The following is a 69379-nucleotide window of genomic DNA, read 5'->3' as shown; positions in this document are numbered from 1 at the left end:
CTGGATTCTTGTAGCCTCGGAGCTGTTTGCGAAAGCCTAGCAAGGCCCAGCTTCTACTCACTGCAGGCACGCCCGTTGACGAAATGAGTATGTTCCCGCAGAGAAACAGGCTGCTTGCAAGTGTCGAGGGGCGCTTCTCAGGTGCCCAGTGTGTCCCGTTTATTTCCCTTCGCAGCTCCCATCCTGCAGGTACTTATGCTGGGTGCTAACAAGGGTAGGTGGCTCTGCCGACAAAAGCAGCCTTTTCCCTTTGGAAGCTTGGATTCTAGTGTCTCAGGGGCTGCTTGCCAAACCTTGAAGTGGCCCAGGTTATAGCCTCCGCAGGTACGCTTGCGTAGGAAACGAGCACTTTCCCCCGAGAAAGCGGGTTCCTGCCACGCTGGAGGAGAGTTAATCCCGCAGACCTCTTTCTTCCCCGGAAAGCGCAAGGCCACCCTGAGCCTCAGGGTAGTGCCTAAGTTTCCACCGGGCAAGCTCTGCGTGCCTCGGTTTCCATGAGATCTCCACCGTTTTTGTGCTTCAATGGACCGTGAGGATAGCTTTCGGGACTCCAAGCACTCTGGCTTCCGCACCGTTTCCCATGCTACCACACGGATCACCCCACGTCTCCTCTCTGCCTGCTAAGCAACAAGCAGCCTTGTAGGCCCTTTGGAGCACTTCTTGCATGCAGAGTCCAAGGCGGCACACTGCTCTCTCTCTTCCTTTGGAAACCAAGGTTGCCGCAGCTTGTCCAAGCTGTCGAAGACTCTAGTCTGAGCCGGTTTCATGTGCTCGGTAACGTGGACACAGTGAGGAGAAGGGCCCTACCTGCACTCAGAAAAACAGTCTGCTCAGCCTTCCATCCAGGAGCTCACACCGACTGGCTCGTTGGTTTAGCAGGACGTCGATGTGAGGTCCAAGCTGAGCAAAGAGCACAATTCCTCCTTTACCCTGCTAGGCCTCGGAAAGAGTTTTTGCCAAATAGGCCTTACTCAGGCCAGCCCTCCGTCAGTGATCTTGCCACACTTCGACGCCTGCATAGTAAAAGATACTTAGCGAAGTTGCCATGGTTTCTCCATGCTCTTCCTCGGCACCTCCACTACTGCAGGGACTCATGTTTGCTGTGAACTGGGATAGGTGGCCCTGCTTCGAAAAGCAGTCTTTTCCCCTTTGCAAATGTGGATTCTTGTAGCCTCGGAGCTGTTTGCGAAAGCCTAGGAAGGCCCAGCTTCTAATCACTGCAGGCACCCCCGGGGAGGAAACGAGTATGTTCCCCCAGAAAACAGGCTGCTTACAAGAGTCGAAGGGAGCTTCTCAGGTGCCCAGTGTGTCCCGTTTGTTTCCCTTCGCACCTGCCATCCTGCAGGTACTTATGCTGGGTGGTAACAAGGGTAGGTGGCTCTGCCGACAAAAGCAGCCTTTTCCCTTTGGAAGCTTGGATTCTAGTGTCTCAGGGGCTGCTTGCCAAACCTTGAAGTGGCCCAGGTTCTAGCCTCCGCAGGTACGCTTGCGTAGGAAACGAGCATTTTCCCCCGAGAAACCGGGTTCCTGCCACGCTGGAGGAGAGTTAATCCCGCAGACCTCTTTCCTCCTGGGAAAGCGCAAGGCCACCCTGAGCCTCATGGTAGTGCCTAAGTTTCCATCGGGCAAGCTCTGCGTGCCTCGGTTTCCATGAGGTCTCCACCGTTGTTGTGCTTCAATGGAACGCGAGGATAGCTTTCAGGACTCCAAGCACTCTGGCCTCCGCACCGTTTCCCATGCTACCACACGGATCCCCCCCACATCTCCTCTCTGCCTGCTGAGCAACAGGCAGCCTTGTGGGCCTTTGGAGCACTTCTTGCATGCAGAGCCCAAGGCGGCACACTGCTCTCTCTCTTCCTTTGGAAACCTAGGTTGCCGCAGCTTGCCCCAACTCAAGACGACAGTCCGAGCCGGTCTCATGTGCTGGGGAACGTGGATTCAGTGAGGACAAGGGCTTTACATGCACTCAGAAAAACACTCTGCTCAGCCTTCCATCCAGGAGCTCACACCGACTGGCTCGTTGGTTTAGCAGGACGTCGATGTGAGGTCCAAGCTGAGCAAAGAGCACAATTCCTCCTTTACACTGCTAGGCCCCCGGAAGAGGTAGAGCCAACTAGGCTCGCTCAGGCCAGGCCTCCTTCAAGGATCTTGCCACACTTCGAAGCCTGCACAGTAAAAGATACTTCGCGAAGTTGCCAGGGTTTCGCCATGCTCTCCCTTGGCAGCTCCACTACTGCAGGGACTCATGTTTGCTGTGAACTAGGATAGGTGGCCCTGCTTCCAAAAGCAGTCTTTTCCCCTTTGGAAATGTGGATTCTTGTAGCCTCGGAGCTGTTTGCGAAAGCCTAGCAAGGCCCAGCTTCTACTCACTGCAGGCAGCCCCGGGGAGGAAACGAGTATGTTCCCCCAGAAAACAGGCTGCTTACAAGAGTCGAAGGGAGCTTCTCAGGTGCCCAGTGTGTCCCGTTTGTTTCCCTTCGCAGCTCCCATCCGGCAGGTGCTTATGCTGGGTGGTAACAAGGGTAGGTGGCTCTGCCGACAAAAGCAGCCTTTTCCCTTTGGAAGCTTGGATTCTAGTGTCTCAGGGGCTGCTTGCCAAACCTTGAAGTGGCCCAGGTTCTTGCCTCCGCAGGTACGCTTGCCTAGCAAACGAGCACTTTCCCCCGAGAAAGCGGGTTCCTGCCACGCTGGAGAAGAGTTAATCCCGCAGACCTCTTTCTTCCATGGAAAGCGCAAGGCCACCCTGAGCCTCAGGGTAGTGCCTAAGTTTCCACCGGGCAAGCTCTGCGTGCCTCGGTTTCCATGAGGTCTCCACCATTGTTTTCTTTCAATGGACCGCGAGGATAGCTTTCAGGACTCCAAGCAGTCTGGCCTCCGCACCGTTTCCCATGCTACCACACGGATCCCCCCCACGTCTCCTCTCTGCCTGTTGAGCAACAAGCAGCCTTGTAGGCCCTTTGGAGCACTTCTTGCATGCAGAGCCCAAGGCGGCACACTGCTCTCTCTCTTCCTTTGGAAACCTAGGGTGCCGCAGCTTGCCCAAGCTCACGAAGACTCTAGTCTGAGCCGGTTTCATGTGCTGGGTAACGTGGACACAGAGAGGAGAAGGGCCCTACCTGCACTCAGAAAAACAGTGTGCTCAGCCTTCCATCCAGGAGCTCACACCGACTGGCTCGTTGGTTTAGCAGGACGTCGATGTGAGGTCCAAGCTGAGTAAAGAGCACAATGCCTCCTTTACCCTGCAAGGCCTCGGAAAGAGGTTTTGCCAAATAGGCCTTACTCAGGCCAGCCCTCCGTCAGTGATCTTGCCACACTTCGACGCCTGCATAGTAAAAGATACTTAGCGAAGTTGCCATGGTTTCTCCATGCTCTTCCTCGGCACCTCCACTACTGCAGGGACTCATGTTTGCTGTGAACTAGGATAGGTGGCCCTGCTTCCAAAAGCAGTCTTTTCCCCTTTGGAAATCTGGATTCTTGTAGCCTCGGAGCTGTTTGCGAAAGCCTAGGAAGGCCCAGCTTCTACTCAGTGCAGGCACGCCCGGGGAGGAAACGAGTATGTTCCCCCAGAGAAACAGGCTGCTTGCAAGTGTCGAGGGGCGCTTCTCAGGTGCCCAGTGTGTCCCGTTTGTTTCCCTTCGCAGCTCCCATCCTGCAGGTGCTTATGCTGGGTGCTAACAAGTGTAGGTGGCTCTGCCGACAACAGCAGCCTTTTCCCTTTGGAAGCTTGGATTCTAGTGTCTCAGGGGCTGCTTGCCAAATCTTGAAGTGGCCTAGGTTCTAGCCTCCGCAGGTACGCTTGCGTGGCAAACGAGCAGTTTCCCCAAGAAACCGGGTTCCTGCCACGCTGGAGGAGAGTTAATCCCGCAGACCTCGTTCCTCCTGGGAAAGCGCAAGGCCACCCTGAGCCTCTGGGTAGTGCCTAAGTTTCCACCGGGCAAGCTCTGCGTGCCTCGGTTTTCATGAGGTCTCCACCGTTGTTGTGCTTCAATGGAACGCGAGGATAGCTTTCAGGACTCCAAGCACTCTGACCTCCGCACCGTTTCCCATGCTACCACACGGATCCCCCCCACATCTCCTCTCTGCCTGCTGAACAACAAGCAGCCGTGTAGGTCCTTCGGAACACTTCTTGCATGCAGAGCTCAAGGCGGCACACTGCTCTCACTTCCTTTGGAAACCTAGGTTGCCGCAGCTTGCCCCAGCTCACGACGACAGTCTGAGCCGGTCTCATGTGCTGGGGAACGTGGATTCAGTGAGGACAAGGGCTTTACATGCACTCAGAAAAACACTCTGCTCAGCCTTCCATCCAGGAGCTCACACCGACCCTCGTTGGTTTAGCAGGACGTCGATATGAGGTCCAAGCTGAACAAAGAGCACAATTCCTCCTTTACCCTGCTAGGTCCCCGGAAAAGGAAGAGCCAACTAGGCTCGCTCAGGCCAGGCCTCCTTCAAGGATCTTGCCACACTGCGAAGCCTGCACAGTAAACGATACTACACGAAGTTGCCAGGGTTTCGCCATGCTCTCCCTTGGCAGCTCCACTACTGCAGGGACTCATGTTTGCTGTGAACTAGGAAAGGTGGCCCTGCTTCCAAAAGCAGTCTTTTCCCCTTTGGAAATCTGGATTCTTGTAGCCTCGGAGCTGTTTGCGAAAGCCTAGCAAGGCCCAGCTTCTACTCACTGCAGGCACGCCCGTTGACGAAATGAGTATGTTCCCGCAGAGAAACAGGCTGCTTGCAAGTGTCGAGGGGCGCTTCTCAGGTGCCCAGTGTGTCCCGTTTATTTCCCTTCGCAGCTCCCATCCTGCAGGTACTTATGCTGGGTGCTAACAAGGGTAGGTGGCTCTGCCGACAAAAGCAGCCTTTTCCCTTTGGAAGCTTGGATTCTAGTGTCTCAGGGGCTGCTTGCCAAACCTTGAAGTGGCCCAGGTTATAGCCTCCGCAGGTACGCTTGCGTAGGAAACGAGCACTTTCCCCCGAGAAAGCGGGTTCCTGCCACGCTGGAGGAGAGTTAATCCCGCAGACCTCTTTCTTCCCCGGAAAGCGCAAGGCCACCCTGAGCCTCAGGGTAGTGCCTAAGTTTCCACCGGGCAAGCTCTGCGTGCCTCGGTTTCCATGAGATCTCCACCGTTTTTGTGCTTCAATGGACCGTGAGGATAGCTTTCGGGACTCCAAGCACTCTGGCTTCCGCACCGTTTCCCATGCTACCACACGGATCACCCCACGTCTCCTCTCTGCCTGCTAAGCAACAAGCAGCCTTGTAGGCCCTTTGGAGCACTTCTTGCATGCAGAGTCCAAGGCGGCACACTGCTCTCTCTCTTCCTTTGGAAACCAAGGTTGCCGCAGCTTGTCCAAGCTGTCGAAGACTCTAGTCTGAGCCGGTTTCATGTGCTCGGTAACGTGGACACAGTGAGGAGAAGGGCCCTACCTGCACTCAGAAAAACAGTCTGCTCAGCCTTCCATCCAGGAGCTCACACCGACTGGCTCGTTGGTTTAGCAGGACGTCGATGTGAGGTCCAAGCTGAGCAAAGAGCACAATTCCTCCTTTACCCTGCTAGGCCTCGGAAAGAGTTTTTGCCAAATAGGCCTTACTCAGGCCAGCCCTCCGTCAGTGATCTTGCCACACTTCGACGCCTGCATAGTAAAAGATACTTAGCGAAGTTGCCATGGTTTCTCCATGCTCTTCCTCGGCACCTCCACTACTGCAGGGACTCATGTTTGCTGTGAACTGGGATAGGTGGCCCTGCTTCGAAAAGCAGTCTTTTCCCCTTTGCAAATGTGGATTCTTGTAGCCTCGGAGCTGTTTGCGAAAGCCTAGGAAGGCCCAGCTTCTAATCACTGCAGGCACCCCCGGGGAGGAAACGAGTATGTTCCCCCAGAAAACAGGCTGCTTACAAGAGTCGAAGGGAGCTTCTCAGGTGCCCAGTGTGTCCCGTTTGTTTCCCTTCGCACCTGCCATCCTGCAGGTACTTATGCTGGGTGGTAACAAGGGTAGGTGGCTCTGCCGACAAAAGCAGCCTTTTCCCTTTGGAAGCTTGGATTCTAGTGTCTCAGGGGCTGCTTGCCAAACCTTGAAGTGGCCCAGGTTCTAGCCTCCGCAGGTACGCTTGCGTAGGAAACGAGCATTTTCCCCCGAGAAACCGGGTTCCTGCCACGCTGGAGGAGAGTTAATCCCGCAGACCTCTTTCCTCCTGGGAAAGCGCAAGGCCACCCTGAGCCTCATGGTAGTGCCTAAGTTTCCATCGGGCAAGCTCTGCGTGCCTCGGTTTCCATGAGGTCTCCACCGTTGTTGTGCTTCAATGGAACGCGAGGATAGCTTTCAGGACTCCAAGCACTCTGGCCTCCGCACCGTTTCCCATGCTACCACACGGATCCCCCCCACATCTCCTCTCTGCCTGCTGAGCAACAGGCAGCCTTGTGGGCCTTTGGAGCACTTCTTGCATGCAGAGCCCAAGGCGGCACACTGCTCTCTCTCTTCCTTTGGAAACCTAGGTTGCCGCAGCTTGCCCCACCTCAAGACGACAGTCCGAGCCGGTCTCATGTGCTGGGGAACGTGGATTCAGTGAGGACAAGGGCTTTACATGCACTCAGAAAAACACTCTGCTCAGCCTTCCATCCAGGAGCTCACACCGACTGGCTCGTTGGTTTAGCAGGACGTCGATGTGAGGTCCAAGCTGAGCAAAGAGCACAATTCCTCCTTTACACTGCTAGGCCCCCGGAAGAGGTAGAGCCAACTAGGCTCGCTCAGGCCAGGCCTCCTTCAAGGATCTTGCCACACTTCGAAGCCTGCACAGTAAAAGATACTTCGCGAAGTTGCCAGGGTTTCGCCATGCTCTCCCTTGGCAGCTCCACTACTGCAGGGACTCATGTTTGCTGTGAACTAGGATAGGTGGCCCTGCTTCCAAAAGCAGTCTTTTCCCCTTTGGAAATGTGGATTCTTGTAGCCTCGGAGCTGTTTGCGAAAGCCTAGCAAGGCCCAGCTTCTACTCACTGCAGGCAGCCCCGGGGAGGAAACGAGTATGTTCCCCCAGAAAACAGGCTGCTTACAAGAGTCGAAGGGAGCTTCTCAGGTGCCCAGTGTGTCCCGTTTGTTTCCCTTCGCAGCTCCCATCCGGCAGGTGCTTATGCTGGGTGGTAACAAGGGTAGGTGGCTCTGCCGACAAAAGCAGCCTTTTCCCTTTGGAAGCTTGGATTCTAGTGTCTCAGGGGCTGCTTGCCAAACCTTGAAGTGGCCCAGGTTCTTGCCTCCGCAGGTACGCTTGCCTAGCAAACGAGCACTTTCCCCCGAGAAAGCGGGTTCCTGCCACGCTGGAGAAGAGTTAATCCCGCAGACCTCTTTCTTCCATGGAAAGCGCAAGGCCACCCTGAGCCTCAGGGTAGTGCCTAAGTTTCCACCGGGCAAGCTCTGCGTGCCTCGGTTTCCATGAGGTCTCCACCATTGTTTTCTTTCAATGGACCGCGAGGATAGCTTTCAGGACTCCAAGCAGTCTGGCCTCCGCACCGTTTCCCATGCTACCACACGGATCCCCCCCACGTCTCCTCTCTGCCTGTTGAGCAACAAGCAGCCTTGTAGGCCCTTTGGAGCACTTCTTGCATGCAGAGCCCAAGGCGGCACACTGCTCTCTCTCTTCCTTTGGAAACCTAGGGTGCCGCAGCTTGCCCAAGCTCACGAAGACTCTAGTCTGAGCCGGTTTCATGTGCTGGGTAACGTGGACACAGAGAGGAGAAGGGCCCTACCTGCACTCAGAAAAACAGTGTGCTCAGCCTTCCATCCAGGAGCTCACACCGACTGGCTCGTTGGTTTAGCAGGACGTCGATGTGAGGTCCAAGCTGAGTAAAGAGCACAATGCCTCCTTTACCCTGCAAGGCCTCGGAAAGAGGTTTTGCCAAATAGGCCTTACTCAGGCCAGCCCTCCGTCAGTGATCTTGCCACACTTCGACGCCTGCATAGTAAAAGATACTTAGCGAAGTTGCCATGGTTTCTCCATGCTCTTCCTCGGCACCTCCACTACTGCAGGGACTCATGTTTGCTGTGAACTAGGATAGGTGGCCCTGCTTCCAAAAGCAGTCTTTTCCCCTTTGGAAATCTGGATTCTTGTAGCCTCGGAGCTGTTTGCAAAAGCCTAGGAAGGCCCAGCTTCTACTCAGTGCAGGCACGCCCGGGGAGGAAACGAGTATGTTCCCCCAGAGAAACAGGCTGCTTGCAAGTGTCGAGGGGCGCTTCTCAGGTGCCCAGTGTGTCCCGTTTGTTTCCCTTCGCAGCTCCCATCCTGCAGGTGCTTATGCTGGGTGCTAACAAGTGTAGGTGGCTCTGCCGACAACAGCAGCCTTTTCCCTTTGGAAGCTTGGATTCTAGTGTCTCAGGGGCTGCTTGCCAAATCTTGAAGTGGCCTAGGTTCTAGCCTCCGCAGGTACGCTTGCGTGGCAAACGAGCAGTTTCCCCAAGAAACCGGGTTCCTGCCACGCTGGAGGAGAGTTAATCCCGCAGACCTCGTTCCTCCTGGGAAAGCGCAAGGCCACCCTGAGCCTCAGGGTAGTGCCTAAGTTTCCACCGGGCAAGCTCTGCGTGCCTCGGTTTTCATGAGGTCTCCACCGTTGTTGTGCTTCAATGGAACGCGAGGATAGCTTTCAGGACTCCAAGCACTCTGACCTCCGCACCGTTTCCCATGCTACCACACGGATCCCCCCCACATCTCCTCTCTGCCTGCTGAACAACAAGCAGCCGTGTAGGTCCTTCGGAACACTTCTTGCATGCAGAGCTCAAGGCGGCACACTGCTCTCACTTCCTTTGGAAACCTAGGTTGCCGCAGCTTGCCCCAGCTCACGACGACAGTCTGAGCCGGTCTCATGTGCTGGGGAACGTGGATTCAGTGAGGACAAGGGCTTTACATGCACTCAGAAAAACACTCTGCTCAGCCTTCCATCCAGGAGCTCACACCGACTGGCTCGTTGGTTTAGCAGGACGTCGATATGAGGTCCAAGCTGAACAAAGAGCACAATTCCTCCTTTACCCTGCTAGGTCCCCGGAAAAGGAAGAGCCAACTAGGCTCGCTCAGGCCAGGCCTCCTTCAAGGATCTTGCCACACTGCGAAGCCTGCACAGTAAACGATACTACACGAAGTTGCCAGGGTTTCGCCATGCTCTCCCTTGGCAGCTCCACTACTGCAGGGACTCATGTTTGCTGTGAACTAGGAAAGGTGGCCCTGCTTCCAAAAGCAGTCTTTTCCCCTTTGGAAATGTGGATTCTTGTAGCCTCGGAGCTGTTTGCGAAAGCCTAGCAAGGCCCAGCTTCTACTCACTGCAGGCACGCCCGTTGAGGAAATGAGTATGTTCCCGCAGAGAAACAGGCTGCTTGCAAGTGTCGAGGGGCGCTTCTCAGGTGCCCAGTGTGTTCCGTTTATTTCCCTTCGCAGCTCCCATCCTGCAGGTACTTATGCTGGGTGCTAACAAGGGTAGGTGGCTCTGCCGACAAAAGCAGCCTTTTCCCTTTGGAAGCTTGGATTCTAGTGTCTCAGGGGCTGCTTGCCAAACCTTGAAGTGGCCCAGGTTCTTGCCTCCGCAGGTACGCTTGCCTAGCAAACGAGCACTTTCCCCCGAGAAAGCGGGTTCCTGCCACGCTGGAGCAGAGTTAATCCCGCAGACCTCTTTCTTCCATGGAAAGCGCAAGGCCACCCTGAGCCTCAGGGTAGTGCCTAAGTTTCCACCGGGCAAGCTCTGCGTGCCTCGGTTTCCATGAGGTCTCCACCGTTGTTGTGCTTCAATGGAACGCGAGGATAGCTTTCAGGACTCCAAGCACTCTGGCTTCCGCCCCGTTTCCCATGCTACCACACGGATCCCCCCCACATCTCCTCTCTTCCTGCTGAACAACAAGCAGCCGTGTAAGTATTTCGGAACACTTGTTGCATGCAGAGCTCAAGGCGGCACACTGCTCTCACTTCCTTTGGAAACCTATGTTGCCGCAGCTTGCCCCAGCTCACGACGACAGTCTGAGCCGGTCTCATGTGCTGCGGAACGTGGATTCAGTGAGGACAAGGGCTTTACATGCACTCAGAAAAACACTCTGCTCAGCCTTCCATCCAGGAACTCACACCGACTGGCTCGTTGGTTTAGCAGGACGTCGATGTGAGGTCCAAGCTGAGCAAAGAGCACAATTCCTCCTTTACACTGCTAGGCCCCCGGAAGAGGTAGAGCCAACTAGGCTCGCTCAGGCCAGGCCTCCTTCAAGGATCTTGCCACACTTCGAAGCCTGCACAGTAAAAGATACTTCGCGAAGTTGCCAGGGTTTCGCCATGCTCTCCCTTGGCAGCTCCACTACTGCAGGGACTCATGTTTGCTGTGATCTAGGATAGGTGGCTCTGCTTCCAAAAGCAGTCTTTTCCCCTTTGGAAATGTGGATTCTTGTAGCCTCGGAGCTGTTTGCGAAAGCCTAGCAAGGCCCAGCTTCTACTCACTGCAGGCACGCCCGTTGACTAAATGAGTATGTTCCCGCAGAGAAACAGGCTGCTTGCAAGTGTCGAGGGGCGCTTCTCAGGTGCCCAGTGTGTTCCGTTTATTTCCCTTCGCAGCTCCCATCCTGCAGGTACTTATGCTGGGTGCTAACAAGGGTAGGTGGCTCTGCCGACAAAAGCAGCCTTTTCCCTTTGGAAGCTTGGATTCTAGTGTCTCAGGGGCTGCTTGCCAAACCTTGAAGTGGCCCAGGTTATAGCCTCCGCAGGTACGCTTGCGTAGGAAACGAGCACTTTCCCCCGAGAAAGCGGGTTCCTGCCACGCTGGAGGAGAGTTAATCCCGCAGACCTCTTTCTTCCCCGGAAAGCGCAAGGCCACCCTGAGCCTCAGGGTAGTGCCTAAGTTTCCACCGGGCAAGCTCTGCGTGCCTCGGTTTCCATGAGATCTCCACCGTTTTTGTGCTTCAATGGACCGTGAGGATAGCTTTCGGGACTCCAAGCACTCTGGCTTCCGCACCGTTTCCCATGCTACCACACGGATCACCCCACGTCTCCTCTCTGCCTGCTAAGCAACAAGCAGCCTTGTAGGCCCTTTGGAGCACTTCTTGCATGCAGAGTCCAAGGCGGCACACTGCTCTCTCTCTTCCTTTGGAAACCAAGGTTGCCGCAGCTTGTCCAAGCTGTCGAAGACTCTAGTCTGAGCCGGTTTCATGTGCTCGGTAACGTGGACACAGTGAGGAGAAGGGCCCTACCTGCACTCAGAAAAACAGTCTGCTCAGCCTTCCATCCAGGAGCTCACACCGACTGGCTCGTTGGTTTAGCAGGACGTCGATGTGAGGTCCAAGCTGAGCAAAGAGCACAATTCCTCCTTTACCCTGCTAGGCCTCGGAAAGAGTTTTTGCCAAATAGGCCTTACTCAGGCCAGCCCTCCGTCAGTGATCTTGCCATACTTCGACGCCTGCATAGTAAAAGATACTTAGCGAAGTTGCCATGGTTTCTCCATGCTCTTCCTCGGCCCCTCCCCTACTGCAGGGACTCATGTTTGCTGTGAACTGGGATAGGTGGCCCTGCTTCGAAAAGCAGTCTTTTCCCCTTTGCAAATGTGGATTCTTGTAGCCTCGGAGCTGTTTGCGAAAGCCTAGGAAGGCCCAGCTTCTACTCACTGCAGGCACGCCCGGGGAGGAAACGAGTATGTTCCCCCAGAGAAACAGGCTGCTTGCAAGTGTCGAGGGGCGCTTCTCAGGTGCCCAGTGTGTCCCGTTTGTTTCCCTTCGCAGATCCCATCCTGCAGGTGCTTATGCTGGGTGCTAACAAGGGTAGGTGGCTCTGCCGACAAAAGCTGCCTTTTCCCTTTGGAAGCTTGGATTCTAGTGTCTCAGGGGCTGCTTGCCAAACCTTGAAGTGGCCCAGGTTCTAGCCTCCGCAGGTACGCTTGTGTAGAAAACGAGAACTTTCCCCCCAGAAACCGGGTTCCTGCCACGCTGCAGGAGAGTTAATCCCGCAGACCTCGTTCCTCCTGGGAAAGCGCAAGGCCACCCTGAGCCTCAGGGTAGTGCCTAAGTTTCCACCGGGCAAGCTCTGCGTACCTCGGTTTCATGAGATCTCCACCGTTGTTGTGCTTCAATGGAACGCGAGGATAGCTTTCAGGACTCCAAGCACTCTGGCCTCCACACCGTTTACCATGCCACCACACGGATCCCCCCCACATCTCCTCTCTGCCTGCTGAGCAACAAGCAGCCTTGTAGGCCCTTTGGAGCACTCCTTGCATGCAGAGCCCAAGGCGGCACACTGCTCTCTCTCTTCCTTTGGAAACCGAGGTTGCCGCAGCTTGCCCAAGCTCACGAAGACTCTAGTCTGAGCCGGTTTCATGTGCTGGGTAACGTGGACACAGAGAGGAGAAGGGCCTCCCTGCACTCAGAAAAACAGTCTGCTCAGCCTTCCATCCAGGAGCTCAAACCGACTGGCTCGTTGGTTTAGCAGGACGTCGATGTGAGGTCCAAGTTGAGTAAAGAGCACAATGCCTCCTTTACCCTGCAAGGCCTCGGAAAGAGAATTGCCAAATAGGCCTTACTCAGGCCAGCCCTCCGTCAGTGATCTTGCCACACTTCGACGCCTGCACGGTAAAAGATACTTAGCGAAGTTACCAGGGTTTCTCCATGCTCTTCCTCGGCACCTCCACTACTGCAGGGACTCATGTTTGCTGTGAACTAGGATAGGTGGCCCTGCTTCGAAAAGCATTCTTTTCCCCTTTGGAAATGTGGATTCTTGTAGCCTCGGAGCTGTTTGCGAAAGCCTAGGAAGGCCCAGCTTCTAATCACTGCAGGCACCCCCGGGGAGGAAACGAGTATGTGCCCCCAGAGAAACAGGCTGCTTGCAAGTGTCGAGGGGCGCTTCTCAGGTGCCCAGTGTGTCCCGTTTATTTCCCTTCGCAACTCCCATCCTGCAGGTACATATGCTGGGTGCTAACAAGGGTAGGTGGCTCTGCCGACAAAAGCAGCCTTTTCCCTTTGGAAGCTTGGATTCTAGTGTCTCAGGGGCTGCTTGCCAAACCTTGAAGTGGCCCAGGTTCTAGCCTCCGCAGGTACGCTTGCGTAGCAAACGAGCACTTTCCCCCGAGAAACCGGGTTCCTGCCACGCTGGAGGAGAGTTAATCCCGCAGACCTCTTTCCTCCTGGGAAAGCGCAAGGCCACACTGAGCCTCAAGGTAGTGCCTAAGTTTCCACCGGGCAAGCTCTGCGTGCCTCGGTTTTCAAGAGGTCTCCACCGTTGTTGTGCTTCAATGGAATGCGAGGATAGCTTTCAGGACTCCAAGCACTCTGGCCTCCGCACCGTTTACCATGCCGCCACACGGATCCCCCCCACATCTCCTCTCTGCCTGCTGAGCAACAAGCAGCCGTGTAGGTATTTCGGAACACTTCTTGCATGCAGAGCCCAAGGCGGCACACTGCTCTCTCTCTTCCTTTGGAAACCTAGGGTGCCGCAGCTTGCCCCAGCGCACGACGAAAGTCTGGGCCGGTCTCATGTGTTGGGGAACGTGGATTCAGTGAGGACAAGGGCTTTACATGCACTCAGAAAAACACTCTGCTCAGCCTTCCATCCAGGAGCTCACACCGACTGGCTCGTTGGTTTAGCAGGACGTCGATGTGAGGTCCAAGCTGAGCAAAGAGCACAATTCCTCCTTTACACTGCTAGGCCCCCGGAAGAGGTAGAGCCAACTAGGCCCGCTCAGGCCAGGCCTCCTTCAAGGATCTTGCCACACTTCGAAGCCTGCACGGTAAAAGATACTTGGCGAAATTGCCAGGGTTTCGCCATGCACTCCCTTGGCAGCTCCACTACTGCAGGGACTCATGTTTGCTGTGAACTAGGATAGGTGGCCCTGCATCCAAAAGCAGTCTTTTCCCCTTTGGAAATGTGGATTCTTGTAGCCTCGGAGCTGTTTGCGAAAGCCTAGCAAGGCCCAGCTTCTACTCAGTGCAGGCACGCCCGGGGAGGAAATGAGTATGTTCCCCCAGAGAAACAGGCTGCTTGCAAGTGTCGAGGGGCGCTTCTCAGGTGCCCAGTGTGTCCCGTTTGTTTCCCTTCACAGCTCGCATCCGGCAGGTGCTTATGCTGGGTGCTAACAAGTGTAGGTGGCTCTGCGGACAACAGCAGCCTTTTCCCTTTGGAAGCTTGGATTCTAGTGTCTCAGGGGCTGCTTGCCAAACCTTGAAGTGGCCTAGGTTCTACCCTCCGCAAGTACGCTTGCGTAGCAAACGAGCAGTTTCCCCCGAGAAACCGGGTTCCTGCCACGCTGGAGGAGAGTTAATCCCTCAGACCTCGTTCCTCCTGGGAAAGCGCAAGGCCACCCTGAGCCTCTGGGTAGTGCCTAAGTTTCCACCGGGCAAGCTCTTCGTGCCTCGGTTTTCATAAGGTCTCCACCGTTGTTGTGCTTCAATGGAACGCGAGGATAGCTTTCAGGACTCCAAGCACTCTGGCTTCCGCACCGTTTACCATGCCACCACACGGATCCCCCCCACATCTCCTCTCTGCCTGCTGAGCAACAAGCAGCAGTGTAGGTATTTCGGAACACTTCTTGCATGCAGAGCCCAAGGCGGCACACTGCTCTCTCTCTTCCTTTGGAAACCTAGGGTGCCGCAGCTTGCCCCAGCTCACGACGACAGTCTGGGCCGGTCTCATGTGTTGGGGAACGTGGATTCAGTGAGGACAAGGGCTTTACATGCACTCAGAAAAACACTCTGCTGAGCCTTCCGTCCAGGAGCTCACACCGACTGGCTCGTTGGTTTCGCAGGATTTCGAAAAGAGGTCCAAGTTAAGCAAAGAGCACAATTCCTCCTTTACACTGCTAGGCCCCCGGAAGAGGTAGAGCCAACTAGGCTCGCTCAGGCCATACCTCCTTCAGGGATCTTGCCACACTTCGAAGCCTGCACAGTAAAAGATACTTCGCGAAGTTGCCAGGGTTTCGCCATGCTCTCCCTTGGCAGCTCCACTACTGCAGGGACTCATGTTTGCTGTGAACTAGGATAGGTGGCCCTGCTTCCAAAAGCAGTCTTTTCCCCTTTGGAAATGTGGATTCTTGTAGCCTCGGAGCTGTTTGCGAAAGCCTAGCAAGGCCCAGCTTCTACTCACTGCAGGCACGCCCGGGGAGGAAATGAGTATGTTCCCGCAGAGAAACAGGCTGCTTGCAAGTGTCGAGGGGCGCTTCTCAGGTGCCCAGTGTGTTCCGCTTATTTCCCTTCGCATCTCCCATCCTGCAGGTACTTATGCTGGGTGCTAACAAGGGTAAGTGGCTCTGCCGACAAAAGCAGCCTTTTCCCTTTGGAAGCTTGGATTCTAGTGTCTCAGGGGCTGCCTGCCAAACCTTGAAGTGGCCCAGATTCTAGCCTCCGCAGGTACGCTTGCCTAGCAAACGAGCACTTTCCCCCGAGAAAGCGGGTTCCTGCCGCGCTGGAGCAGAGTTAAATCCGAAGACCTCTTTCTTCCATGGAAAGCGCAAGGCCACCCTGAGCCTCAGGGTAGTGCCTAAGTTTCCACCGGGCAAGCTCTGAGTGCCTCGGTTTCCATGAGGTCTCCACCGTTGTTGTGCTTCAATGGAACGCGAGGATAGCTTTCAGGACTCCAAGCACTCTGGCCTCCGCACCGTTTCCCATGCTACCACACGGATGCCCCCCCCCACATCTCCTCTCTGCCTGCTGAGCAACAAGCAGCCTTGTAGGCCCTTTGGAGCACTTCTTGCATGCAGAGCCCAAGGCGGCACACTGCTCTCTCTCGTCCTTTGGAAACCTAGGTTGCCTCAGCTTGCCCAAGCTCACGAAGACTCTAGTCTGAGCCGGTTTCATGTGCTGGGTATCGTGGACAGAGTGAAGAGAAGGGCACTACCTGCACTCAGAAAAACCGTGTGCTCATCCTTCCATCCAGGAGCTCACACCGACTGGCTCGTTGGTTTAGCAGGACGTCGATGTGAGGTCCAAGCTGAGCAAAGAGCACAATTCCTCCTTTACCCTGCTAGGCCTCGGAAAGAGGTTTTGCCAAATAGGCCTTACTCAGGCCAGCCCTCCGTCAGATATCTTGCCACACTTCAACGCCTGCACAGTAAAAGATACTTTGCGAAGTTGCCAGGGTTTCGCCATGCTCTCCCTCGGCACCTCCACTACTGCAGGGACTCATGTTTGCTGTGAACTAGGATAGGTGGCCCTGCTTCGAAAACCATTCTTTCCCCTTTGGAAATGTGGATTCTTGTAGCCTAGGAGCTGTTTGCGAAAGCCTAGGAAGGCCCAGCTTCTACTCACTGCAGGCACCCCCGGGGAGGAAACGAGTATGTTCCCCCAGAGAAACAGGCTGCTTGCAAGTGTCGAGGGGCGCTTCTCAGGTGCCCAGTGTGTCCCGTTTGTTTCTCTTCGCACCTCCCATCCTGCAGGTACTTATGCTGGGTGCTAAGAAGGGTAGGTGGCTCTGCCGACAAAAGCAGCCTTTTCCCTTTGGAAGCTTGGATTCTAGTGTTTCAGGGGCTGCTTGCCAAACCTTGAAGTGGCCCAGGTTCTAGCCTCCGCAGGTACGTTGCGTAGAAAACGAGCACTTTCACCCGAGGAACAGGGTTCCTGTCACGCTGGAGGAGAGTTAATCCCGCAGACCTCGTTCTTCCTGGGGATGCGCAAGGCCACCCTGAGCCTCAGGCTAGTGCCTAAGTTTCCACCGGGCAAGCTCTGCGTGCCTCGTTTTCCATGAGGTCTCCACCGTTGTTGTGCTTCAATGGAACGCGATGATAGCTTTCAGGACTCCAAGCACTCTGGCCTCCGCACCGTTTCCCATGCTACCACACGGATCCCCCCCACATCTCCTCTCTGCCTGCTGAACAACAAGCAGCCGTGTAGGTCCTTCGGAACACTTCTTGCATGCAGAGCTCAAGGCGGCACACTGCTCTCACTTCCTTTGGAAACCTAGGTTGCCGCAGCTTGCCCCAGCTCACAACGACAGTCTGAGCCGGTCTCATGTGCTGGGGAACGTGGATTCAGTGAGGACAAGGGGTTTACATGCACTCAGAAAAACACTCTGCTCAGCCTTCCATCCAGGAGCTCACACCGACTGGCTCGTTGGTTTAGCAGGACGTCGATGTGAAGTCCAAGCTGAACAAAGAGCACAATTCCTCCTTTACCCTGCTAGGCCTCGGAAAGAGTTTTTGCCAAATAGGCCTTACTCAGGCCAGCCCTCCGTCAGTGATCTTGCCACACTTCGACGCCTGCACGGTAAAAGATACTTAGCGAAGTTGCCATGGTTTCTCCATGCTCTTCCTCGGCACCTCCACTACTGCAGGGACTCATGTTTGCTGTGAACTGGGATAGGTGGCCCTGCTTCGAAAAGCAGTCTTTTCCCCTTTGCAAATGTGGATTCTTGTAGCCTCGGAGCTGTTTGCGAAAGCCTAGGAAGGCCCAGCTTCTAATCACTGCAGGCACCCCCGGGGAGGAAACGAGTATGTTCCCCCAGAAAACAGGCTGCTTACAAGAGTCGAAGGGAGCTTCTCAGGTGCCCAGTGTGTCCCGTTTGTTTCCCTTCGCACCTCCCATCCTTCAGGTACTTATGCTGGGTGGTAACAAGGGTAGGTGGCTCTGCCGACAAAAGCAGCCTTTTCCCTTTGGAAGCTTGGATTCTAGTGTCTCAGGGGCTGCTTGCCAAACCTTGAAGTGGCCCAGGTTCTAGCCTCCGCAGGTACGCTTGCGTAGGAAACGAGCATTTTCCCCCGAGAAACCGGGTTCCTGCCACGCTGGAGGAGAGTTAATCCCGCAGACCTCTTTCCTCCTGGGAAAGCGCAAGGCCACCCTGAGCCTCATGGTAGTGCCTAAGTTTCCATCGGGCAAGCTCTGCGTGCCTCGGTTTCCATGAGGTCTCCACCGTTGTTGTGCTTCAATGGAACGCGAGGATAGCTTTCAGGACTCCAAGCACTCTGGCCTCCGCACCGTTTCCCATGCTACCACACGGATCCCCCCCACATCTCCTCTCTGCCTGCTGAACAACAAGCAGCCGTGTAGGTCCTTCGGAACACTTCTTGCATGCAGAGCTCAAGGCGGCACACTGCTCTCACTTCCTTTGGAAACCTAGGTTGCCGCAGCTTGCCCCAGCTCACGACGACAGTCTGAGCCGGTCTCATGTGCTGGGGAACGTGGATTCAGTGAGGACAAGGGCTTTACATGCACTCAGAAAAACACTCTGCTCAGCCTTCCATCCAGGAGCTCACACCGACTGGCTCGTTGGTTTAGCAGGACGTCGATGTGAGGTCCAAGCTGAGCAAAGAGCACAATTCCTCCTTTACACTGCTAGGCCCCCGGAAGAGGTAGAGCCAACTAGGCTCGCTCAGGCCAGGCCTCCTTCAAGGATCTTGCCACACTTCGAAGCCTGCACAGTAAAAGCTACTTCGCGAAGTTGCCAGGGTTTCGCCATGCTCTGCCTTGGCAGCTCCACTACTGCAGGGACTCATGTTTGCTGTGAACTAGGATAGGTGGCCCTGCTTCCAAAAGCAGTCTTTTCCCCTTTGGAAATCTGGATTCTTGTAGCCTCGGAGCTGTTTGCGAAAGCCTAGGAAGGCCCAGCTTCTACTCACTGCAGGCACGCCCGGGAAGGAAACGAGTATGTTCCCCCAGAGAAACGGGCTGCTTGCAAGTGTCGAGGGGCGCTTCTCAGGTGCCCAGTGTGTCCCGTTTGTTTCCCTTTGCAGCTCCCATCCTGCAGGTGCTTATGCTGGGTGCTAACAAGGTTAGGTGGCTCTGCCGACAAAAGCAGCCTTTTCCCTTTGGAAGCTTGGATTCTAGTGTCTCAGGGGCTGCTTGCCAAACCTTGAAGTTACCCAGGTTCTAGCCTCCGCAGGTACGCTTGCGTAGCAAACGAGCAGTTTCCCCCGAGAAACCGGGTTCCTGCCACGCTGGAGGAGAGTTAATCCCGCAGACCTCGTTCCTCCTGGGAAAGCGCAAGGCCACCCTGAGCCTCAGGGTAGTGCCTAAGTTTCCACCGGGCAAGCTCTGCGTGCCTCGGTTTCCATGAGGTCTCCACCATTGTTTTCCTTCAATGGACCGCGAGGATAGCTTTCAGGACTCCAAGCAGTCTGGCCTCCGCACCGTTTCCCATGCTACCACACGGATCCCCCCCACGTCTCCTCTCTGCCTGTTGAGCAACAAGCAGCCTTGTAGGCCCTTTGGAGCACTTCTTGCATGCAGAGCCCAAGGCGGCACACTGCTCTCTCTCTTCCTTTGGAAACCTAGGGTGCCGCAGCTTGCCCAAGCTCACGAAGACTCTAGTCTGAGCCGGTTTCATGTGCTGGGTAACGTGGACACAGAGAGGAGAAGGGCCCTACCTGCACTCAGAAAAACAGTCTGCTCAGCCTTCCATCCAGGAGCTCACACCGACTGGCTCGTTGGTTTAGCAGGACGTCGATGTGAGGTCCAAGCTGAGTAAAGAGCACAATGCCTCCTTTACCCTGCAAGGCCTCGGAAAGAGGTTTTGCCAAATAGGCCTTACTCAGGCCAGCCCTCCGTCAGTGATCTTGCCACACTTCGACGCCTGCATAGTAAAAGATACTTAGCGAAGTTGCCATGGTTTCTCCATGCTCTTCCTCGGCACCTCCACTACTGCAGGGACTCATGTTTGCTGTGAACTAGGATAGGTGGCCCTGCTTCCAAAAGCAGTCTTTTCCCCTTTGGAAATCTGGATTCTTGTAGCCTCGGAGCTGTTTGCGAAAGCCTAGGAAGGCCCAGCTTCTACTCAGTGCAGGCACGCCCGGGGAGGAAACGAGTATGTTCCCCCAGAGAAACAGGCTGCTTGCAAGTGTCGAGGGGCGCTTCTCAGGTGCCCAGTGTGTCCCGTTTGTTTCCCTTCGCAGCTCCCATCCTGCAGGTGCTTATGCTGGGTGCTAACAAGTGTAGGTGGCTCTGCCGACAACAGCAGCCTTTTCCCTTTGGAAGCTTGGATTCTAGTGTCTCAGGGGCTGCTTGCCAAATCTTGAAGTGGCCTAGGTTCTAGCCTCCGCAGGTACGCTTGCGTGGCAAACGAGCAGTTTCCCCAAGAAACCGGGTTCCTGCCACGCTGGAGGAGAGTTAATCCCGCAGACCTCGTTCCTCCTGGGAAAGCGCAAGGCCACCCTGAGCCTCTGGGTAGTGCCTAAGTTTCCACCGGGCAAGCTCTGCGTGCCTCGGTTTTCATGAGGTCTCCACCGTTGTTGTGCTTCAATGGAACGCGAGGATAGCTTTCAGGACTCCCAGCACTCTGACCTCCGCACCGTTTCCCATGCTACCACACGGATCCCCCCCACATCTCCTCTCTGCCTGCTGAACAACAAGCAGCCGTGTAGGTCCTTCGGAACACTTCTTGCATGCAGAGCTCAAGGCGGCACACTGCTCTCACTTCCTTTGGAAACCTAGGTTGCCGCAGCTTGCCCCAGCTCACGACGACAGTCTGAGCCGGTCTCATGTGCTGGGGAACGTGGATTCAGTGAGGACAAGGGCTTTACATGCACTCAGAAAAACACTCTGCTCAGCCTTCCATCCAGGAGCTCACACCGACTGGCTCGTTGGTTTAGCAGGACGTCGATGTGAGGTCCAAGCTGAGCAAAGAGCACAATTCCTCCTTTACACTGCTAGGCCCCCGGAAGAGGTAGAGCCAACTAGGCTCGCTCAGGCCAGGCCTCCTTCAAGGATCTTGCCACACTTCGAAGCCTGCACAGTAAAAGCTACTTCGCGAAGTTGCCAGGGTTTCGCCATGCTCTGCCTTGGCAGCTCCACTACTGCAGGGACTCATGTTTGCTGTGAACTAGGATAGGTGGCCCTGCTTCCAAAAGCAGTCTTTTCCCCTTTGGAAATCTGGATTCTTGTAGCCTCGGAGCTGTTTGCGAAAGCCTAGGAAGGCCCAGCTTCTACTCACTGCAGGCACGCCCGGGTAGGAAACGAGTATGTTCCCCCAGAGAAACGGGCTGCTTGCAAGTGTCGAGGGGCGCTTCTCAGGTGCCCAGTGTGTCCCGTTTGTTTCCCTTTGCAGCTCCCATCCTGCAGGTGCTTATGCTGGGTGCTAACAAGGTTAGGTGGCTCTGCCGACAAAAGCAACCTTTTCCCTTTGGAAGCTTGGATTCTAGTGTCTCAGGGGCTGCTTGCCAAACCTTGAAGTTACCCAGGTTCTAGCCTCCGCAGGTACGCTTGCGTAGCAAACGAGCAGTTTCCCCCGAGAAACCGGGTTCCTGCCACGCTGGAGGAGAGTTAATCCCGCAGACCTCGTTCCTCCTGGGAAAGCGCAAGGCCACCCTGAGCCTCAGGGTAGTGCCTAAGTTTCCACCGGGCAAGCTCTGCGTGCCTCGGTTTCCATGAGGTCTCCACCATTGTTTTCCTTCAATGGACCGCGAGGATAGCTTTCAGGACTCCAAGCAGTCTGGCCTCCGCACCGTTTCCCATGCTACCACACGGATCCCCCCCACGTCTCCTCTCTGCCTGCTGAGCAACAAGCAGCCTTGTAGGCCCTTTGGAGCACTTCTTGCATGCAGAGCCCAAGGCGGCGCACTGCTCTCTCTCTTCCTTTGGAAACCTAGGGTGCCGCAGCTTGCCCAAGCTCACGTAGACTCTAGTCTGAGCCGGTTTCATGTGCTGGGTAACGTGGACACAGAGAGGAGAAGGGCCCTACCTGCACTCAGAAAAACAGTCTGCTCAGCCTTCCATCCAGGAGCTCACACCGACTGGCTCGTTGGTTTAGCAGGACGTCGATGTGAGGTCCAAGTTGAGTAAAGAGCACAATGCCTCCTTTACCCTGCAAGGCCTCGGAAAGAGAATTGCCAAATAGGCCTTACTCAGGCCAGCCCTCCGTCAGTGATCTTGCCACACTTCGACGCCTGCACGGTAAAAGATACTTAGCGAAGTTACCAGGGTTTCTCCATGCTCTTCCTCGGCACCTCCACTACTGCAGGGACTCATGTTTGCTGTGAACTAGGATAGGTGGCCCTGCTTTCAAAAGCAGTCTTTTCCCCTTTGGAAATCTGGATTCTTGTAGCCTCGGAGCTGTTTGCGAAAGCCTAGGAAGGTCCAGCTTCTACTCAGTGCAGGCACGCCCGGGGAGGAAATGAGTATGTTCCCCCAGAGAAACAGGCTGCTTGCAAGTGTCGAGGGGCGCTTCTCAGGTGCCCAGTGTGTCCCGTTTGTTTCCCTTCACAGCTCCCATCCGGCAGGTGCTTATGCTGGGTGCTAACAAGTGTAGGTGGCTCTGCCGACAACAGCAGCCTTTTCCCTTTGGAAGCTTGGATTCTAGTGTCTCAGGGGCTGCTTGCCAAACCTTGAAGTGGCCTAGGTTCTACCCTCCGCAGGTACGCTTGCGTAGCAAACGAGCAGTTTCCCCCGAGAAACCGGGTTCCTGCCACGCTGGAGGAGAGTTAATCCCTCAGACCTCGTTCCTCCTGGGAAAGCGCAAGGCCACCCTGAGCCTCTGGGTAGTGCCTAAGTTTCCACCGGGCAAGCTCTTCGTGCCTCGGTTTTCATAAGGTCTCCACCGTTGTTGTGCTTCAATGGAACGCGAGGATAGCTTTCAGGACTCCAAGCACTCTGGCTTCCGCACCGTTTACCATGCCACCACACGGATCCCCCCCACATCTCCTCTCTGCCTGCTGAGCAACAAGCAGCAGTGTAGGTATTTCGGAACACTTCTTGCATGCAGAGCCCAAGGCGGCACACTGCTCTCTCTCTTCCTTTGGAAACCTAGGGTGCCGCAGCTTGCCCCAGCTCACGACGACAGTCTGGGCCGGTCTCATGTGTTGGGGAACGTGGATTCAGTGAGGACAAGGGCTTTACATGCACTCAGAAAAACACTCTGCTGAGCCTTCCGTCCAGGAGCTCACACCGACTGGCTCGTTGGTTTCGCAGGATTTCGAAAAGAGGTCCAAGTTAAGCAAAGAGCACAATTCCTCCTTTACACTGCTAGGCCCCCGGAAGAGGTAGAGCCAACTAGGCTCGCTCAGGCCATACCTCCTTCAGGGATCTTGCCACACTTCGAAGCCTGCACAGTAAAAGATACTTCGCGAAGTTGCCAGGGTTTCGCCATGCTCTCCCTTGGCAGCTCCACTACTGCAGGGACTCATGTTTGCTGTGAACTAGGATAGGTGGCCCTGCTTTCAAAAGCAGTCTTTTCCCCTTTGGAAATGTGGATTCTTGTAGCCTCGGAGCTGTTTGCGAAAGCCTAGCAAGGCCCAGCTTCTACTCACTGCAGGCACGCCCGGGGAGGAAATGAGTATGTTCCCGCAGAGAAACAGGCTGCTTGCAAGTGTCGAGGGGCGCTTCTCAGGTGCCCAGTGTGTTCCGCTTATTTCCCTTCGCATCTCCCATCCTGCAGGTACTTATGCTGGGTGCTAACAAGGGTAAGTGGCTCTGCCGACAAAAGCAGCCTTTTCCCTTTGGAAGCTTGGATTCTAGTGTCTCAGGGGCTGCCTGCCAAACCTTGAAGTGGCCCAGATTCTAGCCTCCGCAGGTACGCTTGCCTAGCAAACGAGCACTTTCCCCCGAGAAAGCGGGTTCCTGCCGCGCTGGAGCAGAGTTAAATCCGAAGACCTCTTTCTTCCATGGAAAGCGCAAGGCCACCCTGAGCCTCAGGGTAGTGCCTAAGTTTCCACCGGGCAAGCTCTGAGTGCCTCGGTTTCCATGAGGTCTCCACCGTTGTTGTGCTTCAATGGAACGCGAGGATAGCTTTCAGGACTCCAAGCACTCTGGCCTCCGCACCGTTTCGCATGCTACCACACGGATGCCCCCCCCCACATCTCCTCTCTGCCTGCTGAGCAACAAGCAGCCTTGTAGGCCCTTTGGAGCACTTCTTGCATGCAGAGCCCAAGGCGGCACACTGCTCTCTCTCGTCCTTTGGAAACCTAGGTTGCCTCAGCTTGCCCAAGCTCACGAAGACTCTAGTCTGAGCCGGTTTCATGTGCTGGGTATCGTGGACAGAGTGAGGAGAAGGGCACTACCTGCACTCAGAAAAACCGTGTGCTCAGCCTTCCATCCAGGAGCTCACACCGACTGGCTCGTTGGTTTAGCAGGACGTCGATGTGAGGTCCAAGCTGAGCAAAGAGCACAATTCCTCCTTTACCCTGCTAGGCCTCGGAAAGAGGTTTTGCCAAATAGGCCTTACTCAGGCCAGCCCTCCGTCAGATATCTTGCCACACTTCAACGCCTGCACAGTAAAAGATACTTCGCGAAGTTGCCAGGGTTTCGCCATGCTCTCCCTCGGCACCTCCACTACTGTAGGGACTCATGTTTGCTGTGAACTAGGATAGGTGGCCCTGCTTCGAAAAGCATTCTTTCCCCTTTGGAAATGTGGATTCTTGTAGCCTAGGAGCTGTTTGCGAAAGCCTAGGAAGGCCCAGCTTCTACTCACTGCAGGCACCCCCGGGGAGGAAACGAGTATGTTCCCCCAGAGAAACAGGCTGCTTGCAAGTGTCGAGGGGCGCTTCTCAGGTGCCCAGTGTGTCCCGTTTGTTTCTCTTCGCACCTCCCATCCTGCAGGTACTTATGCTGGGTGCTAAGAAGGGTAGGTGGCTCTGCCGACAAAAGCAGCCTTTTCCCTTTGGAAGCTTGGATTCTAGTGTTTCAGGGGCTGCTTGCCAAACCTTGAAGTGGCCCAGGTTCTAGCCTCCGCAGGTACGTTGCGTAGAAAACGAGCACTTTCACCCGAGGAACAGGGTTCCTGTCACGCTGGAGGAGAGTTAATCCCGCAGACCTCGTTCTTCCTGGGGATGCGCAAGGCCACCCTGAGCCTCAGGCTAGTGCCTAAGTTTCCACCGGGCAAGCTCTGCGTGCCTCGTTTTCCATGAGGTCTCCACCGTTGTTGTGCTTCAATGGAACGCGAGGATAGCTTTCAGGACTCCAAGCACTCTGGCCTCCGCACCGTTTCCCATGATACCACATGGATCCCCCCCACATCTCCTCTCTGCCTGCTGAACAACAAGCAGCCGTGTAGGTCCTTCGGAACACTTCTTGCATGCAGAGCTCAAGGCGGCACACTGCTCTCACTTCCTTTGGAAACCTAGGTTGCCGCAGCTTGCCCCAGCTCACAACGACAGTCTGAGCCGGTCTCATGTGCTGGGGAACGTGGATTCAGTGAGGACAAGGGGTTTACATGCACTCAGAAAAACACTCTGCTCAGCCTTCCATCCAGGAGCTCACACCGACTGGCTCGTTGGTTTAGCAGGACGTCGATGTGAAGTCCAAGCTGAACAAAGAGCACAATTCCTCCTTTACCCTGCTAGGCCTCGGAAAGAGTTTTTGCCAAATAGGCCTTACTCAGGCCAGCCCTCCGTCAGTGATCTTGCCACACTTCGACGCCTGCATAGTAAAAGATACTTAGCGAAGTTGCCATGGTTTCTCCATGCTCTTCCTCGGCACCTCCACTACTGCAGGGACTCATGTTTGCTGTGAACTGGGATAGGTGGCCCTGCTTCGAAAAGCAGTCTTTTCCCCTTTGCAAATGTGGATTCTTGTAGCCTCGGAGCTGTTTGCGAAAGCCTAGGAAGGCCCAGCTTCTAATCACTGCAGGCACCCCCGGGGAGGAAACGAGTATGTTCCCCCAGAAAACAGGCTGCTTACAAGAGTCGAAGGGAGCTTCTCAGGTGCCCAGTGTGTCCCGTTTGTTTCCCTTCGCACCTCCCATCCTTCAGGTACTTATGCTGGGTGGTAACAAGGGTAGGTGGCTCTGCCGACAAAAGCAGCCTTTTCCCTTTGGAAGCTTGGATTCTAGTGTCTCAGGGGCTGCTTGCCAAACCTTGAAGTGGCCCAGGTTCTAGCCTCCGCAGGTACGCTTGCGTAGGAAACGAGCATTTTCCCCCGAGAAACCGGGTTCCTGCCACGCTGGAGGAGAGTTAATCCCGCAGACCTCTTTCCTCCTGGGAAAGCGCAAGGCCACCCTGAGCCTCATGGTAGTGCCTAAGTTTCCATCGGGCAAGCTCTGCGTGCCTCGGTTTCCATGAGGTCTCCACCGTTGTTGTGCTTCAATGGAACGCGAGGATAGCTTTCAGGACTCCAAGCACTCTGGCCTCCGCACCGTTTCCCATGCTACCACACGGATCCCCCCCACATCTCCTCTCTGCCTGCTGAGCAACAGGCAGCCTTGTGGGCCTTTGGAGCAGTTCTTGCATGCAGAGCCCAAGGCGGCACACTGCTCTCTCTCTTCCTTTGGAAACCTAGGTTGCCGCAGCTTGCCCCACCTCAAGACGACAGTCCGAGCCGGTCTCATGTGCTGGGGAACGTGGATTCAGTGAGGACAAGGGCTTTACATGCACTCAGAAAAACACTCTGCTCAGCCTTCCATCCAGGAGCTCACACCGACTGGCTCGTTGGTTTAGCAGGACGTCGATGTGAGGTCCAAGCTGAGCAAAGAGCACAATTCCTCCTTTACACTGCTAGGCCCCCGGAAGAGGTAGAGCCAACTAGGCTCGCTCAGGCCAGGCCTCCTTCAAGGATCTTGCCACACTTCGAAGCCTGCACAGTAAAAGATACTTCGCGAAGTTGCCAGGGTTTCGCCATGCTCTCCCTTGGCAGCTCCACTACTGCAGGGACTCATGTTTGCTGTGAACTAGGATAGGTGGCCCTGCTTCCAAAAGCAGTCTTTTCCCCTTTGGAAATGTGGATTCTTGTAGCCTCGGAGCTGTTTGCGAAAGCCTAGCAAGGCCCAGCTTCTACTCACTGCAGGCAGCCCCGGGGAGGAAACGAGTATGTTCCCCCAGAAAACAGGCTGCTTACAAGAGTCGAAGGGAGCTTCTCAGGTGCCCAGTGTGTCCCGTTTGTTTCCCTTCGCAGCTCCCATCCGGCAGGTGCTTATGCTGGGTGGTAACAAGGGTAGGTGGCTCTGCCGACAAAAGCAGCCTTTTCCCTTTGGAAGCTTGGATTCTAGTGTCTCAGGGGCTGCTTGCCAAACCTTGAAGTGGCCCAGGTTCTTGCCTCCGCAGGTACGCTTGCCTAGCAAACGAGCACTTTCCCCCGAGAAAGCGGGTTCCTGCCACGCTGGAGAAGAGTTAATCCCGCAGACCTCTTTCTTCCATGGAAAGCGCAAGGCCACCCTGAGCCTCAGGGTAGTGCCTAAGTTTCCACCGGGCAAGCTCTGCGTGCCTCGGTTTCCATGAGGTCTCCACCATTGTTTTCTTTCAATGGACCGCGAGGATAGCTTTCAGGACTCCAAGCAGTCTGGCCTCCGCACCGTTTCCCATGCTACCACACGGATCCCCCCCACGTCTCCTCTCTGCCTGTTGAGCAACAAGCAGCCTTGTAGGCCCTTTGGAGCACTTCTTGCATGCAGAGCCCAAGGCGGCACACTGCTCTCTCTCTTCCTTTGGAAACCTAGGGTGCCGCAGCTTGCCCAAGCTCACGAAGACTCTAGTCTGAGCCGGTTTCATGTGCTGGGTAACGTGGACACAGAGAGGAGAAGGGCCCTACCTGCACTCAGAAAAACAGTCTGCTCAGCCTTCCATCCAGGAGCTCACACAGACTGGCTCGTTGGTTTAGCAGGACGTCGATGTGAGGTCCAAGCTGAGTAAAGAGCACAATGCCTCCTTTACCCTGCAAGGCCTCGGAAAGAGGTTTTGCCAAATAGGCCTTACTCAGGCCAGCCCTCCGTCAGTGATCTTGCCACACTTCGACGCCTGCATAGTAAAAGATACTTAGCGAAGTTGCCATGGTTTCTCCATGCTCTTCCTCGGCACCTCCACTACTGCAGGGACTCATGTTTGCTGTGAACTAGGATAGGTGGCCCTGCTTCCAAAAGCAGTCTTTTCCCCTTTGGAAATCTGGATTCTTGTAGCCTCGGAGCTGTTTGCGAAAGCCTAGGAAGGCCCAGCTTCTACTCAGTGCAGGCACGCCCGGGGAGGAAACGAGTATGTTCCCCCAGAGAAACAGGCTGCTTGCAAGTGTCGAGGGGCGCTTCTCAGGTGCCCAGTGTGTCCCGTTTGTTTCCCTTCGCAGCTCCCATCCTGCAGGTGCTTATGCTGGGTGCTAACAAGTGTAGGTGGCTCTGCCGACAACAGCAGCCTTTTCCCTTTGGAAGCTTGGATTCTAGTGTCTCAGGGGCTGCTTGCCAAATCTTGAAGTGGCCTAGGTTCTAGCCTCCGCAGGTACGCTTGCGTGGCAAACGAGCAGTTTCCCCAAGAAACCGGGTTCCTGCCACGCTGGAGGAGAGTTAATCCCGCAGACCTCGTTCCTCCTGGGAAAGCGCAAGGCCACCCTGAGCCTCTGGGTAGTGCCTAAGTTTCCACCGGGCAAGCTCTGCGTGCCTCGGTTTTCATGAGGTCTCCACCGTTGTTGTGCTTCAATGGAACGCGAGGATAGCTTTCAGGACTCCAAGCACTCTGACCTCCGCACCGTTTCCCATGCTACCACACGGATCCCCCCCACATCTCCTCTCTGCCTGCTGAACAACAAGCAGCCGTGTAGGTCCTTCGGAACACTTCTTGCATGCAGAGCTCAAGGCGGCACACTGCTCTCACTTCCTTTGGAAACCTAGGTTGCCGCAGCTTGCCCCAGCTCACGACGACAGTCTGAGCCGGTCTCATGTGCTGGGGAACGTGGATTCAGTGAGGACAAGGGCTTTACATGCACTCAGAAAAACACTCTGCTGAGCCTTCCATCCAGGAGCTCACACCGACTGGCTCGTTGGTTTAGCAGGACGTCGATGTGAGGTCCAAGCTGAGCAAAGAGCACAATTCCTCCTTTACACTGCTAGGCCCCCGGAAGAGGTAGAGCCAACTAGGCTCGCTCAGGCCAGGCCTCCTTCAAGGATCTTGCCACACTTCGAAGCCTGCACAGTAAAAGCTACTTCGCGAAGTTGCCAGGGTTTCGCCATGCTCTGCCTTGGCAGCTCCACTACTGCAGGGACTCATGTTTGCTGTGAACTAGGATAGGTGGCCCTGCTTCCAAAAGCAGTCTTTTCCCCTTTGGAAATCTGGATTCTTGTAGCCTCGGAGCTGTTTGCGAAAGCCTAGGAAGGCCCAGCTTCTACTCACTGCAGGCACGCCCGGGAAGGAAACGAGTATGTTCCCCCAGAGAAACGGGCTGCTTGCAAGTGTCGAGGGGCGCTTCTCAGGTGCCCAGTGTGTCCCGTTTGTTTCCCTTTGCAGCTCCCATCCTGCAGGTGCTTATGCTGGGTGCTAACAAGGTTAGGTGGCTCTGCCGACAAAAGCAGCCTTTTCCCTTTGGAAGCTTGGATTCTAGTGTCTCAGGGGCTGCTTGCCAAACCTTGAAGTTACCCAGGTTCTAGCCTCCGCAGGTACGCTTGCGTAGCAAACGAGCAGTTTCCCCCGAGAAACCGGGTTCCTGCCACGCTGGAGGAGAGTTAATCCCGCAGACCTCGTTCCTCCTGGGAAAGCGCAAGGCCACCCTGAGCCTCAGGGTAGTGCCTAAGTTTCCACCGGGCAAGCTCTGCGTGCCTCGGTTTCCATGAGGTCTCCACCATTGTTTTCCTTCAATGGACCGCGAGGATAGCTTTCAGGACTCCAAGCAGTCTGGCCTCCGCACCGTTTCCCATGCTACCACACGGATCCCCCCCACGTCTCCTCTCTGCCTGTTGAGCAACAAGCAGCCTTGTAGGCCCTTTGGAGCACTTCTTGCATGCAGAGCCCAAGGCGGCACACTGCTCTCTCTCTTCCTTTGGAAACCTAGGGTGCCGCAGCTTGCCCAAGCTCACGAAGACTCTAGTCTGAGCCGGTTTCATGTGCTGGGTAACGTGGACACAGAGAGGAGAAGGGCCCTACCTGCACTCAGAAAAACAGTCTGCTCAGCCTTCCATCCAGGAGCTCACACCGACTGGCTCGTTGGTTTAGCAGGACGTCGATGTGAGGTCCAAGCTGAGTAAAGAGCACAATGCCTCCTTTACCCTGCAAGGCCTCGGAAAGAGGTTTTGCCAAATAGGCCTTACTCAGGCCAGCCCTCCGTCAGTGATCTTGCCACACTTCGACGCCTGCATAGTAAAAGATACTTAGCGAAGTTGCCATGGTTTCTCCATGCTCTTCCTCGGCACCTCCACTACTGCAGGGACTCATGTTTGCTGTGAACTAGGATAGGTGGCCCTGCTTCCAAAAGCAGTCTTTTCCCCTTTGGAAATCTGGATTCTTGTAGCCTCGGAGCTGTTTGCGAAAGCCTAGGAAGGCCCAGCTTCTACTCAGTGCAGGCACGCCCGGGGAGGAAACGAGTATGTTCCCCCAGAGAAACAGGCTGCTTGCAAGTGTCGAGGGGCGCTTCTCAGGTGCCCAGTGTGTCCCGTTTGTTTCCCTTCGCAGCTCCCATCCTGCAGGTGCTTATGCTGGGTGCTAACAAGTGTAGGTGGCTCTGCCGACAACAGCAGCCTTTTCCCTTTGGAAGCTTGGATTCTAGTGTCTCAGGGGCTGCTTGCCAAATCTTGAAGTGGCCTAGGTTCTAGCCTCCGCAGGTACGCTTGCGTGGCAAACGAGCAGTTTCCCCAAGAAACCGGGTTCCTGCCACGCTGGAGGAGAGTTAATCCCGCAGACCTCGTTCCTCCTGGGAAAGCGCAAGGCCACCCTGAGCCTCTGGGTAGTGCCTAAGTTTCCACCGGGCAAGCTCTGCGTGCCTCGGTTTTCATGAGGTCTCCACCGTTGTTGTGCTTCAATGGAACGCGAGGATAGCTTTCAGGACTCCAAGCACTCTGACCTCCGCACCGTTTCCCATGCTACCACACGGATCCCCCCCACATCTCCTCTCTGCCTGCTGAACAACAAGCAGCCGTGTAGGTCCTTCGGAACACTTCTTGCATGCAGAGCTCAAGGCGGCACACTGCTCTCACTTCCTTTGGAAACCTAGGTTGCCGCAGCTTGCCCCAGCTCACGACGACAGTCTGAGCCGGTCTCATGTGCTGGGGAACGTGGATTCAGTGAGGACAAGGGCTTTACATGCACTCAGAAAAACACTCTGCTCAGCCTTCCATCCAGGAGCTCACACCGACTGGCTCGTTGGTTTAGCAGGACGTCGATGTGAGGTCCAAGCTGAGCAAAGAGCACAATTCCTCCTTTACACTGCTAGGCCCCCGGAAGAGGTAGAGCCAACTAGGCTCGCTCAGGCCAGGCCTCCTTCAAGGATCTTGCCACACTTCGAAGCCTGCACAGTAAAAGCTACTTCGCGAAGTTGCCAGGGTTTCGCCATGCTCTGCCTTGGCAGCTCCACTACTGCAGGGACTCATGTTTGCTGTGAACTAGGATAGGTGGCCCTGCTTCCAAAAGCAGTCTTTTCCCCTTTGGAAATCTGGATTCTTGTAGCCTCGGAGCTGTTTGCGAAAGCCTAGGAAGGCCCAGCTTCTACTCACTGCAGGCACGCCCGGGTAGGAAACGAGTATGTTCCCCCAGAGAAACGGGCTGCTTGCAAGTGTCGAGGGGCGCTTCTCAGGTGCCCAGTGTGTCCCGTTTGTTTCCCTTTGCAGCTCCCATCCTGCAGGTGCTTATGCTGGGTGCTAACAAGGTTAGGTGGCTCTGCCGACAAAAGCAACCTTTTCCCTTTGGAAGCTTGGATTCTAGTGTCTCAGGGGCTGCTTGCCAAACCTTGAAGTTACCCAGGTTCTAGCCTCCGCAGGTACGCTTGCGTAGCAAACGAGCAGTTTCCCCCGAGAAACCGGGTTCCTGCCACGCTGGAGGAGAGTTAATCCCGCAGACCTCGTTCCTCCTGGGAAAGCGCAAGGCCACCCTGAGCCTCAGGGTAGTGCCTAAGTTTCCACCGGGCAAGCTCTGCGTGCCTCGGTTTCCATGAGGTCTCCACCATTGTTTTCCTTCAATGGACCGCGAGGATAGCTTTCAGGACTCCAAGCAGTCTGGCCTCCGCACCGTTTCCCATGCTACCACACGGATCCCCCCCACGTCTCCTCTCTGCCTGCTGAGCAACAAGCAGCCTTGTAGGCCCTTTGGAGCACTTCTTGCATGCAGAGCCCAAGGCGGCGCACTGCTCTCTCTCTTCCTTTGGAAACCTAGGGTGCCGCAGCTTGCCCAAGCTCACGTAGACTCTAGTCTGAGCCGGTTTCATGTGCTGGGTAACGTGGACACAGAGAGGAGAAGGGCCCTACCTGCACTCAGAAAAACAGTCTGCTCAGCCTTCCATCCAGGAGCTCACACCGACTGGCTCGTTGGTTTAGCAGGACGTCGATGTGAGGTCCAAGTTGACTAAAGAGCACAATGCCTCCTTTACCCTGCAAGGCCTCGGAAAGAGAATTGCCAAATAGGCCTTACTCAGGCCAGCCCTCCGTCAGTGATCTTGCCACACTTCGACGCCTGCACGGTAAAAGATACTTAGCGAAGTTACCAGGGTTTCTCCATGCTCTTCCTCGGCACCTCCACTACTGCAGGGACTCATGTTTGCTGTGAACTAGGATAGGTGGCCCTGCTTTCAAAAGCAGTCTTTTCCCCTTTGGAAATCTGGATTCTTGTAGCCTCGGAGCTGTTTGCGAAAGCCTAGGAAGGTCCAGCTTCTACTCAGTGCAGGCACGCCCGGGGAGGAAATGAGTATGTTCCCCCAGAGAAACAGGCTGCTTGCAAGTGTCGAGGGGCGCTTCTCAGGTGCCCAGTGTGTCCCGTTTGTTTCCCTTCACAGCTCCCATCCGGCAGGTGCTTATGCTGGGTGCTAACAAGTGTAGGTGGCTCTGCCGACAACAGCAGCCTTTTCCCTTTGGAAGCTTGGATTCTAGTGTCTCAGGGGCTGCTTGCCAAACCTTGAAGTGGCCTAGGTTCTACCCTCCGCAGGTACGCTTGCGTAGCAAACGAGCAGTTTCCCCCGAGAAACCGGGTTCCTGCCACGCTGGAGGAGAGTTAATCCCTCAGACCTCGTTCCTCCTGGGAAAGCGCAAGGCCACCCTGAGCCTCTGGGTAGTGCCTAAGTTTCCACCGGGCAAGCTCTTCGTGCCTCGGTTTTCATAAGGTCTCCACCGTTGTTGTGCTTCAATGGAACGCGAGGATAGCTTTCAGGACTCCAAGCACTCTGGCTTCCGCACCGTTTACCATGCCACCACACGGATCCCCCCCACATCTCCTCTCTGCCTGCTGAGCAACAAGCAGCAGTGTAGGTATTTCGGAACACTTCTTGCATGCAGAGCCCAAGGCGGCACACTGCTCTCTCTCTTCCTTTGGAAACCTAGGGTGCCGCAGCTTGCCCCAGCTCACGACGACAGTCTGGGCCGGTCTCATGTGTTGGGGAACGTGGATTCAGTGAGGACAAGGGCTTTACATGCACTCAGAAAAACACTCTGCTGAGCCTTCCGTCCAGGAGCTCACACCGACTGGCTCGTTGGTTTCGCAGGATTTCGAAAAGAGGTCCAAGTTAAGCAAAGAGCACAATTCCTCCTTTACACTGCTAGGCCCCCGGAAGAGGTAGAGCCAACTAGGCTCGCTCAGGCCATACCTCCTTCAGGGATCTTGCCACACTTCGAAGCCTGCACAGTAAAAGATACTTCGCGAAGTTGCCAGGGTTTCGCCATGCTCTCCCTTGGCAGCTCCACTACTGCAGGGACTCATGTTTGCTGTGAACTAGGATAGGTGGCCCTGCTTTCAAAAGCAGTCTTTTCCCCTTTGGAAATGTGGATTCTTGTAGCCTCGGAGCTGTTTGCGAAAGCCTAGCAAGGCCCAGCTTCTACTCACTGCAGGCACGCCCGGGGAGGAAATGAGTATGTTCCCGCAGAGAAACAGGCTGCTTGCAAGTGTCGAGGGGCGCTTCTCAGGTGCCCAGTGTGTTCCGCTTATTTCCCTTCGCATCTCCCATCCTGCAGGTACTTATGCTGGGTGCTAACAAGGGTAAGTGGCTCTGCCGACAAAAGCAGCCTTTTCCCTTTGGAAGCTTGGATTCTAGTGTCTCAGGGGCTGCCTGCCAAACCTTGAAGTGGCCCAGATTCTAGCCTCCGCAGGTACGCTTGCCTAGCAAACGAGCACTTTCCCCCGAGAAAGCGGGTTCCTGCCGCGCTGGAGCAGAGTTAAATCCGAAGACCTCTTTCTTCCATGGAAAGCGCAAGGCCACCCTGAGCCTCAGGGTAGTGCCTAAGTTTCCACCGGGCAAGCTCTGAGTGCCTCGGTTTCCATGAGGTCTCCACCGTTGTTGTGCTTCAATGGAACGCGAGGATAGCTTTCAGGACTCCAAGCACTCTGGCCTCCGCACCGTTTCCCATGCTACCACACGGATGCCCCCCCCCCACATCTCCTCTCTGCCTGCTGAGCAACAAGCAGCCTTGTAGGCCCTTTGGAGCACTTCTTGCATGCAGAGCCCAAGGCGGCACACTGCTCTCTCTCGTCCTTTGGAAACCTAGGTTGCCTCAGCTTGCCCAAGCTCACGAAGACTCTAGTCTGAGCCGGTTTCATGTGCTGGGTATCGTGGACAGAGTGAGGAGAAGGGCACTACCTGCACTCAGAAAAACCGTGTGCTCAGCCTTCCATCCAGGAGCTCACACCGACTGGCTCGTTGGTTTAGCAGGACGTCGATGTGAGGTCCAAGCTGAGCAAAGAGCACAATTCCTCCTTTACCCTGCTAGGCCTCGGAAAGAGGTTTTGCCAAATAGGCCTTACTCAGGCCAGCCCTCCGTCAGATATCTTGCCACACTTCAACGCCTGCACAGTAAAAGATACTTCGCGAAGTTGCCAGGGTTTCGCCATGCTCTCCCTCGGCACCTCCACTACTGCAGGGACTCATGTTTGCTGTGAACTAGGATAGGTGGCCCTGCTTCGAAAAGCATTCTTTCCCCTTTGGAAATGTGGATTCTTGTAGCCTAGGAGCTGTTTGCGAAAGCCTAGGAAGGCCCAGCTTCTACTCACTGCAGGCACCCCCGGGGAGGAAACGAGTATGTTCCCCCAGAGAAACAGGCTGCTTGCAAGTGTCGAGGGGCGCTTCTCAGGTGCCCAGTGTGTCCCGTTTGTTTCTCTTCGCACCTCCCATCCTGCAGGTACTTATGCTGGGTGCTAAGAAGGGTAGGTGGCTCTGCCGACAAAAGCAGCCTTTTCCCTTTGGAAGCTTGGATTCTAGTGTTTCAGGGGCTGCTTGCCAAACCTTGAAGTGGCCCAGGTTCTAGCCTCCGCAGGTACGTTGCGTAGAAAACGAGCACTTTCACCCGAGGAACAGGGTTCCTGTCACGCTGGAGGAGAGTTAATCCCGCAGACCTCGTTCTTCCTGGGGATGCGCAAGGCCACCCTGAGCCTCAGGCTAGTGCCTAAGTTTCCACCGGGCAAGCTCTGCGTGCCTCGTTTTCCATGAGGTCTCCACCGTTGTTGTGCTTCAATGGAACGCGAGGATAGCTTTCAGGACTCCAAGCACTCTGGCCTCCGCACCGTTTCCCATGATACCACATGGATCCCCCCCACATCTCCTCTCTGCCTGCTGAACAACAAGCAGCCGTGTAGGTCCTTCGGAACACTTCTTGCATGCAGAGCTCAAGGCGGCACACTGCTCTCACTTCCTTTGGAAACCTAGGTTGCCGCAGCTTGCCCCAGCTCACAACGACAGTCTGAGCCGGTCTCATGTGCTGGGGAACGTGGATTCAGTGAGGACAAGGGGTTTACATGCACTCAGAAAAACACTCTGCTCAGCCTTCCATCCAGGAGCTCACACCGACTGGCTCGTTGGTTTAGCAGGACGTCGATGTGAAGTCCAAGCTGAACAAAGAGCACAATTCCTCCTTTACCTGCTAGGCCTCGGAAAGAGTTTTTGCCAAATAGGCCTTACTCAGGCCAGCCCTCCGTCAGTGATCTTGCCACACTTCGACGCCTGCATAGTAAAAGATACTTAGCGAAGTTGCCATGGTTTCTCCATGCTCTTCCTCGGCACCTCCACTACTGCAGGGACTCATGTTTGCTGTGAACTGGGATAGGTGGCCCTGCTTCGAAAAGCAGTCTTTTCCCCTTTGCAAATGTGGATTCTTGTAGCCTCGGAGCTGTTTGCGAAAGCCTAGGAAGGCCCAGCTTCTAATCACTGCAGGCACCCCCGGGGAGGAAACGAGTATGTTCCCCCAGAAAACAGGCTGCTTACAAGAGTCGAAGGGAGCTTCTCAGGTGCCCAGTGTGTCCCGTTTGTTTCCCTTCGCACCTCCCATCCTTCAGGTACTTATGCTGGGTGGTAACAAGGGTAGGTGGCTCTGCCGACAAAAGCAGCCTTTTCCCTTTGGAAGCTTGGATTCTAGTGTCTCAGGGGCTGCTTGCCAAACCTTGAAGTGGCCCAGGTTCTAGCCTCCGCAGGTACGCTTGCGTAGGAAACGAGCATTTTCCCCCGAGAAACCGGGTTCCTGCCACGCTGGAGGAGAGTTAATCCCGCAGACCTCTTTCCTCCTGGGAAAGCGCAAGGCCACCCTGAGCCTCATGGTAGTGCCTAAGTTTCCATCGGGCAAGCTCTGCGTGCCTCGGTTTCCATGAGGTCTCCACCGTTGTTGTGCTTCAATGGAACGCGAGGATAGCTTTCAGGACTCCAAGCACTCTGGCCTCCGCACCGTTTCCCATGCTACCACACGGATACCCCCCACATCTCCTCTCTGCCTGCTGAGCAACAGGCAGCCTTGTGGGCCTTTGGAGCACTTCTTGCATGCAGAGCCCAAGGCGGCACACTGCTCTCTCTCTTCCTTTGGAAACCTAGGTTGCCGCAGCTTGCCCCACCTCAAGACGACAGTCCGAGCCGGTCTCATGTGCTGGGGAACGTGGATTCAGTGAGGACAAGGGCTTTACTTGCACTCAGAAAAACACTCTGCTCAGCCTTCCATCCAGGAGCTCACACCGACTGGCTCGTTGGTTTAGCAGGACGTCGATGTGAGGTCCAAGCTGAGCAAAGAGCACAATTCCTCCTTTACACTGCTAGGCCCCCGGAAGAGGTAGAGCCAACTAGGCTCGCTCAGGCCAGGCCTCCTTCAAGGATCTTGCCACACTTCGAAGCCTGCACAGTAAAAGATACTTCGCGAAGTTGCCAGGGTTTCGCCATGCTCTCCCTTGGCAGCTCCACTACTGCAGGGACTCATGTTTGCTGTGAACTAGGATAGGTGGCCCTGCTTCCAAAAGCAGTCTTTTCCCCTTTGGAAATGTGGATTCTTGTAGCCTCGGAGCTGTTTGCGAAAGCCTAGCAAGGCCCAGCTTCTACTCACTGCAGGCAGCCCCGGGGAGGAAATGAGTATGTTCCCCCAGAAAACAGGCTGCTTACAAGAGTCGAAGGGAGCTTCTCAGGTGCCCAGTGTGTCCCGTTTGTTTCCCTTCGCAGCTCCCATCCGGCAGGTGCTTATGCTGGGTGGTAACAAGGGTAGGTGGCTCTGCCGACAAAAGCAGCCTTTTCCCTTTGGAAGCTTGGATTCTAGTGTCTCAGGGGCTGCTTGCCAAACCTTGAAGTGGCCCAGGTTCTTGCCTCCGCAGGTACGCTTGCCTAGCAAACGAGCACTTTCCCCCGAGAAAGCGGGTTCCTGCCACGCTGGAGAAGAGTTAATCCCGCAGACCTCTTTCTTCCATGGAAAGCGCAAGGCCACCCTGAGCCTCAGGGTAGTGCCTAAGTTTCCACCGGGCAAGCTCTGCGTGCCTCGGTTTCCATGAGGTCTCCACCATTGTTTTCTTTCAATGGACCGCGAGGATAGCTTTCAGGACTCCAAGCAGTCTGGCCTCCGCACCGTTTCCCATGCTACCACACGGATCCCCCCCACGTCTCCTCTCTGCCTGTTGAGCAACAAGCAGCCTTGTAGGCCCTTTGGAGCACTTCTTGCATGCAGAGCCCAAGGCGGCACACTGCTCTCTCTCTTCCTTTGGAAACCTAGGGTGCCGCAGCTTGCCCAAGCTCACGAAGACTCTAGTCTGAGCCGGTTTCATGTGCTGGGTAACGTGGACACAGAGAGGAGAAGGGCCCTACCTGCACTCAGAAAAACAGTGTGCTCAGCCTTCCATCCAGGAGCTCACACCGACTGGCTCGTTGGTTTAGCAGGACGTCGATGTGAGGTCCAAGCTGAGTAAAGAGCACAATGCCTCCTTTACCCTGCAAGGCCTCGGAAAGAGGTTTTGCCAAATAGGCCTTACTCAGGCCAGCCCTCCGTCAGTGATCTTGCCACACTTCGACGCCTGCACGGTAAAAGATACTTAGCGAAGTTACCAGGGTTTCTCCATGCTCTTCCTCGGCACCTCCACTACTGCAGGGACTCATGTTTGCTGTGAACTAGGATAGGTGGCCCTGCTTCCAAAAGCAGTCTTTTCCCCTTTGGAAATCTGGATTCTTGTAGCCTCGGAGCTGTTTGCGAAAGCCTAGGAAGGCCCAGCTTCTAATCACTGCAGGCACCCCCGGGGAGGAAACGAGTATGTGCCCCCAGAGAAACAGGCTGCTTGCAAGTGTCGAGGGGCGCTTCTCAGGTGCCCAGTGTGTCCCGTTTATTTCCCTTCGCAACTCCCATCCTGCAGGTACATATGCTGGGTGCTAACAAGGGTAGGTGGCTCTGCCGACAAAAGCAGCCTTTTCCCTTTGGAAGCTTGGATTCTAGTGTCTCAGGGGCTGCTTGCCAAACCTTGAAGTGGCCCAGGTTCTAGCCTCCGCAGGTACGCTTGCGTAGCAAACGAGCACTTTCCCCCGAGAAACCGGGTTCCTGCCACGCTGGAGGAGAGTTAATCCCGCAGACCTCGTTCCTCCTGGGAAAGCGCAAGGCCACACTGAGCCTCAAGGTAGTGCCTAAGTTTCCACCGGGCAAGCTCTGCGTGCCTCGGTTTTCAAGAGGTCTCCACCGTTGTTTTGCTTCAATGGAATGCGAGGATAGCTTTCAGGACTCCAAGCACTCTGGCCTCCGCACCGTTTACCATGCCGCCACACGGATCCCCCCCACATCTCCTCTCTGCCTGCTGAGCAACAAGCAGCAGTGTAGGTATTTCGGAACACTTCTTGCATGCAGAGCCCAAGGCGGCACACTGCTCTCTCTCTTCCTTTGGAAACCTAGGGTGCCGCAGCTTGCCCCAGCGCACGACGACAGTCTGGGCCGGTCTCATGTGTTGGGGAACGTGGATTCAGTGAGGACAAGGGCTTTACATGCACTCAGAAAAACACTCTGCTCAGCCTTCCATCCAGGAGCTCACACCGACTGGCTCGTTGGTTTAGCAGGACGTCGATGTGAGGTCCAAGCTGAGCAAAGAGCACAATTCCTCCTTTACACTGCTAGGCCCCCGGAAGAGGTAGAGCCAACTAGGCTCGCTCAGGCCAGGCCTCCTTCAAGGATCTTGCCACACTTCGAAGCCTGCACAGTAAAAGCTACTTCGCGAAGTTGCCAGGGTTTCGCCATGCTCTGCCTTGGCAGCTCCACTACTGCAGGGACTCATGTTTGCTGTGAACTAGGATAGGTGGCCCTGCTTCCAAAAGCAGTCTTTTCCCCTTTGGAAATCTGGATTCTTGTAGCCTCGGAGCTGTTTGCGAAAGCCTAGGAAGGCCCAGCTTCTACTCACTGCAGGCACGCCCGGGAAGGAAACGAGTATGTTCCCCCAGAGAAACGGGCTGCTTGCAAGTGTCGAGGGGCGCTTCTCAGGTGCCCAGTGTGTCCCGTTTGTTTCCCTTTGCAGCTCCCATCCTGCAGGTGCTTATGCTGGGTGCTAACAAGGTTAGGTGGCTCTGCCGACAAAAGCAGCCTTTTCCCTTTGGAAGCTTGGATTCTAGTGTCTCAGGGGCTGCTTGCCAAACCTTGAAGTTACCCAGGTTCTAGCCTCCGCAGGTACGCTTGCGTAGCAAACGAGCAGTTTCCCCCGAGAAACCGGGTTCCTGCCACGCTGGAGGAGAGTTAATCCCGCAGACCTCGTTCCTCCTGGGAAAGCGCAAGGCCACCCTGAGCCTCAGGGTAGTGCCTAAGTTTCCACCGGGCAAGCTCTGCGTGCCTCGGTTTCCATGAGGTCTCCACCATTGTTTTCCTTCAATGGACCGCGAGGATAGCTTTCAGGACTCCAAGCAGTCTGGCCTCCGCACCGTTTCCCATGCTACCACACGGATCCCCCCCACGTCTCCTCTCTGCCTGCTGAGCAACAAGCAGCCTTGTAGGCCCTTTGGAGCACTTCTTGCATGCAGAGCCCAAGGCGGCGCACTGCTCTCTCTCTTCCTTTGGAAACCTAGGGTGCCGCAGCTTGCCCAAGCTCACGTAGACTCTAGTCTGAGCCGGTTTCATGTGCTGGGTAACGTGGACACAGAGAGGAGAAGGGCCCTACCTGCACTCAGAAAAACAGTCTGCTCAGCCTTCCATCCAGGAGCTCACACAGACTGGCTCGTTGGTTTAGCAGGACGTCGATGTGAGGTCCAAGTTGAGTAAAGAGCACAATGCCTCCTTTACCCTGCAAGGCCTCGGAAAGAGAATTGCCAAATAGGCCTTACTCAGGCCAGCCCTCCGTCAGTGATCTTGCCACACTTCGACGCCTGCACGGTAAAAGATACTTAGCGAAGTTACCAGGGTTTCTCCATGCTCTTCCTCGGCACCTCCACTACTGCAGGGACTCATGTTTGCTGTGAACTAGGATAGGTGGCCCTGCTTCCAAAAGCAGTCTTTTCCCCTTTGGAAATCTGGATTCTTGTAGCCTCGGAGCTGTTTGCGAAAGCCTAGGAAGGTCCAGCTTCTACTCAGTGCAGGCACGCCCGGGGAGGAAATGAGTATGTTCCCCCAGAGAAACAGGCTGCTTGCAAGTGTCGAGGGGCGCTTCTCAGGTGCCCAGTGTGTCCCGTTTGTTTCCCTTCACAGCTCCCATCCGGCAGGTGCTTATGCTTGGTGCTAACAAGTGTAGGTGGCTCTGCCGACAACAGCAGCCTTTTCCCTTTGGAAGCTTGGATTCTAGTGTCTCAGGGGCTGCTTGCCAAACCTTGAAGTGGCCTAGGTTCTACCCTCCGCAGGTACGCTTGCGTAGCAAACGAGCAGTTTCCCCCGAGAAACCGGGTTCCTGCCACGCTGGAGGAGAGTTAATCCCTCAGACCTCGTTCCTCCTGGGAAAGCGCAAGGCCACCCTGAGCCTCTGGGTAGTGCCTAAGTTTCCACCGGGCAAGCTCTTCGTGCCTCGGTTTTCATAAGGTCTCCACCGTTGTTGTGCTTCAATGGAACGCGAGGATAGCTTTCAGGACTCCAAGCACTCTGGCTTCCACACCGTTTACCATGCCACCACACGGATCTCCCCCACATCTCCTCTCTGCCTGCTGAGCAACAAGCAGCAGTGTAGGTATTTCGGAACACTTCTTGCATGCAGAGCCCAAGGCGGCACACTGCTCTCTCTCTTCCTTTGGAAACCTAGGGTGCCGCAGCTTGCCCCAGCTCACGACGACAGTCTGGGCCGGTCTCATGTGTTGGGGAACGTGGATTCAGTGAGGACAAGGGCTTTACATGCACTCAGAAAAACACTCTGCTGAGCCTTCCGTCCAGGAGCTCACACCGACTGGCTCGTTGGTTTCGCAGGATTTCGAAAAGAGGTCCAAGTTAAGCAAAGAGCACAATTCCTCCTTTACACTGCTAGGCCCCCGGAAGAGGTAGAGCCAACTAGGCTCGCTCAGGCCATACCTCCTTCAGGGATCTTGCCACACTTCGAAGCCTGCACAGTAAAAGATACTTCGCGAAGTTGCCAGGGTTTCGCCATGCTCTCCCTTGGCAGCTCCACTACTGCAGGGACTCATGTTTGCTGTGAACTAGGATAGGTGGCCCTGCTTTCAAAAGCAGTCTTTTCCCCTTTGGAAATGTGGATTCTTGTAGCCTCGGAGCTGTTTGCGAAAGCCTAGCAAGGCCCAGCTTCTACTCACTGCAGGCACGCCCGGGGAGGAAATGAGTATGTTCCCGCAGAGAAACAGGCTGCTTGCAAGTGTCGAGGGGCGCTTCTCAGGTGCCCAGTGTGTTCCGCTTATTTCCCTTCGCATCTCCCATCCTGCAGGTACTTATGCTGGGTGCTAACAAGGGTAAGTGGCTCTGCCGACAAAAGCAGCCTTTTCCCTTTGGAAGCTTGGATTCTAGTGTCTCAGGGGCTGCCTGCCAAACCTTGAAGTGGCCCAGATTCTAGCCTCCGCAGGTACGCTTGCCTAGCAAACGAGCACTTTCCCCCGAGAAAGCGGGTTCCTGCCGCGCTGGAGCAGAGTTAAATCCGAAGACCTCTTTCTTCCATGGAAAGCGCAAGGCCACCCTGAGCCTCAGGGTAGTGCCTAAGTTTCCACCGGGCAAGCTCTGAGTGCCTCGGTTTCCATGAGGTCTCCACCGTTGCTGTGCTTCAATGGAACGCGAGGATAGCTTTCAGGACTCCAAGCACTCTGGCCTCCGCACCGTTTCCCATGCTACCACACGGATGCCCCCCCCCACATCTCCTCTCTGCCTGCTGAGCAACAAGCAGCCTTGTAGGCCCTTTGGAGCACTTCTTGCATGCAGAGCCCAAGGCGGCACACTGCTCTCTCTCGTCCTTTGGAAACCTAGGTTGCCTCAGCTTGCCCAAGCTCACGAAGACTCTAGTCTGAGCCGGTTTCATGTGCTGGGTATCGTGGACAGAGTGAGGAGAAGGGCACTACCTGCACTCAGAAAAACCGTGTGCTCAGCCTTCCATCCAGGAGCTCACACCGACTGGCTCGTTGGTTTAGCAGGACGTCGATGTGAGGTCCAAGCTGAGCAAAGAGCACAATTCCTCCTTTACCCTGCTAGGCCTCGGAAAGAGGTTTTGCCAAATAGGCCTTACTCAGGCCAGCCCTCCGTCAGATATCTTGCCACACTTCAACGCCTGCACAGTAAAAGATACTTCGCGAAGTTGCCAGGGTTTCGCCATGCTCTCCCTCGGCACCTCCACTACTGCAGGGACTCATGTTTGCTGTGAACTAGGATAGGTGGCCCTGCTTCCAAAAGCAGTCTTTTCCCCTTTGGAAATGTGGATTCTTGTAGCCTCGGAGCTGTTTGCGAAAGCCTAGCAAGGCCCAGCTTCTACTCACTGCAGGCACGCCCGTTGAGGAAATGAGTATGTTCCCGCAGAGAAACAGGCTGCTTGCAAGTGTCGAGGGGCGCTTCTCAGGTGCCCAGTGTGTTCCGTTTATTTCCCTTCGCAGCTCCCTTCCTGCAGGTACTTATGCTGGGTGCTAACAAGGGTAGGTGGCTCTGCCGACAAAAGCAGCCTTTTCCCTTTGGAAGCTTGGATTCTAGTGTCTCAGGGGCTGCTTGCCAAACCTTGAAGTGGCCCAGGTTCTTGCCTCCGCAGGTACGCTTGCCTAGCAAACGAGCACTTTCCCCCGAGAAAGCGGGTTCCTGCCACGCTGGAGAAGAGTTAATCCCGCAGACCTCTTTCTTCCATGGAAAGCGCAAGGCCACCCTGAGCCTCAGGGTAGTGCCTAAGTTTCCACCGGGCAAGCTCTGCGTGCCTCGGTTTCCATGAGGTCTCCACCGTTGTTGTGCTTCAATGGAACGCGAGGATAGCTTTCAGGACTCCAAGCACTCTGGCCTCCGCCCCGTTTCCCATGCTACCACACGGATCCCCCCCACATCTCCTCTCTTCCTGCTGAACAACAAGCAGCCGTGTAGGTATTTCGGAACACTTCTTGCATGCAGAGCCCAAGGCGGCACACTGCTCTCTCTCTTCCTTTGGAAACCTAGGGTGCCGCAGCTTGCCCCAGCGCACGACGACAGTCTGGGCCGGTCTCATGTGTTGGGGAACGTGGATTCAGTGAGGACAAGGGCTTTACATGCACTCAGAAAAACACTCTGCTCAGCCTTCCATCCAGGAGCTCACACCGACTGGCTCGTTGGTTTAGCAGGACGTCGATGTGAGGTCCAAGCTGAGCAAAGAGCACAATTCCTCCTTTACACTGCTAGGCCCCCGGAAGAGGTAGAGCCAACTAGGCTCGCTCAGGCCAGGCCTCCTTCAAGGATCTTGCCACACTTCGAAGCCTGCACAGTAAAAGCTACTTCGCGAAGTTGCCAGGGTTTCGCCATGCTCTGCCTTGGCAGCTCCACTACTGCAGGGACTCATGTTTGCTGTGAACTAGGATAGGTGGCCCTGCTTCCAAAAGCAGTCTTTTCCCCTTTGGAAATCTGGATTCTTGTAGCCTCGGAGCTGTTTGCGAAAGCCTAGGAAGGCCCAGCTTCTACTCACTGCAGGCACGCCCGGGAAGGAAACGAGTATGTTCCCCCAGAGAAACAGGCTGCTTGCAAGTGTCGAGGGGCGCTTCTCAGGTGCCCAGTGTGTCCCGTTTGTTTCCCTTTGCAGCTCCCATCCTGAAGGTGCTTATGCTGGGTGCTAACAAGGTTAGGTGGCTCTGCCGACAAAAGCAGCCTTTTCCCTTTGGAAGCTTGGATTCTAGTGTCTCAGGGGCTGCTTGCCAAACCTTGAAGTTACCCAGGTTCTAGCCTCCGCAGGTACGCTTGCGTAGCAAACGAGCAGTTTCCCCCGAGAAACCGGGTTCCTGCCACGCTGGAGGAGAGTTAATCCCGCAGACCTCGTTCCTCCTGGGAAAGCGCAAGGCCACCCTGAGCCTCAGGGTAGTGCCTAAGTTTCCACCGGGCCAGCTCTGCGTGCCTCGGTTTCCATGAGGTCTCCACCATTGTTTTCCTTCAATGGACCGCGAGGATAGCTTTCAGGACTCCAAGCAGTCTGGCCTCCGCACCGTTTCCCATGCTACCACACGGATCCCCCCCACGTCTCCTCTCTGCCTGCTGAGCAACAAGCAGCCTTGTAGGCCCTTTGGAGCACTTCTTGCATGCAGAGCCCAAGGCGGCGCACTGCTCTCTCTCTTCCTTTGGAAACCTAGGGTGCCGCAGCTTGCCCAAGCTCACGAAGACTCTAGTCTGAGCCGGTTTCATGTGCTGGGTAACGTGGACACAGAGAGGAGAAGGGCCCTACCTGCACTCAGAAAAACAGTCTGCTCAGCCTTCCATCCAGGAGCTCACACCGACTGGCTCGTTGGTTTAGCAGGACGTCGATGTGAGGTCCAAGTTGAGTAAAGAGCACAATGCCTCCTTTACCCTGCAAGGCCTCGGAAAGAGAATTGCCAAATAGGCCTTACTCAGGCCAGCCCTCCGTCAGTGATCTTGCCACACTTCGACGCCTGCACGGTAAAAGATACTTAGCGAAGTTACCAGGGTTTCTCCATGCTCTTCCTCGGCACCTCCACTACTGCAGGGACTCATGTTTGCTGTGAACTAGGATAGGTGGCCCTGCTTCCAAAAGCAGTCTTTTCCCCTTTGGAAATCTGGATTCTTGTAGCCTCGGAGCTGTTTGCGAAAGCCTAGGAAGGTCCAGCTTCTACTCAGTGCAGGCACGCCCGGGGAGGAAATGAGTATGTTCCCCCAGAGAAACAGGCTGCTTGCAAGTGTCGAGGGGCGCTTCTCAGGTGCCCAGTGTGTCCCGTTTGTTTCCCTTCACAGCTCCCATCCGGCAGGTGCTTATGCTGGGTGCTAACAAGTGTAGGTGGCTCTGCCGACAACAGCAGCCTTTTCCCTTTGGAAGCTTGGATTCTAGTGTCTCAGGGGCTGCTTGCCAAACCTTGAAGTGGCCTAGGTTCTACCCTCCGCAGGTACGCTTGCGTAGCAAACGAGCAGTTTCCCCCGAGAAACCGGGTTCCTGCCACGCTGGAGGAGAGTTAATCCCTCAGACCTCGTTCCTCCTGGGAAAGCGCAAGGCCACCCTGAGCCTCTGGGTAGTGCCTAAGTTTCCACCGGGCAAGCTCTTCGTGCCTCGGTTTTCATAAGGTCTCCACCGTTGTTGTGCTTCAATGGAACGCGAGGATAGCTTTCAGGACTCCAAGCACTCTGGCTTCCGCACCGTTTACCATGCCACCACACGGATCCCCCCCACATCTCCTCTCTGCCTGCTGAGCAACAAGCAGCAGTGTAGGTATTTCGGAACACTTCTTGCATGCAGAGCCCAAGGCGGCACACTGCTCTCTCTCTTCCTTTGGAAACCTAGGGTGCCGCAGCTTGCCCCAGCTCACGACGACAGTCTGGGCCGGTCTCATGTGTTGGGGAACGTGGATTCAGTGAGGACAAGGGCTTTACATGCACTCAGAAAAACACTCTGCTGAGCCTTCCGTCCAGGAGCTCACACCGACTGGCTCGTTGGTTTCACAGGATTTCGAAAAGAGGTCCAAGTTAAGCAAAGAGCACAATTCCTCCTTTACACTGCTAGGCCCCCGGAAGAGGTAGAGCCAACTAGGCTCGCTCAGGCCATACCTCCTTCAGGGATCTTGCCACACTTCGAAGCCTGCACAGTAAAAGATACTTCGCGAAGTTGCCAGGGTTTCGCCATGCTCTCCCTTGGCAGCTCCACTACTGCAGGGACTCATGTTTGCTGTGAACTAGGATAGGTGGCCCTGCTTCCAAAAGCAGTCTTTTCCCCTTTGGAAATGTGGATTCTTGTAGCCTCGGAGCTGTTTGCGAAAGCCTAGCAAGGCCCAGCTTCTACTCACTGCAGGCACGCCCGGGGAGGAAATGAGTATGTTCCCGCACAGAAACAGGCTGCTTGCAAGTGTCGAGGGGCGCTTCTCAGGTGCCCAGTGTGTTCCGCTTATTTCCCTTCGCATCTCCCATCCTGCAGGTACTTATGCTGGGTGCTAACAAGGGTAAGTGGCTCTGCCGACAAAAGCAGCCTTTTCCCTTTGGAAGCTTGGATTCTAGTGTCTCAGGGGCTGCCTGCCAAACCTTGAAGTGGCCCAGATTCTAGCCTCCGCAGGTACGCTTGCCTAGCAAACGAGCACTTTCCCCCGAGAAAGCGGGTTCCTGCTGCGCTGGAGCAGAGTTAAATCCGAAGACCTCTTTCTTCCATGGAAAGCGCAAGGCCACCCTGAGCCTCAGGGTAGTGCCTAAGTTTCCACCGGGCAAGCTCTGAGTGCCTCGGTTTCCATGAGGTCTCCACCGTTGTTGTGCTTCAATGGAACGCGAGGATAGCTTTCAGGACTCCAAGCACTCTGGCTTCCGCACCGTTTACCATGCCACCACACGGATCCCCCCCACATCTCCTCTCTGCCTGCTGAGCAACAAGCAGCAGTGTAGGTATTTCGGAACACTTCTTGCATGCAGAGCCCAAGGCGGCACACTGCTCTCTCTCTTCCTTTGGAAACCTAGGGTGCCGCAGCTTGCCCCAGCTCACGACGACAGTCTGGGCCGGTCTCATGTGTTGGGGAACGTGGATTCAGTGAGGACAAGGGCTTTACATGCACTCAGAAAAACACTCTGCTGAGCCTTCCGTCCAGGAGCTCACACCGACTGGCTCGTTGGTTTCGCAGGATTTCGAAAAGAGGTCCAAGTTAAGCAAAGAGCACAATTCCTCCTTTACACTGCTAGGCCCCCGGAAGAGGTAGAGCCAACTAGGCTCGCTCAGGCCATACCTCCTTCAGGGATCTTGCCACACTTCGAAGCCTGCACAGTAAAAGATACTTCGCGAAGTTGCCAGGGTTTCGCCATGCTCTCCCTTGGCAGCTCCACTACTGCAGGGACTCATGTTTGCTGTGAACTAGGATAGGTGGCCCTGCTTCCAAAAGCAGTCTTTTCCCCTTTGGAAATGTGGATTCTTGTAGCCTCGGAGCTGTTTGCGAAAGCCTAGCAAGGCCCAGCTTCTACTCACTGCAGGCACGCCCGGGGAGGAAATGAGTATGTTCCCCCAGAGAAACAGGCTGCTTGCAAGTGTCGAGGGGCGCTTCTCAGGTGCCCAGTGTGTTCCGCTTATTTCCCTTCGCATCGCCCATCCTGCAGGTACTTATGCTGGGTGCTAACAAGGGTAAGTGGCTCTGCCGACAAAAGCAGCCTTTTCCCTTTGGAAGCTTGGATTCTAGTGTCTCAGGGGCTGCCTGCCAAACCTTGAAGTGGCCCAGATTCTAGCCTCCGCAGGTACGCTTGCCTAGCAAACGAGCACTTTCCCCCGAGAAAGCGGGTTCCTGCCGCGCTGGAGCAGAGTTAAATCCGAAGACCTCTTTCTTCCATGGAAAGCGCAAGGCCACCCTGAGCCTCAGGGTAGTGCCTAAGTTTCCACCGGGCAAGCTCTGAGTGCCTCGGTTTCCATGAGGTCTCCACCGTTGTTGTGCTTCAATGGAACGCGAGGATAGCTTTCAGGACTCCAAGCACTCTGGCCTCCGCACCGTTTCCCATGCTACCACACGGATGCCCCCCCCCACATCTCCTCTCTGCCTGCTGAGCAACAAGCAGCCTTGTAGGCCCTTTGGAGCACTTCTTGCATGCAGAGCCCAAGGCGGCACACTGCTCTCTCTCGTCCTTTGGAAACCTAGGTTGCCTCAGCTTGCCCAAGCTCACGAAGACTCTAGTCTGAGCCGGTTTCATGTGCTGGGTATCGTGGACAGAGTGAGGAGAAGGGCACTACCTGCACTCAGAAAAACCGTGTGCTCAGCCTTCCATCCAGGAGCTCACACCGACTGGCTCGTTGGTTTAGCAGGACGTCGATGTGAGGTCCAAGCTGAGCAAAGAGCACAATTCCTCCTTTACCCTGCTAGGCCTCGGAAAGAGGTTTTGCCAAATAGGCCTTACTCAGGCCAGCCCTCCGTCAGATATCTTGCCACACTTCAACGCCTGCACAGTAAAAGATACTTCGCGAAGTTGCCAGGGTTTCGCCATGCTCTCCCTCGGCACCTCCACTACTGCAGGGACTCATGTTTGCTGTGAACTAGGATAGGTGGCCCTGCTTCGAAAAGCATTCTTTCCCCTTTGGAAATGTGGATTCTTGTAGCCTAGGAGCTGTTTGCGAAAGCCTAGGAAGGCCCAGCTTCTACTCACTGCAGGCACCCCCGGGGAGGAAACGAGTATGTTCCCCCAGAGAAACAGGCTGCTTGCAAGTGTCGAGGGGCGCTTCTCAGGTGCCCAGTGTGTCCCGTTTGTTTCTCTTCGCACCTCCCATCCTGCAGGTACTTATGCTGGGTGCTAAGAAGGGTAGGTGGCTCTGCCGACAAAAGCAGCCTTTTCCCTTTGGAAGCTTGGATTCTAGTGTTTCAGGGGCTGCTTGCCAAACCTTGAAGTGGCCCAGGTTCTAGCCTCCGCAGGTACGTTGCGTAGAAAACGAGCACTTTCACCCGAGGAACAGGGTTCCTGTCACGCTGGAGGAGAGTTAATCCCGCAGACCTCGTTCTTCCTGGGGATGCGCAAGGCCACCCTGAGCCTCAGGCTAGTGCCTAAGTTTCCACCGGGCAAGCTCTGCGTGCCTCGTTTTCCATGAGGTCTCCACCGTTGTTGTGCTTCAATGGAACGCGAGGATAGCTTTCAGGACTCCAAGCACTCTGGCCTCCGCACCGTTTCCCATGCTACCACACGGATCCCCCCCACATCTCCTCTCTGCCTGCTGAACAACAAGCAGCCGTGTAGGTCCTTCGGAACACTTCTTGCATGCAGAGCTCAAGGCGGCACACTGCTCTCACTTCCTTTGGAAATCTAGGTTGCCGCAGCTTGCCCCAGCTCACAACGACAGTCTGAGCCGGTCTCATGTGCTGGGGAACGTGGATTCAGTGAGGACAAGGGCTTTACATGCACTCAGAAAAACACTCTGCTCAGCCTTCCATCCAGGAGCTCACACCGACTGGCTCGTTGGTTTAGCAGGACGTCGATGTGAGGTCCAAGCTGAACAAAGAGCACAATTCCTCCTTTACCCTGCTAGGTCCCCGGAAAAGGAAGAGCCAACTAGGCTCGCTCAGGCCAGGCCTCCTTCAAGGATCTTGCCACACTGCGAAGCCTGCACAGTAAAAGATACTTCGCGAAGTTACCAGGGTTTCACGATGCTCTCCCTTGGCAGCTCCACTACTGCAGGACTCATGTTTGCTGTGAACTAGGATAGGTGGCCCTGCTTCCAAAAGCAGTCTTTTCCCCTTTGGACATGTGGATTCTTGTAGCCTCGGAGCTGTTTGCGAAAGCCTAGCAAGGCCCAGCTTCTACTCACTGCAGGCACGCCCGTTGAGGAAATGAGTATGTTCCCGCAGAGAAACAGGCTGCTTGCAAGTGTCGAGGGGCGTTTCTCAGGTGCCCAGTGTGTTCCGTTTATTTCCCTTCGCAGCTCCCATCCTGCAGGTACTTATGCTGGGTGCTAACAAGGGTAGGTGGCTCTGCCGACAAAAGCAGCCTTTTCCCTTTGGAAGCTTGGATTCTAGTGTCTCAGGGGCTGCTTGCCAAACCTTGAAGTGGTCCAGGTTCTTGCCTCCGCAGGTACGCTTGCCTAGCAAACGAGCACTTTCCCCCGAGAAAGCGGGTTCCTGCCACGCTGGAGGAGAGTTAATCCCGCAGACCTCTTTCTTCCATGGAAAGCGCAAGGCCACCCTGAGCCTCAGGGTAGTGCCTAAGTTTCCACCGGGCAAGCTCTGCGTGCCTCGGTTTCCATGAGGTCTCCACCGTTGTTGTGCTTCAATGGAACGCGAGGATAGCTTTCAGGACTCCAAGCACTCTGGCCTCCGCACCGTTTCCCATGCTACCACACGTGTCCACCCCACATCTCCTCTCTGCCTGCTGAACAACAAGCAGCCGTGTAGGTCCTTCGGAACACTTCATGCATGCAGAGCTCAAGGCGGCACACTGCTCTCACTTCCTTTGGAAACCTAGTTTGCCGCAGCTTGCCCAAGCTGACGAAGACTCTAGTCTGAGCCGGTTTCATGTGCTGGGTATCGTGGACAGAGTGAGGAGAAGGGCACTACCTGCACTCAGAAAAACAGTGTGCTCAGCCTTCCATCCAGGAGCTCACACCGACTGGCTCGTTGGTTTAGCAGGACGTCGATGTGAGGTCCAAGCTGAGCAAAGAGCACAATTCCTCCTTTACACTGCTAGGCCTCGGAAAGAGGTTTTGCCAAATAGGCCTTACTCAGGCCAGCCCTCTGTCAGTGATCTTGCCACACTTCGACGCCTGCACAGAAAAAGATACTTAGCGAAGTTGCCAGGGTTTCTCCATGCTCTTCCTCGGCACCTCCACTAATGCAGGGACTCATGTTTGCTGTGAACTAGGATAGGTGGCCCTGCTTCCAAAAGCAGTCTTTTCCCCTTTGGAAATGTGGATTCTTGTAGCCTCGGAGCTGTTTGCGAAAGCCTAGGAAGGCCCAGCTTCTAATCACTGCAGGCACCCCCGGGGAGGAAACGAGTATGGTCCCCCAGAAAACAGGCTGCTTGCAAGAGTCGAAGGGAGCTTCTCAGGTGCCCAGTGTGTCCCGTTTGTTTCCCTTCGCACCTCCCATCCTGCAGGTACTTATGCTGGGTGCTAACAAGGGTAGGTGGCTCTGCCGACAAAAGCAGCCTTTTCCCTTTGGAAGCTTGGATTCTAGTGTCTCAGGGGCTGCTTGCCAAACCTTGAAGTGGCCCAGGTTCTAGCCTCCGCAGGTACGCTTGCGTAGCAAACGAGCAGTTTCCCCCGAGAAACCGGGTTCCTGCCACGCTGGAGGAGAGTTAATCCCGCAGACCTCGTTCCTCCTGGGAAAGCGCAAGGCCACCCTGAGCCTCAGGGTAGTGCCTAAGTTTCCACCGGGCAAGCTCTGTGTGCCTCGGTTTACATGAGGTCTCCACCATTGTTTTCCTTCAATGGACCGCGAGGATAGCTTTCAGGACTCTAAGCAGTCTGGCCTCCGCACCGTTTCCCATGCTACCACACGGATCCACCCCACGTCTCCTCTCTGCCTGCTGAGCAACAAGCAGCCTTGTAGGCCCTTTGGAGCACTTCTTGCATGCAGAGCCCAAGGCGGCACACTGCTCTCTCTCTTCCTTTGGAAACCTAGGTTGCCGCAGCTTGCCCAAGCTCACGAAGACTCTAGTCTGAGCCGGTTTCATGTGCTGGGTAACGTGGACACAGAGAGGAGATGGGCCCTACCTGCACTCAGAAAAACAGTCTGCTCAGCCTTCCATCCAGGAGCTCACACCGACTGGCTCGTTGGTTTAGCAGGACGTCGATGTGAGGTCCAAGCTGAGTAAAGAGCACAATGCCTCCTTTACCCTGCAAGGCCTCGGAAAGAGGTTTTGCCAAATAGGCCTTACTCAGGCCAGCCCTCCGTCAGTTTTCTTGCCACACTTCGAAGCCTGCACAGTAAAAGCTACTTCGCGAAGTTGCCAGGGTTTCGCCATGCTCTCCCTTAGCAGCTCCACTACTGCAGGGACTCATGTTTGCTGTGAACTAGGATAGGTGGCCCTGCTTCCAAAAGCAGTCTTTTCCCCTTTGGAAATCTGGATTCTTGTAGCCTCGGAGCTGTTTGCGAAAGCCTAGGAAGGCCCAGCTTCTACTCAGTGCAGGCACGCCCGGGGAGGAAATGAGTATGTTCCCCCAGAGAAACAGGCTGCTTGCAAGTGTCGAGGGGCGCTTCTCAGGTGCCCAGTGTGTCCCGTTTGTTTCCCTTTGCAGCTCCCATCCGGCAGGTGCTTATGCTGGGTGGTAACAAGGGTAGGTGGCTCTGCCGACAAAAGCAGCCTTTTCCCTTTGGAAGCTTGGATTCTAGTGTCTCAGGGGCTGCTTGCCAAACCTTGAAGTGGCCCAGGTTCTAGCCTCCGCAGGTACGCTTGCGTAGGAAACGAGCATTTTCCCCCGAGAAACCGGGTTCCTGCCACGCTGGAGGAGAGTTAATCCCGCAGACCTCTTTCCTCCTGGGAAAGCGCAAGGCCACCCTGAGCCTCATGGTAGTGCCTAAGTTTCCATCGGGCAAGCTCTGCGTGCCTCGGTTTCCATGAGGTCTCCACCGTTGTTGTGCTTCAATGGAACGCGAGGATAGCTTTCAGGACTCCAAGCACTCTGGCCTCCGCACCGTTTCCCATGCTACCACACGGATCCCCCCCACATCTCCTCTCTGCCTGCTGAGCAACAGGCAGCCTTGTGGGCCTTTGGAGCACTTCTTGCATGCAGAGCCCAAGGCGGCACACTGCTCTCTCTCTTCCTTTGGAAACCTAGGTTGCCGCAGCTTGCCCCACCTCAAGACGACAGTCCGAGCCGGTCTCATGTGCTGGGGAACGTGGATTCAGTGAGGACAAGGGCTTTACATGCACTCAGAAAAACACTCTGCTCAGCCTTCCATCCAGGAGCTCACACCGACTGGCTCGTTGGTTTAGCAGGACGTCGATGTGAGGTCCAAGCTGAGCAAAGAGCACAATTCCTCCTTTACACTGCTAGGCCCCCGGAAGAGGTAGAGCCAACTAGGCTCGCTCAGGCCAGGCCTCCTTCAAGGATCTTGCCACACTTCGAAGCCTGCACAGTAAAAGATACTTCGCGAAGTTGCCAGGGTTTCGCCATTCTCTCCCTTGGCAGCTCCACTACTGCAGGGACTCATGTTTGCTGTGAACTAGGATAGGTGGCCCTGCTTCCAAAAGCAGTCTTTTCCCCTTTGGAAATGTGGATTCTTGTAGCCTCGGAGCTGTTTGCGAAAGCCTAGCAAGGCCCAGCTTCTACTCACTGCAGGCAGCCCCGGGGAGAAAACGAGTATGTTCCCCCAGAAAACAGGCTGCTTACAAGAGTCGAAGGGAGCTTCTCAGGTGCCCAGTGTGTCCCGTTTGTTTCCCTTCGCACCTCCCATCCTGCAGGTACTTATGCTGGGTGGTAACAAGGGTAGGTGGCTCTGCCGACAAAAGCAGCCTTTTCCCTTTGGAAGCTTGGATTCTAGTGTCTCAGGGGCTGCTTGCCAAACCTTGAAGTGGCCCAGGTTCTTGCCTCCGCAGGTACGCTTGCCTAGCAAACGAGCACTTTCCCCCGAGAAAGCGGGTTCCTGCCACGCTGGAGCAGAGTTAATCCCGCAGCCCTCTTTCTTCCATGGAAAGCGCAAGGCCACCCTGAGCCTCAGGGTAGTGCCTAAGTTTCCACCGGGCAAGCTCTGCGTGCCTCGGTTTCCATGAGGTCTCCACCATTGTTTTCCTTCAATGGACCGCGAGGATAGCTTTCAGGACTCCAAGCAGTCTGGCCTCCGCACCGTTTCCCATGCTACCACACGGATCCCCCCCACGTCTCCTCTCTGCCTGTTGAGCAACAAGCAGCCTTGTAGGCCCTTTGGAGCACTTCTTGCATGCAGAGCCCAAGGCGGCACACTGCTCTCTCTCTTCCTTTGGAAACCTAGGGTGCCGCAGCTTGCCCAAGCTCACGAAGACTCTAGTCTGAGCCGGTTTCATGTGCTGGGTAACGTGGACACAGAGAGGAGAAGGGCCCTACCTGCACTCAGAAAAACAGTCTGCTCAGCCTTCCATCCAGGAGCTCACACCGACTGGCTCGTTGGTTTAGCAGGACGTCGATGTGAGGTCCAAGCTGAGTAAAGAGCACAATGCCTCCTTTACCCTGCAAGGCCTCGGAAAGAGGTTTTGCCAAATAGGCCTTACTCAGGCCAGCCCTCCGTCAGTTTTCTTGCCACACTTCGAAGCCTGCACGGTAAAAGCTACTTCACGAAGTTGCCAGGGTTTCGCCATGCTCTCCCTTGGCAGCTCCACTACTGCAGGGACTCATGTTTGCTGTGAACTAGGATAGGTGGCCCTGCTTCCAAAAGCAGTCTTTTCCCCTTTGGAAATCTGGATTCTTGTAGCCTCGGAGCTGTTTGCGAAAGCCTAGGAAGGCCCAGCTTCTACTCAGTGCAGGCACGCCCGGGGAGGAAATGAGTATGTTCCCCCAGAGAAACAGGCTGCTTGCAAGTGTCGAGGGGCGCTTCTCAGGTGCCCAGTGTGTCCCGTTTGTTTCCCTTCGCAGCTCCCATCCTGCAGGTGCTTATGCTGGGTGCTAACAAGTGTAGGTGGCTCTGCCGACAACAGCAGCCTTTTCCCTTTGGAAGCTTGGATTCTAGTGTCTCAGGGGCTGCTTGCCAAATCTTGAAGTGGCCTAGGTTCTAGCCTCCGCAGGTACGCTTGCGTGGCAAACGAGCAGTTTCCCCAAGAAACCGGGTTCCTGCCACGCTGGAGGAGAGTTAATCCCGCAGACCTCGTTCCTCCTGGGAAAGCGCAAGGCCACCCTGAGCCTCTGGGTAGTGCCTAAGTTTCCACCGGGCAAGCTCTGCGTGCCTCGGTTTTCATGAGGTCTCCACCGTTGTTGTGCTTCAATGGAACGCGAGGATAGCTTTCAGGACTCCAAGCACTCTGGCCTCCGCACCGTTTCCCATGCTACCACACGGATCCCCCCCACATCTCCTCTCTGCCTGCTGAACAACAAGCAGCCGTGTAGGTCCTTCGGAACACTTCTTGCATGCAGAGCTCAAGGCGGCACACTGCTCTCACTTCCTTTGGAAACCTAGGTTGCCGCAGCTTGCCCCAGCTCACGACGACAGTCTGAGCCGGTCTCATGTGCTGGGGAACGTGGATTCAGTGAGGACAAGGGCTTTACATGCACTCAGAAAAACACTCTGCTCAGCCTTCCATCCAGGAGCTCACACCGACTGGCTCGTTGGTTTAGCAGGACGTCGATGTGAGGTCCAAGCTGAACAAAGAGCACAATTCCTCCTTTACCCTGCTAGGTCCCCGGAAAAGGAAGAGCCAACTAGGCTCGCTCAGGCCAGGCCTCCTTCAAGGATCTTGCCACACTGCGAAGCCTGCACAGTAAACGATACTACACGAAGTTGCCAGGGTTTCGCGATGCTCTCCCTTGGCAGCTCCACTACTGCAGGGACTCATGTTTGCTGTGAACTAGGAAAGGTGGCCCTGCTTCCAAAAGCAGTCTTTTCCCCTTTGGAAATGTGGATTCTTGTAGCCTCGGAGCTGTTTGCGAAAGCCTAGCAAGGCCCAGCTTCTACTCACTGCAGGCACGCCCGTTGAGGAAATGAGTATGTTCCCGCAGAGAAACAGGCTGCTTGCAAGTGTCGAGGGGCGCTTCTCAGGTGCCCAGTGTGTTCCGTTTATTTCCCTTCGCAGCTCCCATCCTGCAGGTACTTATGCTGGGTGCTAACAAGGGTAGGCGGCTCTGCCGACAAAAGCAGCCTTTTCCCTTTGGAAGCTTGGATTCTAGTGTCTCAGGGGCTGCTTGCCAAACCTTGAAGTGGCCCAGGTTCTTGCCTCCGCAGGTACGCTTGCCTAGCAAACGAGCACTTTCCCCCGAGAAAGCGGGTTCCTGCCACGCTGGAGCAGAGTTAATCCCGCAGACCTCTTTCTTCCATGGAAAGCGCAAGGCCACCCTGAGCCTCAGGGTAGTGCCTAAGTTTCCACCGGGCAAGCTCTGCGTGCCTCGGTTTCCATGAGGTCTCCACCGTTGTTGTGCTTCAATGGAACGCGAGGATAGCTTTCAGGACTCCAAGCACTCTGGCCTCCGCCCCGTTTCCCATGCTACCACACGGATCCCCCCCACATCTCCTCTCTTCCTGCTGAACAACAAGCAGCCGTGTAGGTATTTCGGAACACTTGTTGCATGCAGAGCTCAAGGCGGCACACTGCTCTCACTTCCTTTGGAAACCTATGTTGCCGCAGCTTGCCCCAGCTCACGACGACAGTCTGAGCCGGTTTCATGTGCTGCGGAACGTGGATTCAGTGAGGACAAGGGCTTTACATGCACTCAGAAAAACACTCTGCTCAGCCTTCCATCCAGGAGCTCACACCGACTGGCTCGTTGGTTTAGCAGGACGTCGATGTGAGGTCCAAGCTGAGCAAAGAGCACAATTCCTCCTTTACCCTGCTAGGCCCCCGGAAGAGGTAGAGCCAACTAGGCTCGCTCAGGCCAGGCCTCCTTCAAGGATCTTGCCACACTTCGAAGCCTGCACAGTAAAAGATACTTCGCGAAGTTGCCAGGGTTTCGCCATGCTCTCCCTTGGCAGCTCCACTACTGCAGGGACTCATGTTTGCTGTGATCTAGGATAGGTGGCTCTGCTTCCAAAAGCAGTCTTTTCCCCTTTGGAAATGTGGATTCTTGTAGCCTCGGAGCTGTTTGCGAAAGCCTAGCAAGGCCCAGCTTCTACTCACTGCAGGCACGCCCGTTGACTAAATGAGTATGTTCCCGCAGAGAAACAGGCTGCTTGCAAGTGTCGAGGGGCGCTTCTCAGGTGCCCAGTGTGTCCCGTTTATTTCCCTTCGCAGCTCCCATCCTGCAGGTACTTATGCTGGGTGGTAACAAGGGTAGGTGGCTCTGCCGACAAAAGCAGCCTTTTCCCTTTGGAAGCTTGGATTCTAGTGTCTCAGGGGCTGCTTGCCAAACCTTGAAGTGGCCCAGGTTCTAGCCTCCGCAGGTACGCTTGCGTAGGAAACGAGCATTTTCCCCCGAGAAACCGGGTTCCTGCCACGCTGGAGGAGAGTTAATCCCGCAGACCTCTTTCCTCCTGGGAAAGCGCAAGGCCACCCTGAGCCTCATGGTAGTGCCTAAGTTTCCATCGGGCAAGCTCTGCGTGCCTCGGTTTCCATGAGGTCTCCACCGTTGTTGTGCTTCAATGGAACGCGAGGATAGCTTTCAGGACTCCAAGCACTCTGGCCTCCGCACCGTTTCCCATGCTACCACACGGATCCCCCCCACATCTCCTCTCTGCCTGCTGAGCAACAGGCAGCCTTGTGGGCCTTTGGAGCACTTCTTGCATGCAGAGCCCAAGGCGGCACACTGCTCTCTCTCTTCCTTTGGAAACCTAGGTTGCCGCAGCTTGCCCCACCTCAAGACGACAGTCCGAGCCGGTCTCATGTGCTGGGGAACGTGGATTCAGTGAGGACAAGGGCTTTACATGCACTCAGAAAAACACTCTGCTCAGCCTTCCATCCAGGAGCTCACACCGACTGGCTCGTTGGTTTAGCAGGACGTCGATGTGAGGTCCAAGCTGAGCAAAGAGCACAATTCCTCCTTTACACTGCTAGGCCCCCGGAAGAGGTAGAGCCAACTAGGCTCGCTCAGGCCAGGCCTCCTTCAAGGATCTTGCCACACTTCGAAGCCTGCACAGTAAAAGATACTTCGCGAAGTTGCCAGGGTTTCGCCATGCTCTCCCTTGGCAGCTCCACTACTGCAGGGACTCATGTTTGCTGTGAACTAGGATAGGTGGCCCTGCTTCCAAAAGCAGTCTTTTCCCCTTTGGAAATGTGGATTCTTGTAGCCTCGGAGCTGTTTGCGAAAGCCTAGCAAGGCCCAGCTTCTACTCACTGCAGGCAGCCCCGGGGAGGAAACGAGTATGTTCCCCCAGAAAACAGGCTGCTTACAAGAGTCGAAGGGAGCTTCTCAGGTGCCCAGTGTGTCCCGTTTGTTTCCCTTCGCAGCTCCCATCCGGCAGGTGCTTATGCTGGGTGGTAACAAGGGTAGGTGGCTCTGCCGACAAAAGCAGCCTTTTCCCTTTGGAAGCTTGGATTCTAGTGTCTCAGGGGCTGCTTGCCAAACCTTGAAGTGGCCCAGGTTCTTGCCTCCGCAGGTACGCTTGCCTAGCAAACGAGCACTTTCCCCCGAGAAAGCGGGTTCCTGCCACGCTGGAGAAGAGTTAATCCCGCAGACCTCTTTCTTCCATGGAAAGCGCAAGGCCACCCTGAGCCTCAGGGTAGTGCCTAAGTTTCCACCGGGCAAGCTCTGCGTGCCTCGGTTTCCATGAGGTCTCCACCATTGTTTTCTTTCAATGGACCGCGAGGATAGCTTTCAGGACTCCAAGCAGTCTGGCCTCCGCACCGTTTCCCATGCTACCACACGGATCCCCCCCACGTCTCCTCTCTGCCTGTTGAGCAACAAGCAGCCTTGTAGGCCCTTTGGAGCACTTCTTGCATGCAGAGCCCAAGGCGGCACACTGCTCTCTCTCTTCCTTTGGAAACCTAGGGTGCCGCAGCTTGCCCAAGCTCACGAAGACTCTAGTCTGAGCCGGTTTCATGTGCTGGGTAACGTGGACACAGAGAGGAGAAGGGCCCTACCTGCACTCAGAAAAACAGTGTGCTCAGCCTTCCATCCAGGAGCTCACACCGACTGGCTCGTTGGTTTAGCAGGACGTCGATGTGAGGTCCAAGCTGAGTAAAGAGCACTATGCCTCCTTTACCCTGCAAGGCCTCGGAAAGAGGTTTTGCCAAATAGGCCTTACTCAGGCCAGCCCTCCGTCAGTGATCTTGCCACACTTCGACGCCTGCATAGTAAAAGATACTTAGCGAAGTTGCCATGGTTTCTCCATGCTCTTCCTCGGCACCTCCACTACTGCAGGGACTCATGTTTGCTGTGAACTAGGATAGGTGGCCCTGCTTCCAAAAGCAGTCTTTTCCCCTTTGGAAATCTGGATTCTTGTAGCCTCGGAGCTGTTTGCGAAAGCCTAGGAAGGCCCAGCTTCTACTCAGTGCAGGCACGCCCGGGGAGGAAACGAGTATGTTCCCCCAGAGAAACAGGCTGCTTGCAAGTGTCGAGGGGCGCTTCTCAGGTGCCCAGTGTGTCCCGTTTGTTTCCCTTCGCAGCTCCCATCCTGCAGGTGCTTATGCTGGGTGCTAACAAGTGTAGGTGGCTCTGCCGACAACAGCAGCCTTTTCCCTTTGGAAGCTTGGATTCTAGTGTCTCAGGGGCTGCTTGCCAAATCTTGAAGTGGCCTAGGTTCTAGCCTCCGCAGGTACGCTTGCGTGGCAAACGAGCAGTTTCCCCAAGAAACCGGGTTCCTGCCACGCTGGAGGAGAGTTAATCCCGCAGACCTCGTTCCTCCTGGGAAAGCGCAAGGCCACCCTGAGCCTCTGGGTAGTGCCTAAGTTTCCACCGGGCAAGCTCTGCGTGCCTCGGTTTTCATGAGGTCTCCACCGTTGTTGTGCTTCAATGGAACGCGAGGATAGCTTTCAGGACTCCAAGCACTCTGACCTCCGCACCGTTTCCCATGCTACCACACGGATCCCCCCCACATCTCCTCTCTGCCTGCTGAACAACAAGCAGCCGTGTAGGTCCTTCGGAACACTTCTTGCATGCAGAGCTCAAGGCGGCACACTGCTCTCACTTCCTTTGGAAACCTAGGTTGCCGCAGCTTGCCCCAGCTCACGACGACAGTCTGAGCCGGTCTCATGTGCTGGGGAACGTGGATTCAGTGAGGACAAGGGCTTTACATGCACTCAGAAAAACACTCTGCTCAGCCTTCCATCCAGGAGCTCACACCGACTGGCTCGTTGGTTTAGCAGGACGTCGATATGAGGTTCAAGCTGAACAAAGAGCACAATTCCTCCTTTACCCTGCTAGGTCCCCGGAAAAGGAAGAGCCAACTAGGCTCGCTCAGGCCAGGCCTCCTTCAAGGATCTTGCCACACTGCGAAGCCTGCACAGTAAACGATACTTCGCGAAGTTGCCAGGGTTTCGCCATGCTCTCCCTTGGCAGCTCCACTACTGCAGGGACTCATGTTTGCTGTGATCTAGGATAGGTGGCTCTGCTTCCAAAAGCAGTCTTTTCCCCTTTGGAAATGTGGATTCTTGTAGCCTCGGAGCTGTTTGCGAAAGCCTAGCAAGGCCCAGCTTCTACTCACTGCAGGCACGCCCGTTGACTAAATGAGTATGTTCCCGCAGAGAAACAGGCTGCTTGCAAGTGTCGAGGGGCGCTTCTCAGGTGCCCAGTGTGTTCCGTTTATTTCCCTTCGCAGCTCCCATCCTGCAGGTACTTATGCTGGGTGCTAACAAGGGTAGGTGGCTCTGCCGACAAAAGCAGCCTTTTCCCTTTGGAAGCTTGGATTCTAGTGTCTCAGGGGCTGCTTGCCAAACCTTGAAGTGGCCCAGGTTATAGCCTCCGCAGGTACGCTTGCGTAGGAAACGAGCACTTTCCCCCGAGAAAGCGGGTTCCTGCCACGCTGGAGGAGAGTTAATCCCGCAGACCTCTTTCTTCCCCGGAAAGCGCAAGGCCACCCTGAGCCTCAGGGTAGTGCCTAAGTTTCCACCGGGCAAGCTCTGCGTGCCTCGGTTTCCATGAGATCTCCACCGTTTTTGTGCTTCAATGGACCGTGAGGATAGCTTTCGGGACTCCAAGCACTCTGGCTTCCGCACCGTTTCCCATGCTACCACACGGATCACCCCACGTCTCCTCTCTGCCTGCTAAGCAACAAGCAGCCTTGTAGGCCCTTTGGAGCACTTCTTGCATGCAGAGTCCAAGGCGGCACACTGCTCTCTCTCTTCCTTTGGAAACCAAGGTTGCCGCAGCTTGTCCAAGCTGTCGAAGACTCTAGTCTGAGCCGGTTTCATGTGCTCGGTAACGTGGACACAGTGAGGAGAAGGGCCCTACCTGCACTCAGAAAAACAGTCTGCTCAGCCTTCCATCCAGGAGCTCACACCGACTGGCTCGTTGGTTTAGCAGGACGTCGATGTGAGGTCCAAGCTGAGCAAAGAGCACAATTCCTCCTTTACCCTGCTAGGCCTCGGAAAGAGTTTTTGCCAAATAGGCCTTACTCAGGCCAGCCCTCCGTCAGTGATCTTGCCACACTTCGACGCCTGCATAGTAAAAGATACTTAGCGAAGTTGCCATGGTTTCTCCATGCTCTTCCTCGGCACCTCCACTACTGCAGGGACTCATGTTTGCTGTGAACTGGGATAGGTGGCCCTGCTTCGAAAAGCAGTCTTTTCCCCTTTGCAAATGTGGATTCTTGTAGCCTCGGAGCTGTTTGCGAAAGCCTAGGAAGGCCCAGCTTCTACTCACTGCAGGCACGCCCGGGGAGGAAATGAGTATGTTCCCCCAGAGAAACAGGCTGCTTGCAAGTGTCGAGGGGCGCTTCTCAGGTGCCCAGTGTGTCCCGTTTGTTTCCCTTCGCAGATCCCATCCTGCAGGTGCTTATGCTGGGTGCTAACAAGGGTAGGTGGCTCTGCCGACAAAAGCAGCCTTTTCCCTTTGGAAGCTTGGATTCTAGTGTCTCAGGGGCTGCTTGCCAAACCTTGAAGTGGCCCAGGTTCTAGCCTCCGCAGGTACGCTTGTGTAGAAAACGAGAACTTTCCCCCCAGAAACCGGGTTCCTGCCACGCTGCAGGAGAGTTAATCCCGCAGACCTCGTTCCTCCTGGGAAAGCGCAAGGCCACCCTGAGCCTCAGGTTAGTGCCTAAGTTTCCACCGGGCAAACTCTGCGTACCTCGGTTTCATGAGATCTCCACCGTTGTTGTGCTTCAATGGAACGCGAGGATAGCTTTCAGGACTCCAAGCACTCTGGCCTCCACACCGTTTACCATGCCACCACACGGATCCCCCCCACATCTCCTCTCTGCCTGCTGAGCAACAAGCAGCCTTGTAGGCCCTTTGGAGCACTCCTTGCATGCAGAGCCCAAGGCGGCACACTGCTCTCTCTCTTCCTTTGGAAACCGAGGTTGCCGCAGCTTGCCCAAGCTCACGAAGACTCTAGTCTGAGCCGGTTTCATGTGCTGGGTAACGTGGACACAGAGAGGAGAAGGGCCTCCCTGCACTCAGAAAAACAGTCTGCTCAGCCTTCCATCCAGGAGCTCAAACCGACTGGCTCGTTGGTTTAGCAGGACGTCGATGTGAGGTCCAAGTTGAGTAAAGAGCACAATGCCTCCTTTACCCTGCAAGGCCTCGGAAAGAGAATTGCCAAATAGGCCTTACTCAGGCCAGCCCTCCGTCAGTGATCTTGCCACACTTCGACGCCTGCACGGTAAAAGATACTTAGCGAAGTTACCAGGGTTTCTCCATGCTCTTCCTCGGCACCTCCACTACTGCAGGGACTCATGTTTGCTGTGAACTAGGATAGGTGGCCCTGCTTCCAAAAGCAGTCTTTTCCCCTTTGGAAATGTGGATTCTTGTAGCCTCGGAGCTGTTTGCGAAAGCCTAGGAAGGCCCAGCTTCTAATCACTGCAGGCACCCCCGGGGAGGAAACGAGTATGTGCCCCCAGAGAAACAGGCTGCTTGCAAGTGTCGAGGGGCGCTTCTCAGGTGCCCAGTGTGTCCCGTTTATTTCCCTTCGCAACTCCCATCCTGCAGGTACATATGCTGGGTGCTAACAAGGGTAGGTGGCTCTGCCGACAAAAGCAGCCTTTTCCCTTTGGAAGCTTGGATTCTAGTGTCTCAGGGGCTGCTTGCCAAACCTTGAAGTGGCCCAGGTTCTAGCCTCCGCAGGTACGCTTGCGTAGCAAACGAGCACTTTCCCCCGAGAAACCGGGTTCCTGCCACGCTGGAGGAGAGTTAATCCCGCAGACCTCGTTCCTCCTGGGAAAGCGCAAGGCCACACTGAGCCTCAAGGTAGTGCCTAAGTTTCCACCGGGCAAGCTCTGCGTGCCTCGGTTTTCAAGAGGTCTCCACCGTTGTTGTGCTTCAATGGAATGCGAGGATAGCTTTCAGGACTCCAAGCACTCTGGCCTCCGCACCGTTTACCATGCCGCCACACGGATCCCCCCCACATCTCCTCTCTGCCTGCTGAGCAACAAGCAGCCGTGTAGGTATTTCGGAACACTTCTTGCATGCAGAGCCCAAGGCGGCACACTGCTCTCTCTCTTCCTTTGGAAACCTAGGGTGCCGCAGCTTGCCCCAGCGCACGACGACAGTCTGGGCCGGTCTCATGTGTTGGGGAACGTGGATTCAGTGAGGACAAGGGCTTTACATGCACTCAGAAAAACACTCTGCTCAGCCTTCCATCCAGGAGCTCACACCGACTGGCTCGTTGGTTTAGCAGGACGTCGATGTGAGGTCCAAGCTGAGCAAAGAGCACAATTCCTCCTTTACACTGCTAGGCCCCCGGAAGAGGTAGAGCCAACTAGGCTCGCTCAGGCCAGGCCTCCTTCAAGGATCTTGCCACACTTCGAAGCCTGCACAGTAAAAGCTACTTCGCGAAGTTGCCAGGGTTTCGCCATGCTCTGCCTTGGCAGCTCCACTACTGCAGGGACTCATGTTTGCTGTGAACTAGGATAGGTGGCCCTGCTTCCAAAAGCAGTCTTTTCCCCTTTGGAAATGTGGATTCTTGTAGCCTCGGAGCTGTTTGCGAAAGCCTAGGAAGGCCCAGCTTCTACTCACTGCAGGCACGCCCGGGAAGGAAACGAGTATGTTCCCCCAGAGAAACAGGCTGCTTGCAAGTGTCGAGGGGCGCTTCTCAGGTGCCCAGTGTGTCCCGTTTGTTTCCCTTTGCAGCTCCCATCCTGCAGGTGCTTATGCTGGGTGCTAACAAGGTTAGGTGGCTCTGCCGACAAAAGCAGCCTTTTCCCTTTGGAAGCTTGGATTCTAGTGTCTCAGGGGCTGCTTGCCAAACCTTGAAGTTACCCAGGTTCTAGCCTCCGCAGGTACGCTTGCGTAGCAAACGAGCAGTTTCCCCCGAGAAACCGGGTTCCTGCCACGCTGGAGGAGAGTTAATCCCGCAGACCTCGTTCCTCCTGGGAAAGCGCAAGGCCACCCTGAGCCTCAGGGTAGTGCCTAAGTTTCCACCGGGCAAGCTCTGCGTGCCTCGGTTTCCATGAGGTCTCCACCATTGTTTTCCTTCAATGGACCGCGAGGATAGCTTTCAGGACTCCAAGCAGTCTGGCCTCCGCACCGTTTCCCATGCTACCACACGGATCCCCCCCACGTCTCCTCTCTGCCTGCTGAGCAACAAGCAGCCTTGTAGGCCCTTTGGAGCACTTCTTGCATGCAGAGCCCAAGGCGGCGCACTGCTCTCTCTCTTCCTTTGGAAACCTAGGGTGCCGCAGCTTGCCCAAGCTCACGAAGACTCTAGTCTGAGCCGGTTTCATGTGCTGGGTAACGTGGACACAGAGAGGAGAAGGGCCCTACCTGCACTCAGAAAAACAGTCTGCTCAGCCTTCCATCCAGGAGCTCACACCGACTGGCTCGTTGGTTTAGCAGGACGTCGATGTGAGGTCCAAGTTGAGTAAAGAGCACAATGCCTCCTTTACCCTGCAAGGCCTCGGAAAGAGAATTGCCAAAGAGGCCTTACTCAGGCCAGCCCTCCGTCAGTGATCTTGCCACACTTCGACGCCTGCACGGTAAAAGATACTTAGCGAAGTTACCAGGGTTTCTCCATGCTCTTCCTCGGCACCTCCACTACTGCAGGGACTCATGTTTGCTGTGAACTAGGATAGGTGGCCCTGCTTCCAAAAGCAGTCTTTTCCCCTTTGGAAATCTGGATTCTTGTAGCCTCGGAGCTGTTTGCGAAAGCCTAGGAAGGTCCAGCTTCTACTCAGTGCAGGCACGCCCGGGGAGGAAATGAGTATGTTCCCCCAGAGAAACAGGCTGCTTGCAAGTGTCGAGGGGCGCTTCTCAGGTGCCCAGTGTGTCCCGTTTGTTTCCCTTCACAGCTCCCATCCGGCAGGTGCTTATGCTGGGTGCTAACAAGTGTAGGTGGCTCTGCCGACAACAGCAGCCTTTTCCCTTTGGAAGCTTGGATTCTAGTGTCTCAGGGGCTGCTTGCCAAACCTTGAAGTGGCCTAGGTTCTACCCTCCGCAGGTACGCTTGCGTAGCAAACGAGCAGTTTCCCCCGAGAAACCGGGTTCCTGCCACGCTGGAGGAGAGTTAATCCCTCAGACCTCGTTCCTCCTGGGAAAGCGCAAGGCCACCCTGAGCCTCTGGGTAGTGCCTAAGTTTCCACCGGGCAAGCTCTTCGTGCCTCGGTTTTCATAAGGTCTCCACCGTTGTTGTGCTTCAATGGAACGCGAGGATAGCTTTCAGGACTCCAAGCACTCTGGCTTCCGCACCGTTTACCATGCCACCACACGGATCCCCCCCACATCTCCTCTCTGCCTGCTGAGCAACAAGCAGCAGTGTAGGTATTTCGGAACACTTCTTGCATGCAGAGCCCAAGGCGGCACACTGCTCTCTCTCTTCCTTTGGAAACCTAGGGTGCCGCAGCTTGCCCCAGCTCACGACGACAGTCTGGGCCGGTCTCATGTGTTGGGGAACGTGGATTCAGTGAGGACAAGGGCTTTACATGCACTCAGAAAAACACTCTGCTGAGCCTTCCGTCCAGGAGCTCACACCGACTGGCTCGTTGGTTTCGCAGGATTTCGAAAAGAGGTCCAAGTTAAGCAAAGAGCACAATTCCTCCTTTACACTGCTAGGCCCCCGGAAGAGGTAGAGCCAACTAGGCTCGCTCAGGCCATACCTCCTTCAGGGATCTTGCCACACTTCGAAGCCTGCACAGTAAAAGATACTTCGCGAAGTTGCCAGGGTTTCGCCATGCTCTCCCTTGGCAGCTCCACTACTGCAGGGACTCATGTTTGCTGTGAACTAGGATAGGTGGCCCTGCTTCCAAAAGCAGTCTTTTCCCCTTTGGAAATGTGGATTCTTGTAGCCTCGGAGCTGTTTGCGAAAGCCTAGCAAGGCCCAGCTTCTACTCACTGCAGGCACGCCCGGGGAGGAAATGAGTATGTTCCCGCAGAGAAACAGGCTGCTTGCAAGTGTCGAGGGGCGCTTCTCAGGTGCCCAGTGTGTTCCGCTTATTTCCCTTCGCATCTCCCATCCTGCAGGTACTTATGCTGGGTGCTAACAAGGGTAAGTGGCTCTGCCGACAAAAGCAGCCTTTTCCCTTTGGAAGCTTGGTTTCTAGTGTCTCAGGGGCTGCCTGCCAAACCTTGAAGTGGCCCAGATTCTAGCCTCCGCAGGTACGCTTGCCTAGCAAACGAGCACTTTCCCCCGAGAAAGCGGGTTCCTGCCGCGCTGGAGCAGAGTTAAATCCGCAGACCTCTTTCTTCCATGGAAAGCGCAAGGCCACCCTGAGCCTCAGGGTAGTGCCTAAGTTTCCACCGGGCAAGCTCTGAGTGCCTCGGTTTCCATGAGGTCTCCACCGTTGTTGTGCTTCAATGGAACGCGAGGATAGCTTTCAGGACTCCAAGCACTCTGGCCTCCGCACCGTTTCCCATGCTACCACACGGATGCCCCCCCCCACATCTCCTCTCTGCCTGCTGAGCAACAAGCAGCCTTGTAGGCCCTTTGGAGCACTTCTTGCATGCAGAGCCCAAGGCGGCACACTGCTCTCTCTCGTCCTTTGGAAACCTAGGTTGCCTCAGCTTGCCCAAGCTCACGAAGACTCTAGTCTGAGCCGGTTTCATGTGCTGGGTATCGTGGACAGAGTGAGGAGAAGGGCACTACCTGCACTCAGAAAAACCGTGTGCTCAGCCTTCCATCCAGGAGCTCACACCGACTGGCTCGTTGGTTTAGCAGGACGTCGATGTGAGGTCCAAGCTGAGCAAAGAGCACAATTCCTCCTTTACCCTGCTAGGCCTCGGAAAGAGGTTTTGCCAAATAGGCCTTACTCAGGCCAGCCCTCCGTCAGATATCTTGCCACACTTCAACGCCTGCACAGTAAAAGATACTTCGCGAAGTTGCCAGGGTTTCGCCATGCTCTCCCTCGGCACCTCCACTACTGCAGGGACTCATGTTTGCTGTGAACTAGGATAGGTGGCCCTGCTTCGAAAAGCATTCTTTCCCCTTTGGAAATGTGGATTCTTGTAGCCTAGGAGCTGTTTGCGAAAGCCTAGGAAGGCCCAGCTTCTACTCACTGCAGGCACCCCCGGGGAGGAAACGAGTATGTTCCCCCAGAGAAACAGGCTGCTTGCAAGTGTCGAGGGGCGCTTCTCAGGTGCCCAGTGTGTCCCGTTTGTTTCTCTTCGCACCTCCCATCCTGCAGGTACTTATGCTGGGTGCTAAGAAGGGTAGGTGGCTCTGCCGACCAAAGCAGCCTTTTCCCTTTGGAAGCTTGGATTCTAGTGTTTCAGGGGCTGCTTGCCAAACCTTGAAGTGGCCCAGGTTCTAGCCTCCGCAGGTACGTTGCGTAGAAAACGAGCACTTTCACCCGAGGAACAGGGTTCCTGTCACGCTGGAGGAGAGTTAATCCCGCAGACCTCGTTCTTCCTGGGGATGCGCAAGGCCACCCTGAGCCTCAGGCTAGTGCCTAAGTTTCCACCGGGCAAGCTCTGCGTGCCTCGTTTTCCATGAGGTCTCCACCGTTGTTGTGCTTCAATGGAACGCGAGGATAGCTTTCAGGACTCCAAGCACTCTGGCCTCCGCACCGTTTCCCATGCTACCACACGGATCCCCCCCACATCTCCTCTCTGCCTGCTGAACAACAAGCAGCCGTGTAGGTCCTTCGGAACACTTCTTGCATGCAGAGCTCAAGGCGGCACACTGCTCTCACTTCCTTTGGAAACCTAGGTTGCCGCAGCTTGCCCCAGCTCACAACGACAGTCTGAGCCGGTCTCATGTGCTGGGGAACGTGGATTCAGTGAGGACAAGGGGTTTACATGCACTCAGAAAAACACTCTGCTCAGCCTTCCATCCAGGAGCTCACACCGACTGGCTCGTTGGTTTAGCAGGACGTCGATGTGAAGTCCAAGCTGAACAAAGAGCACAATTCCTCCTTTACCCTGCTAGGTCCCCGGAAAAGGAAGAGCCAACTAGGCTCGCTCAGGCCAGGCCTCCTTCAAGGATCTTGCCACACTGCGAAGCCTGCACAGTAAAAGATACTTCGCGAAGTTACCAGGGTTTCACGATGCTCTCCCTTGGCAGCTCCACTACTGCAGGACTCATGTTTGCTGTGAACTAGGATAGGTGGCCCTGCTTCCAAAAGCAGTCTTTTCCCCTTTGGACATGTGGATTCTTGTAGCCTCGGAGCTGTTTGCGAAAGCCTAGCAAGGCCCAGCTTCTACTCACTGCAGGCACGCCCGTTGAGGAAATGAGTATGTTCCCGCAGAGAAACAGGCTGCTTGCAAGTGTCGAGGGGCGTTTCTCAGGTGCCCAGTGTGTTCCGTTTATTTCCCTTCGCAGCTCCCATCCTGCAGGTACTTATGCTGGGTGCTAACAAGGGTAGGTGGCTCTGCCGACAAAAGCAGCCTTTTCCCTTTGGAAGCTTGGATTCTAGTGTCTCAGGGGCTGCTTGCCAAACCTTGAAGTGGTCCAGGTTCTTGCCTCCGCAGGTACGCTTGCCTAGCAAACGAGCACTTTCCCCCGAGAAAGCGGGTTCCTGCCACGCTGGAGGAGAGTTAATCCCGCAGACCTCTTTCTTCCATGGAAAGCGCAAGGCCACCCTGAGCCTCAGGGTAGTGCCTAAGTTTCCACCGGGCAAGCTCTGCGTGCCTCGGTTTCCATGAGGTCTCCACCGTTGTTGTGCTTCAATGGAACGCGAGGATAGCTTTCAGGACTCCAAGCACTCTGGACTCCGCACCGTTTCCCATGCTACCACACGTGTCCACCCCACATCTCCTCTCTGCCTGCTGAACAACAAGCAGCCGTGTAGGTCCTTTGGAACACTTCATGCATGCAGAGCTCAAGGCGGCACACTGCTCTCACTTCCTTTGGAAACCTAGTTTGCCGCAGCTTGCCCAAGCTGACGAAGACTCTAGTCTGAGCCGGTTTCATGTGCTGGGTATCGTGGACAGAGTGAGGAGAAGGGCACTACCTGCACTCAGAAAAACAGTGTGCTCAGCCTTCCATCCAGGAGCTCACACCGACTGGCTCGTTGGTTTAGCAGGACGTCGATGTGAGGTCCAAGCTGAGCAAAGAGCACAATGCCTCCTTTACCCTGCAAGGCCTCGGAAAGAGGTTTTGCCAAATAGGCCTTACTCAGGCCAGCCCTCCGTCAGTTTTCTTGCCACACTTCGAAGCCTGCACGGTAAAAGCTACTTCGCGAAGTTGCCAGGGTTTCGCCATGCTCTCCCTTAGCAGCTCCACTACTGCAGGGACTCATGTTTGCTGTGAACTAGGATAGGTGGCCCTGCTTCCAAAAGCAGTCTTTTCCCCTTTGGAAATCTGGATTCTTGTAGCCTCGGAGCTGTTTGCGAAAGCCTAGGAAGGTTCAGCTTCTACTCAGTGCAGGCACGCCCGGGGAGGAAATGAGTATGTT

This window comes from Eschrichtius robustus, chromosome 5 (genome assembly GCF_028021215.1).
Source record: "Eschrichtius robustus isolate mEscRob2 chromosome 5, mEscRob2.pri, whole genome shotgun sequence".
Lineage (NCBI taxonomy): Eukaryota > Metazoa > Chordata > Mammalia > Artiodactyla > Eschrichtiidae > Eschrichtius > Eschrichtius robustus.
This window is presented reverse-complemented; position numbering follows the sequence as displayed.